At 43.4% G+C, this 51,142-nt stretch overlaps 2 protein-coding genes across 3 annotated transcripts; one reads left to right on the plus strand and one right to left on the minus strand.

The window, feature by feature from the left end:
• Positions 1-1,708: 1,708 nt before the first annotated feature.
• CNIH4 (cornichon family AMPA receptor auxiliary protein 4) lies at positions 1,709-12,824 on the minus strand. Of its 2 annotated transcripts, XM_033144686.1 has the most exons (5): positions 12,695-12,824; positions 10,428-10,496; positions 7,451-7,563; positions 3,906-4,046; positions 1,709-1,890 (listed from the first exon to the last, which is right to left on the minus strand). In XM_033144686.1, exons 1-5 carry the CDS (start codon positions 12,761-12,763, stop codon positions 1,863-1,865), a joined length of 420 nt encoding a protein of 139 aa, XP_033000577.1. In that variant the 5' UTR covers positions 12,764-12,824; the 3' UTR covers positions 1,709-1,862. The 2 variants fall into 2 exon arrangements, with proteins under 2 accessions (XP_033000577.1, XP_033000579.1); XM_033144688.1 differs by lacking the exons at positions 10,428-10,496; positions 12,695-12,824 and adding an exon at positions 8,315-8,345.
• Positions 12,825-13,407: 583 nt separating this feature from the next.
• On the plus strand, positions 13,408-48,571 carry NVL (nuclear VCP like). Its single transcript, XM_033144689.1, has 23 exons — positions 13,408-13,521; positions 14,350-14,423; positions 16,004-16,056; positions 17,310-17,406; positions 17,774-17,822; positions 20,788-21,057; positions 25,942-26,053; positions 26,247-26,323; positions 27,173-27,307; positions 28,109-28,210; positions 30,424-30,541; positions 32,719-32,863; positions 33,669-33,939; positions 35,189-35,407; positions 36,897-37,001; positions 38,446-38,508; positions 39,056-39,175; positions 40,345-40,444; positions 42,123-42,229; positions 46,278-46,354; positions 46,872-46,960; positions 47,205-47,275; positions 47,667-48,571. Exons 1-23 carry the CDS (start codon positions 13,459-13,461, stop codon positions 47,709-47,711), a joined length of 2,562 nt encoding a protein of 853 aa, XP_033000580.1. The 5' UTR covers positions 13,408-13,458; the 3' UTR covers positions 47,712-48,571.
• The last annotated feature ends 2,571 nt before the right edge of the window (positions 48,572-51,142 follow it).

Genomic DNA, 51,142 nt, shown 5'->3' on the forward strand with positions numbered 1-51,142 from the left:
AAGAACAAACTTAGTTGGTCTCTAAGGTGCTACTGGAAAGAAATTTTTATTATGTTTTGCTCTGTCGTCTAATAGGAGAAATTATACTTGATTCTAAACCAAGGAAAATCAGGTGCAGGATAGGGAATAAACTCCATCTATATAGCAAGGCAGGTAACAATGCAGTTACAGTTTAGGTGGAGAATAGCTCCTAAAGGTGCATAATCCATTTTTAAAACTAGTCTAAAAAATTCAGTGGTTTAGGCTAGAGTGGTATTGAAATGAGCCAAACAGACTGATGTAAGCCCTTAAGGCATATTTAAAATAGGTAAGGATTGTGAGATGTTTTCTTAGAAGCTGCCTTTAATTACCAAGAACCAGCTTCAACTGCAAAAGCCTGATGAAAGAGGACACGTCCTGCTCCTATTAGTGATCAGATTAAAATACCATCCGTGAATGAGCCAAGACTGCCTGATCCTGTAGCATTTCATGAAACTACTTTGGCATGAGCCACAGTAAGCCACCATGACCAAACCAACATCATCATCAGCTTTGGGGAGGAGGAGGAAGGTGGATTGGGCTACTTAATCCTCTCCTTTACACCCTCCCAACAAGGTTATTAGTATCTCTAAAAGGGAACATTCATTTATCAACTCCTATGCCAAGGGCAACTACAGTAGAAATTGGTTACAGGTAGGTAGCCGTGTTGGTCTGCCATAGTCAAAACAAAATAAAAAATAAAAAATTCCTTCCAGTAGCACCTTAGAGACCCACTAAGTTTGTTCTTGGTATGAGCTTTCATGTGCATGCACACTTCTTCAGATACACTGAAACACAACAGTAGAAATGTTGACAAAAAGCTGTTAAGTATTCTAGTATTTGATTGATAGCCAACTTTATTAGGCTTCAGGTCTTCTCTTTTAGCCTGCTACCCTGTGTCTTTTGGCCAGATGCATTTAGAAATAGCTCCAGTATTTCAGATGCAGTTTCACAGCCTCAATATAGAAATACATCTATGACCCACAGCAGTTCATGTACTGGTGGAAATCTGATTTTACAGGGAACTACTCCTGGGCCCCCCAGATTGGGGTAATGGCAAAAACAGTGCAGATGTTTAGATGCCACTCCATATCCCATATGGGTAGCATCAAATGCAGTTCTTTGGTTGAAATGGTTTATGTCACAGTAGTATCTTATGATTAGCCAAGCTCTAATGGCCTTTATCAACAGCACTTCAACACTAGCACAGCTTGTACAAAAACTACCATTTATTATGGTATTAGTTTTCACTCCATCAGATTCATTAAGTCAGTGATGGACAAACTTTTCCCTCTAGCTGTTTTGGAAATACAACTCCCATCATCCCTAGCTAACAGGACCAGTGGTTAGGGATGATGGGAATTGTAGTCCCAAAACAGCTGGAGCGCCAAGTTTGGCCATCACTGCATTAAGTGCTATCCTAAGTTATAGAGGGGTGGAAGTGAAAGATTTTAAAAAGTTGGGTCCAAGGGAGATAAAATTCAGTAAAATACAGGAAGTGATGGTTATGTACTTTAACAGTGGTAATTCACAAAACAATTCTTGATGGTGACATCCTGGCATTGGTGCCATCATCTGACTCTGTTCATTAGCTAGCTGGCATTCTTGCGAAAAATATGAATTTGAAATACCGATAATAGGAAAATCGATTGGAGAAGGGACAAATCAACAGTTCGAGAAACTCAGCACGTTGGTTTTTTAAATATTTTTTATGTTAAAAAATACAGCAAAAATATTTTTTGTTCAAAGAGGAAAAAATATACTGCAATGACGACACTGGTCTAGGTTTGCTTGAAAGCTGTGACAGCTCAGAATTTGGCAACTGTAACACTTCTACTGCGACTTCAGTCATTTATCAGCGCCAAGATCATACTGCAAAAAGAAGGAAAACATATTAAAGGTACAATTTTAAATAGATAACCTTACACGCACACCCTGCAAATTGCATCTTTATTACGCTAGCAACATTGGCAAAGTTGTTTCCATTTGGTTCATTTGCATAGTCCGGTCTTACTGAAGAACTAGGCATTGTGACGCAAAGTGGTAGCATATGTGATTGTACAAGGCTAGCCATTACCACAACAAATCACTTTTAGTCCAGTATATCCTCAAGTTTAAAGCTGCTTGATATCGAGGCTTTATAAGGTACTGTATGTTTAATGCTAGACAAATTCCAGAGTTTACAAGGCTCTAGGTATGTATTATGCATAACTGGTGTGACATGTAGGACTGCGTCTTAAACAGGCCTGTCTTGTCAATAGTTCACCACCCAGAGTTTCAAAAGCATTTAACTCTTAAGCCTTCAAATAAAGGCAAGAACCACTTTCATCATAGGTTGCAACATCCTCAGCACAGATGGGTCAATGATTTGCATCTCTGGGAATCTCAAAGAAAATCAAATCAATCCTTATAACTTAAACCTGTTCAGAAACCCAACCTCAAAGCCTGAAATGATCTCTAAGTGAATGGTTTAAACACCACATACAGGTTGTGTTACTTCTCTTCTATGAGCACATGACATTTATTCCAAAAACCATCCCACGCATGCAGAATAACCACCCTGGAGCTGGGCCTATATTCTAGGGCAAGAATGGAACACTTTTGTCACATATATGACAAAATCTAAATATATGACAAAATATATGGAATCTTCTAAAGGTGTGCCCTGAATGCAGACATTTAAACAGAAGGAACTGCTCAAAAACAAAAACTGAAGTGTCAAAACTGAGCCTGCTGTACTGTATACAAGACAAGATGACATTGTATACTACAAAACAAAATAATAAAAAAATTCCTTCCAGTAGCACCTTAGAGACCAACTAAGTTTGTTCTTGGTATGAGCTTTCGTGTGCATGCACACTTCCAAGAACAAACTTAGTTGGTCTCTAAGGTGCTACTGGAAGGAATTTTTTTTATTTTTTATTTTGTTTTGACTATGGCAGACCAACACGGCTACCTACCTGTAACTGGAACTGTATACTACAGACTTTCAACTTATTAAACACAAATTCCCTCTTTCCAGAGAACTTTGGGAACTGTACTTCTGATGCGGCAGGAAAGAGGGTAGGGATCTCTTAGCAGATAACACCCAGCTAAACTACAATTCCTAGGATGTTTTTGTATAAAGCCACAAGAGTGAAAAGAAATATCCAGCTGGATGAACAAAACATACTACATTCAAACAGAAAGTGTAAGTTATGAGTGGACTCACACCTCATTGCGCAGTGAGTGTGTCACCACAAATAAACTTCTCCCACAGAGAGGCTCTCAAGGAAAAGCCAGCAGTGATGGAAGTCTTTGTGTGATAACCAGTCACCATACAACAAACATGATCAGGTGAACCCATTAATTAATTAATTAACCGCCCTATACCAGCAGGTCTCATAGTGGTTCACAGGATAAAAATAAAGAGCTATTAATAGCTAAGGAAGCACAAATGAAACATGCCCTTGTTTACTTGCCTTTTTGCACGAGAACCACAAGATCAATTTAAACTGTGACAACCTCTGCTGTTACTTTGTTAGGATTATGTGTCAGCAGTAAAATTTGGGGATGTGTTTTCAAAAGCAATGCAAGGTGCCTTTCTGGTTTATTTTACATTAGACATATCCAGGTCTTGAATCTCTTTACTGGATGAGCTGTAGTGTGATATCCCAGAGGGTCACATGCTGTGCTAGGCTCCCAGTCTAAACCTAAAGAAATGGGGGGCGGGGTTTGAGGAGAGAGGAAGAACTAGCATTTGGCCACTATTACAAATTGTGAATGTAGCAGAAAGCTTAAACAGCACAGCAGATAGATGAACCCTATTAAGTTCAGAGCTGGTGTGGCGGCAGGTATTTTAAATATGCTGCTGGCCTTCTTTCCAAGTTGTAAGACTTGAGACTTACCTGTAAAGATACATGAAAAAACAAAGGAGATGAAAGCCAAGCTTAATCATGGCTTCCTTCATGTGCGATTTCAGCTGCCCTCGATTATGGATCTCTGTGGGGTCAAATACTCCCATGTTTCCACTGGGAACCATAATGTACCTGAAAAGGATTAAGGAAAACACGTTTTAATGCCAACAGCACTCCAGCACAGAGGAGACACAATTCAAGCTCAGTGTGCTAATAGGTAAAGGTAAAGGGACCCCTGACCATCAGGTCCAGTCGTGTCCGACTCTGGGGTTGCGGCGCTCATCTCGCTCTATAGGCCAAGGGAGCCGGCGTTTGTCCGCAGACAGCTTCCGGGTCATGTGGCCAGCATGACAAAGCCGCTTCTGGCGAACCAGAGCAGCGCACGGAAACGCCGTTTACCTTCCCGCTGGAGCGGTCCCTATTTGCACTTTAATGTGCTTTCGAACTGCTAGGTGGGCAGGAGCTGGGACCGAGCAACGGGAGCTCACCCCGTGGCAGGGATTCGAACCGCCAACCTTCTGATCAGCAAGTCCTAGACTCTGTGGTTTAACCCACAGCGCCACCTGGGTCCCTATGTGTGCTAATAGAAAGGACCAAAAATTATCAAAGCATGACGAAGGGTCTAGGTAAGCAGAGCGGCGGCAAGACAAGTTTTGAAGCAGATTTTGTAGAGAAAACTAGATTGATGGCTGGTGGAAAAGAAGGGTTTGTCCCAGAGAGAATATGGAATGTGATGGAAGGCAGATATCAGAAGGCTCAAACATGAGAGCAAAACGAAAAAGGGACAGAGAAAATGGAAACCTGAATACTTGCAGGAGATGGAAGCAGTGCAACTGGAAAGAATGAGGGCATATGGAGACTGTGCCTGTGCAAAGGAGGACAGTTGTGGAAAAAGCGTTTGCACAATATTAGTTTCACTAGACAAAGAAATGTTTATATTGTCAACCATTTCAAAATATGGTGCAAATTCATTTTCTGGAATGCCCTGGGAACTCCCATCTGGAAAACTGGAATACTGCAAAGGCAGGGTTATATATTAACTTGGAACATGGAGGAATTTAGTTAGGAGCTTAAGAACATGGCCAGTTGAAAGCTGTCTCTCCAGTGTGTGTGTTGGAACCAAGCTATTTAATTTGGATGCTACTTCAGCTACTTTGGAGGTCTTTAAGCGGAGGCTTGACAGCCATTTGTCAGGAATGCTTTGATGGTGTTTCCTGCTTGGCAGGGGGTTGGACTGGATGGCCCTTGTGGTCTCTTCCAACTCTATGATTCTACTTAACCCTTGCAAAGAATTGCTCATGCACAGAACCTACTCATGTGAACAGCATTACCTGAGAGACTTCTGAGAGATCACAGCATCCCACAGGCAATTAGGGGGGAAAAACATATGGCAAGTCCTGTTTACAGAGTAAAGTCTTTCGTAAATCACCTCGTTTTGACTTTATACTATTCACATGATTTGATCCACACAAGCAATTTATGTGTGAGGGGGAGCTGGCTGAAATGTTCTCTGACCCAAATTTTAGTCCATACAATGGATCTGCAATCCACTTGTCAATATAAACTAGAATGCAAGCAGCTTTCTACTGGGAAGGGGGATGGGCAAGGGAACCAAATGAATGCTTACTTTCTAGTGATCAGCACATACAAACATGCATCAGTGTATGAAATAGGTTCGCAGAGACAGTAAAAAAACCCAGCTTTCATAAGGTAAATGTACTTCAGAAACCACTTTCACATTTAGCTTCTCTCTGCTGGAAGCACAGGCAAGTTACTCATTTCAACATCAAAAAGGACAGTGGTTTTCTTTTAAAGAGAAATGAATTAACAACCGATCACCTACAGCAATGCCTACAATACTTATTTGGATTTATTTTATTTTGAAGAGACATGCTTATTTAAACAATTATTCATAAGTCCACAAAAGCTAATGAAACTATTTAAAATTCAACAATAAAAGTATGGATACAGCAAAGGAGTAGTTGCAGAAAATAAAAATATTGCAGGCAAAGACAGATCAAAAGGCTTGGAAAAACAAAAAAGGTCTTGCTCTGGCAGCAAAATGACAACCATATAGGTGTCAGATGAGTCTCTTTGGGGAAGGCAATTCACAGCCAGGGAGCAACCAGTGAAAATGCCCTCTGCCCTGGGGCCACCAACACCATACCTCCATCATCCAGGGCACTTTTGAGAAGGGCATCTAAGATGATGAAGTGGAAGAAGATGGTCCTTAAAGATCAAAAGCAACACCTGGAATTCTGCTCCAAAACAGCTATGTCAAGGATGGGAAACCTCTGTCTTCTAGATGCTATGACTACGACTCCTATTGACCCTGCCCATTGTCTGGGATGACTGGGGCTGTTGGGAGTTTGAGTCCAATAACAACTCGAGGGCCACAGATTCCCCATCTTTCATCTATTATGTTAATCTCCCTCTAATGTGTCATACACACATAGAAGTCATCAAGAGGAGCATGAATGTTTGACTGAATGTGCTAAGTTTTTTGTTGTTTTTTAATTTAAGATTTTCTTGGTTTACGAAAGTACACGCGTTGTCTCTATTCAGGTTGCAAAATCTTTTTCACATTTGAAGTGAGACATTAGGGTTCTGTACAGAATAAAGTTGAGGAAGAAGAGGAGGGGGTAGGGTGGAAATACTTGGTGTATGTGTGGAGTTTTATGTCCGTGTCACTTGGGTAGGTTCTCTTTCTATTTGTTCATTATATTTCCTTGGTAGTGAGAGGTTAGAAGGGGCACGGCATGGTTGGTTGTCTTTAGTTGGCTGCAAACAAATCTCACTGCAGCCAACTAAAGAAAACCAACCATGTGCTAAGTTCACCACAATATTAGAGGAAAAAACAGGCCTTATAAATAGTTTACCAACTGTGGTGTCAACTGTTATCAGCAGCACTTGGCAGAGCACCACCGCTATTGGAATTAGTGGCTCAGTATGTGCATCACTTAGGACATTATTACATAATGCCAATAATAATGGAAGAGCACAAGGGGAAAGCAATTATACAAACCAATAGATTATTTCGCAGTAGATAGTGCCCACAGTTGCAATGATGTGTGGGGGTATAGAAATTTATGTAATGGAAAAAAGTTCCTACCATATATTTTCCTGTAAAATAAACTTTCCATCCATCATGAGGGAGGCAGGCACAAACAACATCAGGGCCTGCTTCAACCCATGGATCTTTTTATTTGGATTGGAATAAAGAAGCTCTAAGATACAGTTAGTGAGCTTCTCTCCCCCCCTCCCTTCAAATGCCCTCAAGGAGAGCAGTCACATCAGTCCTCAGCAAAAGCAAAACACCTCGACAGATTTAAAAGTTAAGAGAGTAGAGAAAGCAATACTGAGGTTCGAGCTGTTCCCACTGAAGATGGTGAATTTCATAAATTGTGGAACAAGACAGACTAAAGGAAGAACAGCATGATCGGCATCAAGTCAACAACAGCATTCCATATCTGAAACACATTTTAAATAAGTGGTAACAGTTATAAAGACCCACAAACAACCCCACTGGCCCTTACCTATATATATTCCAGGTTGCTACAGGTAAATTGAGGAGGAAGATGAACCAGTGCAGTGAAATAAGCATTAATACAGTGACAATGGTATGGCCAATCAATTCAGGGATCACCCACTGGAAAAGAGAAATTTTTAGAAAAGTAAAAGCCTTTATACAACACTCTGTGGGAGTGTACAAGCAAAGGGGATAAAAGTACACTGTCAACACTATTATCAGTCTGCCAACTGATCACAGAACTGGCACAATTCACATGACTCCAAGTACTTTAAAAAAAAACCCACGATGCTGTCAAAGTGTCCAAACTTCTTTTCAGGATCTAGCCATGCACTTCAGAGGCATCATTGTGAAAATCACTGCAGACAGAAGCAGTTGGGTCTATTTGGGAACATATCCAAGTCCAGAGTTGTGTGAAGGATTTTTTTTGGGGGGAGGTGCATAATTTAGCATTCCAAGGATCTTAATCTTGATTTTTTTTTTAACTTTCTAAGCCTTCTGGCTGAGCTCAGGCTTCAACATGTAGCCTGTCGCATACCTTCCAACATTTCTCCAGTGAAAATAGGGCTATTATAAGGAAAAGCGGGAAAATCCAGGATCAGTTCAGAAACTGGGACGGCTTCTGTAAATCTGGGACTATCCCTGGAAAATAGGGACACTTGGAGGGTCTACTGTTGAGATTTCAGAAGCAGAATGGAGAAGTGTGCCCAGGCTCTGAGGCATCTATATCATCTCTCTCTCTCTCTCACTCACTCACACACAAGCAAAGCAAACGTTGGCATGATTTTTTTCTGCTGAAACCCCTAATTTTGAGCTCAAACAGTAACATTCCACTTGCACCAGCATTACTACTATGTTCCTTTGTACTTACTTTTGCACCTGAATGGTCTGCTAGGTTTTTTCTACAGGAACAAATTATAAATGCTTGCCTTTAACTTCAAGACTAAAGTTCCAGTGAGGGCTCCACAGGGGGGAGAGGACTTTGCAAAAGGGCGGGGCTGTTCTTAAATTCTCAAGACACAATAATCCAAACTGTGCCATAAAAAGGATGACATTGACAACACACGTATCTTTGCTATTTGTTAGCGATGGATACTAGTCCTCGGCAAATCGTTAACGAGAAGGATCCTTTAAAGCCATCAATGGTAACCTGACTGCAGAACTAATGCAACTGAACAGGAAACAAACAAAATAGAAAATTCTTTCCAGTAGCACCTTAGAGACCAACTGAGTTTGTTCTTGATATGAGCTTTCGTGTGCATGCACACTTCTTCAGATACACTTCTTCAGAAGTGTGCATGCACACGAAAGCTCATACCAAGAACAAACTCAGTTGGTCTCTAAGGTGCTACTGGAAAGAATTTTCTATTTTGTTTTGACTATGGCAGACCAACACGGCTACCCACCTGTAAAAGGAAACAAACAGTAAAGGAAGTGGATTTGGAGAGCAGAGGAGAAACCAGGCATAACTGTCAACTTTTCCTTTTTTTGCAAAAAAAAGGGAAGGTTGACAGCTATGGCCATTTCCCAATGCAAGAAAAAGGAAGGTTGAAGGGGACTGAGCCATGGGATGCAGGCAGTGACAAGGGGAGAGCAAGGAGGAAAAGCACAGGAATGGGCTAGAGAGGCATACTTTGCAGGAAGCTGCAAATGGCCAGGTCTGGGCAAGGAAAGGGAAATGGCCTGCAGAGGACAAGAAGGTAGCAGAATGCGGGTATACAAGATGAGCTATGGAACACAGGCGGCCTTATACTGAGTCAGAGCACTGATCCAACTAGCTCAGTATTGTCCGCATAATACCCTCCAGGTCTTCAGACAGGAGTTCTTCCCAGCCTTTCCTGGAGATGTCAGGGACTGAATCTGGGAACTTTAGCAAACAAGGCATGTGATTCTCTCCCCCCCCCCCCCAGTCGTGGCTCTTGCTTTCCCAAAGCCAGGAAACACAAGGAGAAAAATACTGAAGTCATGAGTGTGGTGGAGTAATTCGAGCAATGCAGGTTCTGAGTATCAGGAGAGATCCAAAAGGCCCATTAACTGAACAACCCACATGTTGACACCAGGTCCCAGAGAGTTAGTGGGACGGGAAGAGGATTCCATTTCCCTCACAAAGACAAAATACTATGAGCATAGTGCTGGGGAAATCTCTGCATCAAAATTACGGTACTACCAGAGGAATGCATCTAGGTGAATTTTCAAATAAGCAAAAGGCAGCAAAGTATCCACACGTGAAGGACTCATCCATTTCTTAGTTATTTCATCATAAGACAGAATTGGGATTCAAGATGACCTAAATAGGAAAACTGGGGCCAAACTTAATAATAAAAATAATAATTTTATTATTTATACCCTGTCCATCTGGTTAAGTTTCCCCAGCCACTTTGGGCAGCTTACAGCATATCTAAAAACATAATAAAAACTTCAGATGTCTTTTAAAAGTTTCAATAGGGATAAATGTCAGGTTATACACGTAGGCAGGAGAAATTACATGTACAGATATAAGATGAGGGACACCTGTCTTGTAGGTATACATGTAAAATGGATCTAGAGGTCTTTGTCGACCACTAACTGAACATGAGTCAACAGTGTGATGCAGCAGTAAAAAATCTAATGCTATTCTAGGCTGCATCAACAGAAGTATAGTGTCCAGATCAAGGGAAGTAACAGTACCACTCTATTCTGCCTTGGTCAGACCACACCTGGAGTACTGTATCCAGTTCTGGGCACTACAGTTTAAGAAGGATATTGACAAGCTGGAAGGTGTGCAAAGGATGGCAACCAAGATGATCAAAGGTCTGGAAACCAAGCCCTATGAGGAATGGTTGACAGTAAGAGATGTTTGACAGTAGAACAGACTATTGGTTGGTAACATGTTACATAATCCTGTATTTCATACTAATAAGATGACACACGCACACACATCACTTCTAAATCTAATGTTAAACAGAATTTCATCACTTTAAAAACACAAAAGGAAAAAAACTTACTTTATTTAGTTTTGAGCAGCAAGATCTAGCATTAATGTAGTCACATTCCAAATCTGATAGTGTAATTATCTGAAGGTCAAGATAAGGAATTACTATGCTTTTGGAAGCGCTCTACCCTGTGACACAAGAGCCATAAATGCCTTGCACCACTCCTGAGTATTACAACAGAGTTAAACAGTTCATATAAACATCTGCATGCAAGGGATTCTACTAATGTAACAAAGGTTACAGAACAGGCAGAACATTCACAAGCAAGAGGCTATTTCAGAAGATTCATTGATTAGTAACAGCAGAATTCACAACCCAGCTGTTACGCTGATAGACTTAACAACATCAGTGCACACAGCCAAGACCCAAGCTACAACATACTTGGCATCTTAGGTAGTGCAAGCCCCAGCATCCACACAACCACCGTGACTGGCCACAGCAATCATAATAGTTATAAGGCAGAAGCAGAGAACCTAAGGTGCCAACCTAAGCGCACACACCCAAGACTAAGCGGAGGCTTGACAGCCATCTGTCAGGAATGCTTTGATGGTGTTTTCTGCTTGGCAGGGGGTTGGACTGGATGGCCCTTGTGGTCTCTTCCAACTCTATGATTCTAAGTGCAGGCTTCCCTGGCCATTGTTGCAATTACTGTGTTGGGTCACAGCAGCTTCAGCAATAGCTGAACAGTGGCTTGGCCACAAAGGGTTCCAGTTATACCTGGAGTTTGCAGGAGCCTGACAGGTTTTCTAAACTGTTTTTATATAAGGAACTGTTTTTAATTGTTTTTACACTTTCCTTGTTTTGTGGTTTTAACTGTTTTCTTTGTTTTATAATTGTAAATTGTAACCTGCCCTGGAACCATACAATAGATACACCCTCTTTGTGCTGTTACAATAAATTTTTGAGCTAGAAATTTAGACCCAACTACAGGCCGTGACCAACAGAGCTAAGTATGCCACTTAATACACTGAATTTAACTGAAGCAGGGCATAATTATACTGACATGTTCAGTGCTCCATAATGCCTTACTTATAATGGATGCATGAAAAGGAAGCAATTTTAGTTAGGAAATACTAGTCATGTAATAAACCATGTAGCATAGCAACACCTTCAGCAGCATCAAGATATTTAAGAAAAAACTCAGCATATCACACAATTCTTAACTAAAATGCTTGAACGTTTTCTTAGAAAATAGAGATATCTAAATATTAATCTTAGGAGCAGGTACTTTGGCCTTCGGAAAAAATGTGAAGGCCATGTTTATGACCCAAGAATCATAAAACAACCACGGAAGTATTCTTGCGACAGTCTGAATGATAAAACAAAGGGCACATATACTTGGAAGTAAACTTCCATTCATGAGACTAAATAAGTTCCTATTCATGAAATTTACTTCCAAGTATACACATCTAGGACTAGGGGGCAACCCAAGTATAAGCAGGCACCCCAGCAGAACTCTCAAATATCTCATATGAGGCGTACAGCTAAAATGTCATGATAACAGTAAGTTTTCAATATTTTATATATTTGTAAGTTGCATGTTCTAGGCAAAATTTAACCTATCCACATAAAACAAGATACTCAATCCGTGGAAAGCACTGCCTGAGCGCCATACTACAATGTATAGAACTACAATAAAACAGGGTTTTTACAAAGTTAGGAAGACTGCGTGTGCATTTAAATTTCTACTGGAAATGCTGCCATATTACCTCCATGTCTCCTTGGCCACCACCATGTCTAGTACCAAAGCTTAGCAATACTGGGTGGCTGACAGGGTCCAGCAGTGGTGCCCTCTAGGCTCTCCATGGGCAATGGGCCCAAAGGGTTAAGAGGCCAGCACTAATGTCCAATTTGCCTGGGCCAAGATACCAACCCTTACTGAAGGTGCAAGGGTCCGCTGATTCATTCCTTTTTACCCCTCGTTAGCCACACCTCCATTTCCTCTCGCCCCAAACACCTGAAGGTAGCGTTTAAAACATTCGCACCCCACTTTTCGAGGCCGCTCCCCAAAAGCTGGAGCCAGCCCCTCACTGCCTCCCCAAGGTCTCCTTCCCAGGAGCCCCTTCTTTCTTCGTTCTCCCGCGGCAGCTCCTCCTGCACCTCCACGGTCCCCACGGCCGACGGTCACCTACGCCCCCGGCCTCACAGAGCCCCTTCGCCGCCCCAACGGTCCTTCCCAGCACGCCCACCCACAGACCACGGAGGGCTGCCTCGCCCGCTCGCCTCCCTCTTCCCAGGCCGCCCGCCAAAAAAAAAAAAAAAGAGAGACCGGAGGATACGAAATAAACGGAGAGGAAAATCAGGGCGCAGCAATCAATGAGCGAAAAAATGAACACCACCGACTCCATCCCGCCACTGACAGTGCCGCCTCCGGCGCGAGCCCCACCAGCCACCGTATATCGCCACACCCCTCGCGTCCCTTCGCAGCCACCGTACAGCTCCCGCTCCCACTTCCTGCGGCTTTGCCGCATTGCACGTTGGGAATTGTAGTCTCTTTTTTCTTTATCCATTCGCTCAATAGGGGTGTGGCAAACGTGAGGCTCTCCAGATTTCTTTTCTTTCTTTCTTTGGACTGCAACTCCCATCATCGCTGACTGTTGACGACGGTGGCTAGGAATGATGGGAATTGGAGTCCAACGACATCAGGCGGGCCGCGTTTTCCCCCTACACAGGACCAAGGAATACGAAATGCTTCCGTAGAGAGAGAGCTGAAGCTAGAAAGTATCATAGGCGCCTGGAGTCGAAGGGCTGGAACAGGGGTTGGGGGCTTGAATCAGGAATGAGACCGGAGGGTGACGCCAATTTGGGCCTCCATGAGTCGGGTGGGAGTTAGGCGTCTAAAGCAGTGCCTGCACGGGGATCCCAACCCGCCTCTTTGCTCTGCATTTCCTTTTCCCGAGGGGGTCGTGCCTCAAGGCGAGGGCGATTTCCGGGGTCTTCAAGGAGTCTGAGGCGGGTTTGGCGTGGCCTGTTCAGCGGAGGGAGGCGGAGCTCCCGCTTCGCTTGAAGGGCGGAATTCGGCGGCGGCGGCGGCGGCGCAGCCATGCGGATTCGCGGAGGAAGCAGCCCCGCAGGGGATCCTAGGCTGAAGCATCGGATTAAGCAGGTATCGCCTCGTTTCTCTCCCTTGGTCCTTCACTTATGGGGTGCACTCCCCATAAACTGAGCCCCCTGGGCTTTCTTTTTGCACCCTGGCCAAGGAAAAGCGTGCCTCTCTGAGCCTACTTAGATTGCTTTTCCCGCACTACGCCAACCCAGCAGCCGTTGCCAGGTCTCGCACATCCAGCATTAGGACAGAACTGGGCGGTCAATTCCTTAGCATTTTTGTTCTGCAGACCAAGTTGATTTTATTTATTTTTACCTTGAACTGAATTAATACATAGTTGCGGGATAAATTTTAAGCCCCACCTTTACCATCTTCGGTTTGGAAATAAATCCCAATGTGTCTGGCGGGATTGATTTGCGAGTGTATTTTGGAGTCATGCAACCTAGGCGTGTTTACCATGTCTGCCGAGTTAAGTGGATTTTTTAATCACATTGAACGTCCTTCTCCTATGAAATCAATGGGCATATTGCTATACCTGCTGTGAAACAGGTAGACATGTCCTTGTCAGATAGCATAGAATTGGGCTGTTGGTCTTTAGTGTGAGATGGACGAGTTAAATGTTGATGGTAGAAGGTATTGTGCCATGCTTTTAGCCCATGGGCTTCCAAATGGTTGAGCTGAGAAGGAGTGAATAAATCCCTTGCTTCTCTTCAAATATCACAATTCACCTTTCTAAAAAGCAGCGCTAGAACCTGCATACAATGAGCAATTGTTTATTTGATGTTTGTCTAAAAAATAAAAAACCACAGTTGAATTTAATAAACCTATCACGTATGCAAATACTAAAAGGAATCTTTTTTTGTATTTTAAAAATTGTATCAATTACAGTACCTGAAGAGTAACAAATGTGGCAAGTATGTTGACATTGGAGTTTTAGCTGCTGAGCTACAGAAAACCTACAGGTAAGATATTGAATTCTTACACTTGCTTGATGTTAAACTCAAGGACCGGGCTTATACATAACTATAAAGTGTGGTTTAGCATTGTGTACATGAGCCTCAGGGACTCACATGCTTCCCTTTTGCCTGATCCTATTTGCAATTATGCCAGTGGAGGAGCAGAGAATGGGGATTGGAAGCTTTTGTTTCCATTTTCAAATAACCACAGCAGTTAATTCTGTCTAATCACCATTTGTCCAGCCTCAATGTTAATTCAAGTCACGGTTTATTATCCTGGTTATTTTCTCTAAACTATAGTTAACACTAACAATGACGGATTGGATCCTAAAATTCCTAGGCACTCCATGTCCTGATGAATAGCAGAGTCCCAGAAGTGTATATTTGGAGTGGATGAAGTAATAAAACATGCGGAGTTAAAGGTCCATCAGTAAAAGAAAAACTTTTACTAAAGGCAAAAAGGCTTCGTTACAAAAAAAAAAAACTTCAGAGAAAAAACTGCAAATGTGTGAGGTACAAATGAAAGTAAGATAGAGAATGAGCAGCTCGCTGAGCGCACAAATTTATCTCTCCTGGCTCAGCATGACCTTGAGATAGTCAAAACAATATTTGCAACAGAAATGAATCGAATCTAGAATGAACTGGAATCTTCCAACATTTTCCAGTTTTTCCATTAGTTGGAAAAAGAATAGTGTTCCAGTCACCTTTTCAGGGCTGTGCTGGAAGAGGAGAGCTGAGGGCTCACCCAGGGTTTGGGCCCATTTACATATCCTCCCCCTGCCAGCAAGTTACTTGTGCTCTGCAGCATGGATAACGTATACTGGACAGAAAGGCTGGATTGGGGATAAGGAAAATGTGAACCAACCTCTCTTTCTCTCATAAGGAGAACCTTACGTCTGTGCACGGTTCTGTTGAGTCTAAAGGGCCTCCCATTGTAGAACCCATGGCAGACTGAAGAATGACATGTTATTTGATAAAGAATGTACAATCGAGTCACAGCTTATGTGGGGGTTATGTTCTGGGGTTAGTGTGTACAGCAAAAAATTGCATATAGTCAAAACTCTCTCCCTGCACCTCCAAACTCTCCTGAGGTGAGTGCAATGGTGGGTGAGATTGCCTACATTCCCCCCTTCCTTTCCCCTGGCCAAACTGTAAAAGTGAATTCATGCAAGTTAAGTACACATGAATTGCAAGTCAGTTGTAATTTGGAAAACAGGCAACTTTTGTTAAATATTGGTCCCAATTTTTCCCTGTGTTTGACCTGAATAACTCAGTACAGTCGTACCTCGGGTTACGTCTGCTTTGGGTTACGTTTTTTCGGGTTACGTACTCCCATAACCTGGAAGTGTTTTTCGCCCCGCGCATGGTCTGTGCATGTGCAGAAGTTTTTTGCGCATGCGCAATATCGCCGTTCGGGTTACGTACTTTTCGGGTTACAAACGGCACCAATTAAGTACGTAACCCGAAGTACCACTGCATAAGGCTAATTTTCTTCTTACAACAGTTAGGTTATGTGTCTTTGCTGGAAATGCAGTATGTGCAGAAGAAGGCCTTCACTGAGACTAATGTATAAAATTGATTTCCAGTGCTGATTATGGACGAAGAAAAAGAAATGCCTTTAGAATACAGGTAGAGAAAGGTGAGTCCTTTTTTAATATTGAATTTGAAGTGAAAATACAGTCCTCAGTAATGGGCTGGATGAGAGCCAACAAACTGAAGCTCAGTCTAAATAAGACTGAGACACTGCTGTTGGGTAGATCCCTAGACTAGATAGATGGGAGATTGCCTGCTTTTGAAGGGGTTACACTTCCTCTGAAGAAGAAGGTACATAGCTTGGGGGTACTTCTAGATCCTTTGCTGTTGCTTGAGGCTCAGGTGACCTCAGTGGTGTGGAATGTCTTCCATCAGCTTTGACTGGTAGCCCAGCTGCACCCACGTCTGGACAGGGATAGCCTAACTTCTTTCGATGGCCCGGTAACCTCTAGGTTAGGTTACTGCAGTGCGTTATATGTAGGGCTGCCTCTGAAGATGGGGTGGAAACTTCAGCTGGTGCAGAATTTAGTGGCCAGGTTGCTCACTGGAACAAGACAGTTTGAGCATATTACACTGATCATGGCCTGACTGCACTGGCTGCTGCCCAATTCAGAGGGCTGGTTTTGAGATACAAAATGGCTCAGGACCTCAATACCTCATGGACCGCCTTTCCCCATATGAACTGACCCAGACCCTGAGATCATCATATGAGGACCTTCTTCATGTGCCTCCTCCATGAGACATCTTGGGGGTGGCAACACAAGAATGGGCATTTTCTGTGGTGACTCTCTATTTGTGGAATACTCTCCCCAGTGAGGCTCTCCTAGTGCCTTCAATGACATATCTTTAGGTGACAAGAGAAAAGGTTTCTCTATAACCAAGCCTTTGGCTGATTCTATGGGCTTTTAAATGTGTTTGTGGGAGGGGGAGTTATTGGCTTGTTTTTGTTTTATTATGTATTTTGTATTCTCATTTTGTATTTTTATATTGCAAACTATCCTGTGATCTTCAGATGAAGGGTGGTATACAAATTTAATTAATGGTGATGATGATAAATTTTATCAAAGATAGTTGTGGGTAATCCAAAAGTATTTTAAGATTCTGCCTGCTCCTCATCTAAATGGATCAAGGCCAGGTTCACTGTGATTTGTGGATGCTAGGTAGATCTAACACTTACTTAGGCTATGGTCTTAATCAATAGCTTTGAATTCATTGAGACTTAATTAAAAGCAAATAGGATTGTGCTGTTCAAAGTGTTTCTTTTTGGTATCACTGTTGCCAAACAAGATTGTGGGGTTCTTCATCTTTGAGTTGATAACTCTGTGCTTTCATCTATGGTTTTTTTATTTTCTTCAACAGTTTTTGGGATAATCAATGATGAGCTGAAGTCTGAAGATTTAGCTGCTCTAGAGGATGAACATTTGTCAAAGAAAGCAAGACACAAAGGGCAGGAAGAGTAAGTTGAAATTACTTAATTCTTAAGTAATTCTTAAGAACTTTTTATAAAGCTATGGAAATTAATTGGTCCAGGTCAAATGTAACACCGCATGATCTTGGAACCATAGTTGGGCAATTCTCTTCTCTCCTGCACAGCAGATACTAACCCCTCTTTCTGTTTCTGAGCAAACTATGGGTAGTATTACAAATCATGTAGGAAACAGAATGCTGGGCTAGATAGACCTCTGGTTTGATCTAGCAGGCCTCCTATGTCAGGGATGACGGCAGTTGTCGTCCAACAACAGCATGTGAAAGGCCACAGGGTCTCTGTCTTAAAGAATAATGTCAAACTTACTGTTGTTAAAACATCCTTTCTTTCTCCTAAGTGATTCAGAAAGCTGCATGGATACTTCGGACACTGACACAGGACTCCCAGTAAGTGTGTCCATGTTGGACTGCTCTCTGATGAAATGTATCTGTTACTATGTGTTCTAAGAACAGTTGATAGTTCTGAAACCAAGTGTATGCATTGGATATACCGTATATCGCGGCGTATAAGACGACTTTTTAAGCCCGAAAAATCTTCTCTGAAGTCGGGGGTCGTCTTGTACGCCGGCAACATCATGACCCGGAGTTCCACCCCGCCACTGGCTGCATGGAGCCTCTCCCCGGCGCTTCAGCCGCCATGGAGCCCGGGCTGGGCGTGGGAGGCAAGCGCGGAGGCTTCCTGTGCCGCGACGGGGAGCTTCTCCCCGCTGCCCCAGGCGTCGCTACCGACGCCTCAGCAGCCGCGGAGGCCGTCCTGCGCTTCAGCAGGAAGCGCGGAGGCCTCCTTTGGGGCGACGGGGAGCTTCTCCCCGCTGCCCCAGGCGTCGCTACCGACGCCTCAGCAGCCGCGGAGGCCGTCCTGCGCTTCAGCAGGAAGCGCGGAGGCCTCCTTTGGGGCGACGGGGAGCTTCTCCCCGCTGCCCCAGGCGTCGCTACCGACGCCTCAGCAGCCGCGGAGGCCGTCCTGCGCTTCAGCAGGAAGCGCGGAGGCCTCCTTTGGGGCGACGGGGAGCTTCTCCCCGCTGCCCCAGGCGTCGCTACCGACGCCTCAGCAGCCGTGGAGGCCGTCCTGCGCTTCAGCAGGAAGCGCGGAGGCCTCCTTTGGGGCGACGGGGAGCTTCTCCCCGCTGCCCCAGGCGTCGCTACCGACGCCTCAGCAGCCGGGGAGGCCGTCCTGCGCTTCAGCAGGAAGCACGGAGGCCTCCTTTGGGGCGACGGGGAGCTTCTCCCCGCTGCCCCAGGCGTCGCTACCGACGCCTCAGCAGCCGTGGAGGCCGTCCTGCGCTTCAGCAGGAAGCGCGGAGGCCTCCTTTGGGGCGACGGGGAGCTTCTCCCCGCTGCCCCAGGCGTCGCTACCGACGCCTCAGCAGCCGGGGAGGCCGTCCTGCGCTTCAGCAGGAAGCGCGGAGGCCTCCTTTGGGGTGACGGGGAGCTTCTCCCCGCTGCCCCAGGCGTCGCTACCGACGCCTCAGCAGCCGGGGAGGCCGTCCTGCGCTTCAGCAGGAAGCGCGGAGGCCTCCTTTGGGGCGACGGGGAGCTTCTCCCCGCTGCCCCAGGCGTCGCTACCGACGCCTCAGCAGCCGTGGAGGCCGTCCTGCGCTTCAGCAGGAAGCGCGGAGGCCTCCTTTGGGGCGACGGGGAGCTTCTCCCCGCTGCCCCAGGCGTCGCTACCGACGCCTCAGCAGCCGGGGAGGCCGTCCTGCGCTTCAGCAGGAAGCGCGGAGGCCTCCTTTGGGGTGACGGGGAGCTTCTCCCCGCTGCCCCAGGCGTCGCTACCGACGCCTCAGCAGCCGGGGAGGCCGTCCTGCGCTTCAGCAGGAAGCGCGGAGGCCTCCTTTGGGGCGACGGGGAGCTTCTCCCCGCTGCCCCAGGCGTCGCTGCCGACGCCTCAGCAGCCGTGGAGGCCGTCCTGCGCTTCGGCGGCAAGCACGGAGGCCTCCTTTGGGGCGATGGGGAGCTTCTCCCCGCTGCCCCAGGCGTCGCTACCGACGCCTCAGCAGCCGCGGAGGCCGTCCTGCGCTTCAGCAGGAAGCGCGGAGGCCTCCTTTGCGGCGACGGGGAGCTTCTCCCCGCTGCCCCAGGCGTCGCTGCCGCCGCCTCAGCAGCCATGGGGGCCGCTGTGCGCTTGGGCGGCAAGCGCGGAAATCTCCTGTGTGGCGCGGGGGACGCTCTCCCCGCCGCTGCCGCCGCCTCAGCAGCCATGGATCCCGGGCTGGGTGAGTATACCCCAAACTCTGTTTTTTCACATTAAAAGTTGGGGGGTCGTCTTATACGCCGAGTCGCCTTATACGCCGCGATATACGGTAGATGAAAAGCCTTAAATCAGTAGTGGCCAACCTTTTCTTCAAACCTACGTGGGATGGATAGCACCACTCCTGGTACAGTGCATGATCATCATACATACGTAGCTCCTGCCATCTAGTGGCTTGGGCCGGTTTGCCTCTTATCTATTGAAGCAGGAGACTGGTTTTGCCATAATCCGAACAATAATGCTCCTGTCAAGGTGCACCATGTACTGCTGCTTGTGTGAATTGTGACACTCACATTGTAAATTGATGTTGGAAAAGGTGGGCGCAAGCAACTCTTAAAGAGAAAGGCGTCTCAAAGAGCCAGAAAAATACTAATCCAGAACATTATAAATATATGAATTAAAGAAGCATTATAATGGACTTCCTGAGTGATAAAACTAGGGTGGGAGGCCTGGGAGGGTGATTGGGGAAAATATCACCCTACAGAAGGAGGAAAAGCTGGATACTATTTACAGCTAGAAATTTTCTGAAGTGCAGATGTCAAATATTTTGAATGATTACTTTATATATAATTGGCAGGTAGAGAAGTGGACCTTCTTTTTCTATTCCTTATTATTTTTATTATATTCTTCTTTCCTTTTTCTTTCTAGCCTTTCTTTTTCTCCTTATTCTTTTTCTTCTATTTTTTCTTTGTTAATATATTTACCGGTAATGTTTTAGTTTGGGGGGAGATATTTGATAATGTTCTGTGTTTTTCTTTATGTTCTAATAAAATTTGTTTTTTAAAAAAGGTGGGTGAAAGTCAATTAAATATGTGCTTGTCCCAAGTCTACCTTCACCTGGGCAGAAATAAGAAGTGCATATGTGACTGGAATGCACAAGTGTCATTTGTTAAGTCAGCTACTTTCTGGGGAACACTTGCCTACCTGTGTAGGCAAGAAGGCAAGGGGTTGGTTACAGATCTGGTATATTTATAATGTACCGTTCAGTATTTTATGCATATTGTATTCTGTAGCTAAGCACACTAGGAAAAAAAGCTATAGTTTTTAAAAATCAGAACCTTCCATTGATTCTTTCATAAATATATATATTATATTTTTCAGCCCTCAAATCACATGAACTCATCTTTGTTGTCCTTATATCGGAAAGGAAATCCAGATTCTCTTCCAGCATCTCCCAAGAGTGCGCAGACAATGTCCAATACTCCTTCACAGAAGCCTGGATCGAATAGGCTTCCCACTCAAACACCATCTGATACCAGGATCTCAGAAGGTGGCTGGTTTATTGATAAAACCCCAGACAGGAAAGAGGAAAACTTTTTTATCGACCTTTGTGCAGAAGAGGAAAGCGATGGTTCTAAACAGATGGCTGAGGTAATGTCTTGACATTACTGAGAATTTCTTCCATCTTTCCTGTCCCATCATGAAAACTTAGGGTCAATAACAATAAAGCATACATCTAAAACCTACTATAAAAATAGTTTTAAGAAGCTACGTTATTGTATAAACTAAAACTCCTAAACTGGTATCACCTTCGCCAGCTAAATGAAGTTCTAATGTTGTTGTTGTTTTTAGCCCATTTCAGATGTTTTGAAAAACTCATGGGAGTGAAAAATTTTACAGTGGCTCTTAGAGATCGGTGAACATGCTCAGTCATTGGTTTATTTTTAAAAGAATGTTCTGTATTTCTGCATACCGCAAGATTCATCTGAGCACAGGGATTTTCCCCACTTGTTTCTCAGTGGCCTTGTTTTGGTTCCATTTGTATTCTCCTGAGTTTGCAGTGAGGGGAATATCCTCACCAAAACTGAGACCATTTCCACATCTTGTTGTGTTGTATGATGATGATGCATAGCTTTCCCCTGAGGCTAGTACCCACTTCAGGAGGGCAGTAGCCCACAGAGTCCATCCTACGCTAGGAGCTGGCTTTGTGATTTGACAGTGGATGTGTACTGGTTACCCGAGACCCCAAATCAGCAGTTCCACAGATGAACCTTTCAATCTTTGCCTTCCCATGTAGAAGTTGCGTGAAACAGGCTGATGGAGCCTTAAGCATGCCAAGGAATGATAGGCTGATTGGGGTTTATTTGTGTTATGTGTCTCCTCTTTTTCAGTATTGCCGCCCACTCTTGAGTAACAAGTGCCATGTTATGTTTTGTCATAGTGTTGGCACAAGCCGTCTTCTTTGTTTTGAGCCTTCCTTAGCATATGGCTGGTTGCACATCTAGAAAACACCATTGTTTAACTTTTGACACAACTTCAGACTTTCTTGGCCTCAATCCTGTGTTGACACAAGTAAAATGCACCCCAAGGCTGCTGGGGCGGAAACCATATACCGTATATACTTGAGTATAAGCTGAGTTGTGCTCAGCAGCTGATTGCAAGAGATCGGCAAGCCAGATAAGAGAGGCTAGCAATAAAGGAGGCTGCCTGGGAGAGGGGAAGTAAAAGCACATGGATCCTCAGGATTTTTGCATTGGGTCACCCCAAATTCACCATCAGATCACATAGCATGTCCCTGGCTACAGCCTGCACCAAAAAAAATCACGCATCCACTGTTTTGTGGGGCCACAATGGCGCAAAAACATTGTATATTAATTAGTCTAATCTCATTTCGGGCTGCTCCTTCTTCCGCCTTTGCCACTGTTGGTATTTCCCACCCTCGGCTTATACTCAAGTCAATAAGTTTTCCCAGTTTTTGTGGTTAAAATTAGGTGCTTCGGCTTATATTCGGGTTGGCTTATACTCGAGTGTATATACGGTAACTTTTTTGTGTCTGCCTCCCACCACTCGCATGTTCTAGGTAGTCCTCAGCCTAGATGATATGTGAATGGTCATATGGTGTTTCAGGGTCCCTCTTTATCCAATGGAAAATCAGTGTTTTTATTCTTACAGCTCTTCTGCTCAGTTCACATCCGATTTAAATGACTGAGAGAATTAATCAAAAGACAACAAACAAAAAACCAACCATGCACATCAGGTTCTGGGGAGACAACAGGATTTTTGCAAAATGTTGTTTAAGGTTATTAGTTGCTCATTATATCTACAGCTGCTTAGCCCAGAACCTGTTCTTCTCATGTTGCGTGAGAAAGCAGCAAATAATGTGTAAAACAATATATTGTCTATTTTATGACAAATCATAATGTTATCGGGGTCAATAGGACCACACAGGTTTCCAGGCACACTTATCTAGCTTGTATTGTTTAAACATTTTCCCCCAGTTAGAGCCTTCCTTGTGACTCAGTAAGACGTGTTTGTCTAATCACAGCCATCATTTTCTGTAAAACTTTCAAATCTAGTCAATGACACCCCAACTGTTTACAAACAATCAGTATCCTCACTTTGGCAGGTGGCCAGACTTAAGGGCAGCTCTCAGGGCCTTTCACCTCATGAGTTATTAGGACTCACAAGTTCCTTGAGCTTGTGACCTTGAGCCATAGGTGCAAGACAAGTACGCTTAAATTACCGTGTCTTGGCTTTCCCCCCTGCAAGGATAAGCTTATACACTCTTAATGTGCCAGCCAAACCTACAAGGTATGGCACAACAGTTTGGCTGTGCTGTGATTCCCAAAGAAGAGAGAGAAACAGGGAGAGGAAGGGGTAGAAAGAGAGAGAAAGGGAAGGAAGCAGCCCAACATCTAAGCCAAACAGAGAGTTGGTAAGTTAGTCATCACTTTGCCACCCACTGGGAAATAGCTAGTAAAAGATTGACTGCAGTTGGCATGTTATAAAACAAACCAGAAATGCCTTGCTCACAAATCCAGAACGATCGACGGCAGTTTTTATAGTTTTTAAAAAGGTTTGGCACTTGAAAGGAAGTTGATCAAGCAGATCAAGAGAAAGGGAAGGTTTGTGAAACCTGCAAGCTGGATTTGAGCCCAAGAGCACCCCCGTCCTGCAGTTGAGCAACTGGTCTTCAGAAGCATTACTGCTTCCAATTATGGAGGCAGAACATCGCCATCATGGTCAATAGCCTTTCATAGCCCTCTTCTCCCTGAATTTGTTCGACCCTCTTTTGAAGCCATCTAGGTTGGTGGCTGTCGCTGCCTTCCGTGGGAGCAAGCATGCTTTTATCTGTCCTGAATTTTCCAACTTTCATTTTCCCTGGATGTCCAGGAATTTCTTGTGTTATGAGGGAGGGTGAGAAAAAATTTTGTCTCCTTGCACTTTCTCCATACCATGCAGAATTGTATCAACTTCTATCATGTCTCCACTTACTCACCTTGTCTCTAAACTTGTTGTTGTTGTTGTTGTTCAGTCGTTCAGTTGTGTCCGACTCTTCGTGACCCCATGGACCAGAGCACGCCAGGCACGCCTATCCTTCACTGCCTCTCGCAGTTTGGCCAAACTCATGTTAGTAGCTTCAAGAACACTGTCCAACCATCTCATCCTCTGTCGTCCCCTTCTCCTTGTGCCCTCCATCTTTCCCAACATCAGGGTCTTTTCTAGGGAGTCTTCTCTTCTCATGAGGTGGCCAAAGTACTGGAGCCTCAACTTCAGGATCTGTCCTTCCAGTGAGCACTCAGGGCTGATTTCTTTAAGAATGGATAGGTTTGATCTTCTTGCAGTCCATGGGACTCTCAAGAGTCTCCTCCAGCACCATAATTCAAAAGCATCAATTCTTCGACGATCAGTCTTCTTTATGGTCCAGCTCTCACTTCTGTACATTACTACTGGGAAAACCATAGCTTTAACTATACGGACCTTTGTCAGCAAGGTGATGTCTTTGCTTTTTAAGATGCTGTCTAGGTTTGTCATTGCTTTTCTCCCAAGAAGCAGGCGTCTTCTAATTTCGTGACTGCTGTCACCATCTGCAGTGATCATGGAACCCAAGAAAGTGAAATCTCTCACTGCCTCCATTTCTTCCCCTTCTATTTGCCAGGAGGTGATGGGACCAGTGGCCATGATCTTAGTTTTTTTGATGTTGAGCTTCAGACCATATTTTGCGCTCTCCTCTTTCACCCTCATTAAAAGGTTCTTTCATTCCTCCTCACTTTCTGCCATCAAGGTTGTATCATCAGCATATCTGAGGTTGTTGATATTTTTTTCCGGCAATCTTAATTCCGGTTTGGGATTCATCCAGTCCAGCCTTTTGCATGATGAATTCTGCATATAAGTTAAATAAGCAGGGAGACAATATACAGCCTTGTCGTACTCCTTTCCTAATTTTGAACCAATCAGTTGTTCCATATCCAGTTCTAACTGTAGCTTCTTGTCCCACATAGAGATTTCTCAGGAGACAAATGAGATGATCCAGCACTCCCATTCCTTTAAGAACTTGCCATAGTTTGCTGTCGTTGACACAGTCAAATGCCTTTGCGTAGTCAATGAAGCAGAAGTAGATGTTTTTCTGGAACACTCTAGCTTTCTCCATAATCCAGCGCATGTTTGCAATTTGGTCTCTGGTTCCTCTGCCCCTTCGAAATCCAGCTTGCACTTCTGGGAGTTCTCGGTCCACATACTGCTTAAGCCTGCCCTGTAGAATTTTAAGCATAACCTTGCTAGCGTGTGAAATGAGTGCAATTGTGCGGTAGTTGGAGCATTCTTTGGCAAACTCTAAACTTAAAAGTCCCAAATGCGGCATCCTTTCTTCATAGGGGAGTTGCTGCATCCCTTTCATCATTTGGGTTGCCCTTTTTTGAACCTTTTCCAACTCTGCAATAACCTTTTGGGGCAAGGCAGTCACAGGAACATTATGCTTAAGTAAAAGTATGATCTGCCCTCATCATGCAGTAGAGATGTGATGTTACCAGCAATCCACAACTCTTCCTATTGCACTCCATATTGTGAACTATTGATGCAACCCAAACTGTGTCTTACCGGAATTAAGTCGTATTGAATTCAATTGGGCTTTCTTCCCAGGGGTTAAGATTGCAGCCGATTATCGGTAAATGTATGTTGATGGTACTATATTAATAAAAACGGGGTGGTTAGTCAGACCCAAACTACTGCTTGTGTCGTTTTTTGTCCCTGTCAGGGTAACCCTAATGACTTGTGTACAGCTATATTTTTTGCTAGTAAAGGGAAAGTCTAAATGAATACGTTTTTTAAAGCTTGCAAACGATATCATACTTAATAACTTCCACTGGGCATTTTATTGGCATTTCCTTCTTGGGGTGCATTTGGCTCCAGTACCAGTTCATTTTTCTATTGATTGAGTTTAAAGTTTTTTTTTTTTTTTAAATTACTGCTTTTTGTGTGGCTTACTGGGTAAAGAGTGTCAGCAGACTAAATAGAAAAATCTTATTTGTACTCTAGGATTCAAAAGACATTTCCTTTCTGGAGAAACCCAAGAGGAAGAGAAGTAAAAGGAGGAACGAGTCTCAGGAAGTAGATGAAGAAATAGAATCTTCTTTGAGAAAACAGAAGAGTAAGAGACATTGCACTAAAGAATATTTAAACAAAGAAACAAGAAAGCCACTGCTTATTCCTCTGGCTCTTTTGTAAATGTAATACCTTGTTATGTCCAATATTTTCTTATCCCCCCCCCCCCCGGTGCTTTCCATGTACTTGATGAGAATGTGTTCTCGCTGTCCTAGTAATATCTCCATCTTTCCTTACAGTTAAACAGAAAGGGTTCGAGCTGAGAACTTCTTCTGTGAAGTTTGAGGATATAGGAGGCAATGATGACACTCTGAAGGTTAGAGTTAACTAAACTCACTGGGTGGGATTCAACAATTGAGTTCCATCATTGGAAGCCCTGCACAAGGACAGTGCTCTCTCTCCCTCAACCCTGCACTTCGCGAAAATGGCTTTGAGTGGCTCAGGAGAAATGTACAGGGTAGGAGGAGGGGTTGTTGTGTCTGGCAAGTTGAAAAGCTTGCCATAACAGAACAGTCACCTTAGCTCAACATTGAATTCCTCCCTCTGACTGGATAAAAGTTGTCAAGAAACTCACTTATACAGTGAAAGAGATGCTGTGGGTTGTTTCATGCAGCATTATTTAGGTGTAAGACTATTTTCAAAGGCTGTAATCCACAAATCCTGAATCAGTGCTTTGCCTCACAGTAAAAGAAATGAAAACTCTATTCTGAGCTAACCCCAGTTTAGCTGTAAAAAAAAACACTAAATTCTACAGACTTGCTTTATTGCATGATTCTGCTTTTGCTAGCAGTAGGAGGGTAAACTGAAGCACTAGCCTTAGATACCTTAGGAATGCTATGATTGTGCCAGGCATTGTTCCCAGGCTTTCAAACATATCTTCAGCCTTCAGGGTTAGAAACTTCCGTGTCTTAAAATGAAAGGTGGGCTGTGCCCCAAGTGCTATCTCTGCACTTGTGATAAAGACACATAGTGCTGTTAATAACATTTGCAAAGATGAGATAATGCAGAATTTACTTATTTGCATCGGTTGGAATCCATTCACTGGTTGGGTATGATCTCATTTGGTGATGGGGCAGGAAAACACAGAATTCTGGGAGGAATTTTAGAATTCATGTGGAAACTGTTAACTTAGATAGGACATTTTTTTTTACCATTTTCACTGTAGGAAGTGTGCAAGATGCTGATACATATCTGTCATCCTGAAGTATACAACTATTTAGGAGCTGTTCCACCTCGAGGATTTCTCTTGCATGGACCACCAGGATGTGGGAAGACGTTATTAGCTCAGGCAATCGCTGGGGTGAGACTACTGGTGTATACTTTTTCTTTCTCTGTCTTCAAACCTCAGGTGTATTTGTGTTTTTAATGCAGGCATTTTGGGGGGAAGTGACCCCCAAAATGTCAGAAAAATGTCACCAAAGGGGTAGGGGCAGAATGGGGTGCTTGCAGGTATTTTCAGTGGTGTTTCAAATATGCATGGTGCTTTGGAGCATAGCCTCCACATAAATGGAAAGTTGCCTGTATACCAGTACTTCTGCTGGTTCTTGCATTCAAGATGTTACAGAATACATTGCAAAGTAATAGCTGGTGAAGCTCAAAATGTGCATTAAAAAAAAACAAGCCTCCGTACAGCATTTCTGTAACATCTTGAATAACAGTGCTAGTGGAAGCACTGTGAAAAACACTTTAAAATGTTGAAGCTGCGTGGGCCTCTTCCTGCTTTGTATGTCATGATGCTCAGTACCTTTTTGAATAGAGGGGAAATAATTTTGATACACAAGTTCTCTCTTCTCTTCCTGCAGGCCAGGCCTCCCAGGAGGTCATTGGGCTGCAATCTAGGGTCTCCTCAATGGTTGCCTTTCCTTGTCTTTTAAATGGTACTGTACAAGGGGGTAGTACACCCTGGATAACTGCAAAATTTCATGACACTGTTATCTGTTAAAGTCTTTTTGTTCATAGCCCATTGAATCAAGGTGTGATATTACTCTCCCTTCCACTGCTCAGCCCTCCACGGTAGACGCCTCTATAAAATGCCTGAGCCTTGGTAAGTGTCTTTCCTACAATAATGTTCATTTGTGTTCATTTGTGCTTCTTTTTCTAGGAGCTTGAACTGCCAATACTCAAAGTAGCTGCTACTGAGATTGTGTCGGGAGTGTCAGGTGAATCGGAACAAAAGCTGAGGGAACTGTTTGAGCAAGCTGTGGTAAGACCAGCAGGAAACAGTCTTAAAGCCTTTTATTAATTCACTTGACTCTGAATAATTTCTACACACAAATTTAAAAGTGGAGAAAGGTGCATCCTCATCTAACATCCTGGCAGGAAGGCAAATTTCCATGTATCAGAATACTAGCTGCGGGTTGGCTGTAAAATTGTTCCACTTATTTTTGTAAAAAAATAAATAAATAGCTGAAACCCAACCTCTTTACAGCTTCTATTAAAAATCTCCACTCAATAGAATCAAAAACTTATTCTGCATTAAAATTAAAACCCAAATATTGTCTTTGCTGCCAAGTGTAGTTTTTCTAACATTCCATGATGGTTGTCTTCCAGCTATAAATTTTGTTCAGTATGGTCTCTAAGAAACTTATTTGCTAAATAATATTGCTGCTAAAATAAAATGTTCTGCATTCAGCAGGGATGTAGATCTTTATGATTCTAGTTCCTCCAGGTTCTTTTCTACTTTGAATTGGGATGCATCTGTTTCTTTATATTGCAAAACGTTTTAGAGGAAGTTGTTTTAATGTGTGTCATACTCTAGCTCTTTCACAGTACAATAACTTCTTTCGAAACTGTTCAGACAATACACAGTGCTTATGAGTTTCAAGGTCAGTTTCTCTTTAAAGTTTAAAGCTAGACATTTTGTATTGCCCAAACATAGTGGTGTGTTTTGGTAATTGGAATCAACTTCCTTTTATTGACTCAATCCGCAGTCAGGCAGCTCTAAAAGTGGTGCATATGACAGTTTAGCATTGCACCGTCGTGTTCCTTATTAAAACCTGTATTTTCCTGCAAAGGAGAAAATCTGTTGTGTTTTTGAATACCTGTAGTTTTTCTCCATACAGTAGTAATAGAAATAAAATGATGGCTTATGAATAGACACAGAAAAGGGTGCAGTCCAATTCCATTAAGTCGAGTGTCTTTTGCGGGGAGGGAATATTGAATTTGACCAATACTGTACCTAGCATATTTTTGTATTAGTGCTGCTGTTAGTCCATACATAAGGACTAACTGTTTATTGAATGGATGTGGTAAAAATTAAAATAAGGAAGCACCTGCAATTATTAATTGTGGCTCAGTGTGTTGGGGGAGGCAGAAGGTGCAAAGGGACATATTCTGATACTCTCATTCATTCTGTCACACCCCTACACACTCTCTTTTCATGTGTGTATGTCCCATTCACTTTTAATGTGCCTTTGGTAGATACCCTATGCAGACCTCCTTCCAGCACAGAGCACTTGCTAATATGTATCCGAGTGGGTGAAAAGTTTTGTTTTAACTTTTTAACCGTTGGTACCTTGCTGCTCTTTCAACAAGTATTTATTTGAAATTATAAAACAAAGAAGGGACACGGGTGGCGCTGTGGGTTTAACCACAGAACTTAGGGCTTGCTGATCAGAAGGTCGGCGGTTCGAATCCCCGCGACAGGGTGAGCTCCCGTTGCTCGGTCCCTGCTCCTGCCCACCTAGCAGTTCAAAAGCACGTCAAAAAGTGCAAGTAGATAAATAGGTACCGCTCCGGCAGGAAGGTAAATGGCGTTTCCGTGCGCTGCTCTGGTTTGCCAGGAGTGGCTTAGTCATGCTGGTCTGTAGGGAAACTGGCCGTTTGGGCGTGGTGACACAAAAACCACAAACTGCCCTTATCAGGAAGGCCATGCACCAACGTGCACTCTGCCTGCTGGGGTACCGCCCTTATCAGGATGAACATGTACCACACCTACTGGGCACAGGGAATATCACATGCACACAGGCCCATTAACCCACATAAACATGGCATGTTGTACTACGTAAGCAAGTATGAAGTCCACCCTACCCATATATGGCATTTCCATACCCCTGGCTGATGCAAGAATGTAGTCCAAATATGGTGAAAGGTTCCTGTATGCTTTTGTATAAATAAAGGCTCCTGAAGCCCTTAGAGTCATCAGATTCTTTCCACCCACACTGTTGTGAGACTGGTCATTTCGCACATGACGAGCTGGCTCTCGTCACTGGTCACATGACCCAGAAGCTGTACGCCAGCTCCCTCGGCCACTAATGCGAGATGAGCGCCGCAACCCCAGAGTCGGACACGACTGGACCTAATGGTCAGGGGTCCCTTTACCTTTACCTATAAAACAAAAAATCATAATATGCTAAGAGTTACTTAATCATTTTCTGTGTTTGTACTGATTTCTTTTTTTATCATTATTATTTCTAGGCCAGTGCTCCATGCATCCTCTTCATAGATGAAATTGATGCTATCACACCCAAGAGAGAAGTTGCCTCAAAGGACATGGAGCGGAGAATTGTAGCGCAGCTTCTGACTTGCATGGATGGTCAGGGCTTTTTTATTGTAGTAAAAGTGCTCTATCAGACCTGCTTTTAAAATTGGATCTTGCTCTTTATGTGAAATTTCAGCTGAATATCATGTCAGCTGCTGATTTCCAAGTACCAAATCAGCAAATTACAGAGGGGTAGCTGTGATCATCTTTACCGAAAGCACAAAAAGTGGGGTGTGTATCTTGTGGCACCTTAAAGACTAATTGATCTGTTGTGGCAGGAGCTTTCAAGGGCCAGAACTCACTTTGCCAGATGCATTAGATATTTCAGATGACAACCGTGTTTATACATGCTAACATTCCACATGTTGAAGGACTCTAAATCAATCAGCCACACCCAGCATAATCAGACATGCTGGGAGCTGAAGTTTACCAACATCTGTATACCTGGTATAGATAGAAAAATGTTCCAGGAGACCACAATGTCAAGCAGTGCAAAAGGCAACAGTTGGGTATGTCACAGTATTATGCAGAGAGCACAGATGAGTACAGAATCCAGTGAATTGAATGCACAAGGTCTAGTCAGCCTGGTAATGACTTTCAAAAGAGCAATTCAGTAAGAGGTGTTACCACCAATCAGCATTTCTGAGTAAATTAACACTATCGTTGCTGCTCTTTGCATACACAAAAACACTGGTTAAATTTGTCACAAAACTTCCTCCTCTATATTCTCTTCCCGCTCCAGTTGTAACTGTGTGCTTGACAACTGAGACCACAAAAGTGTATGCAATATTAAGATTTGTTCATTTCTAAGCCGTTGCAAGACTCTTTCTGATAAGTAGGTGTTCTCAGATCAATAGTGCAGATAAATCCTTAAAAGAGGGACATCAAGTTATAGGTGTGTCTGTCCTTGTGACAGGATGTAACTGCCCCTCTTTTTAAGTGTTTACTGCTCTTATGACTTCTTATACATTACCAGCGACTGTTCTACTCACAAAGAGCAAGGGTTTACCACACAACAGGAAATTGATTTTAAATGGCCACTGCTTACAGAGCTTGACATCATATAGGGCAAGGACCCAGTTTTCCGACAGCTGGGCTACTGACAGAGACAGTTGCTCTGCCCAAGGGATAGAAGGCAAACTGAAACACATCACAACATGGACAGATACTATTTCTGTCAACTTGGATGTGTGACTAGCAGGTCAGCCCATGTTAAGCTTGGTTGGGCCTTGAGTTTGTCACCCCAAGACTCTTGAGAAAAGGGAGTTGGGACCCACCCCACCCCTTTACCTCTGTTGTAAATCCAGCCCAATGCCTCCAGCACCTGTCCAAATGGTTGTGATGCATTATAGAAAGCTATAACAACCCAACAAATGCTGTTGCTATGGGAAGGGCAAAAGGTCTACTTCATGAAGCCAACTGGGAGAGCATAAAATTCCTTCCCAGCCTTGGCAAGTAACGTTTGTCCATAGCAAGATAATGAACAAGACCGCAACATGACAAATGGTAGAAAGTGAGTCGGTGTCAGTGCTAGTGGGACCCTAAATTTATAGCTTGGGCACAAGGCAGAAGGAAGTGGTTCTCGCGCCGTCTTGCATTGAGGCCCTGTTCCCCAGAAGCCGACTGGTGTAGCCTGCAGGAAACAGGATTGAATTATCTGTGCAACAGTTGATGGGCAGCGAGTGCAGTCCTGATCAGAAAGGGTTTTGCACTGAAACCCTGGCTAAAGGTCCCCCAGCCCCATTTCATTTTAACGAAAACTGCTTCTGCTCCTGGAGCAAGGTGAGCCCCCACACTCTTCAGAAAGCAAGCTTGGATCTCTTGCCCATCACCTGCTTTTGGGAGATGCATGCCTTACTGTGTGCGAGATGCTTCAAAGTCCTGGTGTTTGGACTTTTAAATGCCAAATCGGGTGATTGACAGGCAGGTGGCCCTGCCCCCCATCAGACTTGGCTTATAAGGCCAATCCTGGTGGAGATCTAGCCTGCTGAGTTTCCTTATCTGTCTTATGTGTTCTTCTCTTCTAGCCCAGTATTATCAATGCTAAAGAGCTACAGCAGACATGCTGCTCAGTCCCAGCATTCCCTGTAGCACATGGCTAGTAAAAGTTGGTGGTACACATCTGAGTTGTGTACTGAGGGCATATAGCAAAAACAATGCTTTCCTAACAGCAAAGCGTACTTTCCTTTGCCAGTTCCTTGTGAGTTTATTGTGTTTCCTTCATCTTTCAGACTTGAATAATCTGGCTACTGCTGCTCAGGTCCTAGTAATTGGGGCAACAAACAGACCAGACTCACTGGATCCAGCCCTGCGACGTGCAGGAAGATTTGATCGAGAGATTTGTTTGGGGATTCCGGGTGAAGCAGCCAGAGAGAAGTGTGTGAGCTTTGCTTTTAAAGTTGTTTTTTTTTAAAAAAAATGTTCAAATTATGGCTTGCCAGCTCTTGAATCCAAAAGTTTCTCTTATACTTTTAACTGAAAGAAGAAGAAGCAAACATAGCCGCTGCTGCTTCTGCTGTAGTACAGGAAAAAGTCTGTGTTGGATTTTTCTCTGTAGCATAGACGTCCCAATCAAGGCCTTCCCTGGTAACCCCAATTTAGACATTTGGCCAATAAAGCAATAATACGGAAAGAGTAGCATGGGTTGTTTAGGATTTTTTGAGATGTTGATGCCTTCATGCTATGTTTTCTCATAGATTTGTTTATTTTTCTATTCAGATGCTTTGGTTTTGGTTCACCTATTACAGGAGTGAGCAGATTAAGGGCTTGTGGGATCTACTTCACTTTTTGCTAGGACCTCGAGACTCACCCTGGTGCAAAAGACAGTAGAATTAAAGAACTCTGAGCCCAGGAACTTGCTTTGAGTAACAGAACTGAATGGAGATCATAGTCCTCCCAGGCTAAAAATCTATTTAGCAGTCTAATTTGGGGCACTGGAGTGGGTGGGAGAACAGTAATTTTGTTACTGGTATTGTTTAAAGTTTAAGCAATGAAAAAATGGAGCATTCTTGTGGATCTTCTGCAAATTATGCAGAAATCCACCAAAGTTTAATAAATTATAAATATCTTCGCCCTTTTCATAAGCTCTGGGGCAAATAATTAAATAACTTATGATCTTTCTTTCTTTCTTTTGTAAAGACTAAAATTGTGGTAACTTCTTCCTTTTCCTTCCCTTTGCCAGAATTCTGAAGACATTGTGTAGAAAACTCAGATTGCAGGATTCTTTTGACTTTGGTCATTTGGCTCATTTGACCCCAGGCTATGTCGGTGCTGATCTCATGGCACTGTGCCGTGAAGCCGCAATGTGCACTGTGAATAGAGTTCTCGTTAAGCTGGAGATGGAGCAGCACAAAGTCCTAAGAAGTAACGAAAGGTCATCTGGACAAGACATGGAAAAGGATACTGAAGAGCTTGTAAGAAAGGATATCAAAGACCCAGATCTTCCCACTATGGTATGTATTTTCTTTGTATCCTTTTCCTGTATCCTACAATAATTCTTCCGTAACTTTTGATATTTTCCACTTAGTATATACAAGTATTTCCTTCATTGGGGCAAACTTTGCAAAAGCCTGACAGTGGTCTATTAGGAGATGCATGTGGTCCTCCAGAAGTTGCTGAACTACAATTCCCATCAGCCCTAGCCAGCATGGCCAAAGATTAAGGTTGCTGGGACTTGTAGTCCAACAATGTTTGGTGGGCCAAAGGTTTCACAGCCCTGAACTATAACATCACAAAGTAGCAAGCAAACTTTTGAGTTCTCCAGAACTCATTTTTGGACTGGATGTTCAGTAAATTGATGAGGGAGAACCAGATATACTTCCCTGAGTTCGTTGGAGCAAGCGTGGGATTAAAATGTAGTTCGCTAGAAGCAGCTTAGTCATGCTGGCCACATGACCCGGAAGATGTACACCAGCTGCCTTGGCCAGTAAAGCGAGATGAGCGCCGCAACCCCAGAGTTGGACACGACTGGACCTAATGGTCAGGGGTCCCTTTACCTTTACCTTTTTAAGCAGTAATAGTAATCAATAATAGAAAAGTAAAATTATGTACATTTGTTTTTAGAAGAATAAAGATGTGTTAAATTGAAGGGCAAGAATAAATGGCAAAACCTAAAAGTACAAGGAGCAGTGCAAATATGTTCAATTAAAGAGATTTTTTTCTTTTTTTAGAAAAGAGCCTTGACTTCTAAGGGTCCTGCATAAGCAAAAAAAACAAAAACAGAACCATAACTTTTATTGCGCTTGCCAAAGGCCATGGCATCATCCAAAGAAAGGGGGGGGGGACAGCAGTTGCTACACATGCAGTAAAACTATGATCAAATCCACCAGAATTCCTTATTACGCAGAATAAAAAGTAATTCTCAAAGAAATGTGCAGATTAGAACTCGGAGTCCCCTTCATAAGCCAATAAAACATGAATCTATGACATTCCCTTGGAATACATAAACACATTAATGGAATGCAAGACAGTGAATTGCCTACTAAAGTTAATTAGTTTGTGCTTCTCTTGAACTCAATGTTCCTCCAACTTTTCACCACAAAAGCATGCTGTTAAGTAACAGTAGTCTTCGGCCAGTTTCAAACAATATTGTAATCAAACTCCTGCCTTTATTGTTATGGATCCATACATGATTAAACTTTAGGAGGTTCTCCCTCTAACCTGTTCTTGTATTTCCTGCTACTCCTGATCTCTCTTCTTTAGGGTGAATTGCAGAGGCTCCTCCAGTTGCTAAAGGAACCAAACCCCCTTGGGGAGGATCAGTTGCAAAAGCTATGCATTGAGTTGAATGATTTCATTGTTGCGCTCTCTTCGGTACAACCCTCTGCCAAGAGAGAAGGCTTTGTTACAGTCCCCGATGTGACGTGGGCCGATGTGGGCGCCCTGGAGGATATTCGGGAGGAGCTCACCATGGCAATACTGGTAGGGGCTGGACACTTCTACAAAGTCCTGTTAATGCACACGAGGCTGAAATAGCTTCTGGAGGTTAAGCTGCGCGATTCTGCCAGCCATTCTGTTCCCAGGGCATTTGTGTGGGTTTTTTGCTTGAAGGAATATGAGAGGAAACGGGCTGCATTCCTTATCTTGGCCTATTGAGTTTTCAGGAAGCAAGAAATTGTGTAGTGGTTTCACTTGGAAATGGAGGCTTATTGACTAAAATGCGACATTATAATTAGTCAGCAGCTTCCTTTTCCAGTCAAGTCAGAATATAGTTTGAGGAAACAGTAAGAGGAGGCAGTACATAGAAAGGAGACATTGCAGTTCCAAGTAACCCTTTCTGTCCGACTCCAGCACCAGTGAGTCTTGGCCAGGCCTAACTAATGGTCAGAGAGATAGGAGCCATAGTCCTGCAGCAGTTGGAAGGCCACAGGTTCCCCATCACTTGTCTATAGTATAGTCCTGCTGCTCCCGGGGTGACGGAGGGAGCGGCGGTGCGTGGGAGTGGTGGGAAGGGCCGCCGCTTGTCACCCCCACCCGCCGCTTGTCACCCTGTCAGTGGGGGCGTTCCGCCCCTCCCCAGTGACGCCCCTGAGTAGTAGTAGTAATTATTATTATTATTATTATTATTATTATTATTATTATTATTATTATTATTATTATTTTGTACCCCAGCCACTCTGGGCGGCTTCCAACAAAGATTAAAATACATTAAAATGTCACCCATTAAAAACTTCCCTAAACAGGGCTGCCTTCAGATGTCAGTTGTCGCTGTGCTGTGAACACAAGTTATCTTTAAGATCTTTTGGACAGCTTTAGCAGCTCTTTTCTTTTTTCATGTAGGGCAGGAGTGGAAAATCTTTTCGGCTCAGCAGGCCAGATCTTTGTCTCCCACACCCATGGGCTAGCTTTGACATCTGGGCAGAACCATCCACCTGCCAATCATCTGAGGTCATAATGTGGGGGGAAATAGTGACCAAGCAGGATTGAACCCCTGGACAATCGGCTAAATGAGCTGCCGAGCGGGGGGGGTCGGGTCAATCTTACTTTCTGCCATATCAAACCTGCCCATCAGCTGACATCACCTGCCCATTGAGGTGATGCCACCTGATTGTCAAGTGGGCGTGGCCTCAGAAAATTGAAACTCTGGTGGACCAGGATTGACCCGAGGTTCCTGATGTCCTGTTGAGATTTTTCAGAATCTTTCATCTGTACAAAAGTGTGCTGTCAGTTGCCAACAGAAAGCTGTATTGACTTTAGGAGCTGTTCAACAGTGGAACGGTCTCCATTGGGAGGTTGTGGACTCTCCTTCCTTGGAGGTTTTTAAGCAGAGGTTGGATGTGTCATGATTGTTTTGGCTGAGATTCCTGCATTGCAGGGGGTTGGACCAAATGACCCTTGGGTCCCTTCCAAGTCTATGATTCTATAAATATCTGGTGCTTCCATTTTCACCCACCAACGACTCGTGTTACAGGCACCCGTGCGGAATCCTGAGCAATTCAGAGCCCTTGGCCTCTCGGCTCCAGCTGGTGTGCTGCTTGCTGGCCCTCCTGGTTGCGGCAAAACGCTACTTGCTAAGGTAATGTTGATATAATCATAGTAACACCTTGTATTAAGGGATATGGAATCACATTAAGTGGGTGTCTCACATCTGGGGCTCCACTGTGTGTCTTGCATCAGAACCAGCTTGGGCCTCTTGAGTATGCTTTGGACTTGTCTCTCCTGAAGCTCATTTTGCACTTGTTTCTGTGCTGCAAGCGTAAAGCAATCAGGCACGTGCGGCATTGCTACAAAGTAGTTGTGTGAAGTACTCCTACAAGATGCACTGGTGGTCACTAATTTTATGTGACTTGGAAAGGGTATTGTCAGGCTTCCGGGAGTTGGCTTCCTCCCTCCCCTTTGGCAGTAGATAAGCAGAACAAAGCAAAAGGATTGTCTTACCAGTTAGACATTTTAATGATCATAGCGAGAGAATAAAGAATCCATCTCTAGGAATGAAGGTGTGCACCCAGTTAAGGATTCCATCCACTTCCCCCCTTGTCACCCACGTCACTTCTGTGTCTTGCAACCTGATCTCGCAGCCACTGTGCTTTCTGTGCTGCCACCTTATCTGCTCTCCTTGACCTTGGACTGAGCGGATGGATGCTTTCCAGCAAAAGGGAGTCTGTTAACTCTCCCTCTCTCCCCCCCCCCAGTTCTTCTTTTCCTAGCTGTTCACCATCCAGTTCTTCCCAACTTTGGTCTTCTGAACTTTGTTCCTCTGCAAACCACTGTTCCAAATCTATGCCATCCCACTGCTCCTGGGAAGATTCAGGATCCTGAGCAGGAGCAGGGGGGGGGGGGAGGCTCCCACCATTCCTTCTCAGTGCAGACCTCCTCACCACAGTCCCGGACAGGAATTGAGTAAATTCATGGAGGATAGAGGTCTCAGAGGATATTGGTCCTGATGGTTAGAAGGGGAAACCCCCATTCTTCCCATTTCCCCCTCATTCACATACAGTGATGTGGCCTGGTTTTCTCCAACCTGGTGCCCTCTAGATGTTTTGGACTGCAGCATAGCCAAGTAGCCAGGGATGGCGCTTCGCCGTACCAGGTCACACAATTTTAAACCAGCTTGGTCTACAGAGCTTTCGGTCATATAAGTGGTTTGCTGCGCCTCTTTCTGAATTGTGTTACTCATTTTCTTTGTAGGGAGATGATAGTTCAGGGAAAGGACTCCAGCTCCATGATGAGTACATGCTTGTATGGAGAAGATCCCAGGTTCAGTCCCTGACATTCCCCTCCTATTGGCCTGGGGTAGATCCCTGGAAGCCACTGCCATCATTGTTAATAACACTGAGCTAGATGGACAAATGTTCTGATTCTGTATAAGGGAGCACCCTGTATTCCTGGGTTATATTTTTGTGTGTTTTTAATGTTCAGTGTATTACATGCCTGAAGGGTTTTCATGGATGCAAAGTGAGGGCAAAATATGTTGATAAAATTAGTATATGCATCTCTTTATTTCCTTGCCTCTTCCCCAGGCTGTGGCAAATGAGTCTGGACTGAATTTCATATCTGTGAAAGGCCCTGAACTGTTGAATATGGTAAGTTCTGTTTGTTGTGCTCAGTTGTCACTGATTTGGGGTTTGCAGGGAACATGAAATGTTTTGATGTTTAGCCCAAATTGAGTTTACCAAATCCATACTATTAGAATGTGTTTTTACAGTGGTCTGTTAGAGCTGCTGGCCTGCAAGTGAAATGACAAATTGAATTTTGTAGTTTAATTCTAGCCTAATTCTCTGCACCTCTAATGGTTTAGGGTAGGAGGATGCTTTCTGCATGCACTGTGGTTAGAGAGGGCTTGCTTGAACCTCACAAAAGTTAAAATCTTAAGCGTCCTTCCCCAGCCTTGTGTTTCAGATGTTTTGGACTGCAACTTCCATGAGCTGCAGCTGGCATGACTAAGATGACTGAAGCTGAGGGAAATTGCAGCTCAATATATCTAGAGGGCACCAGCTTGGAGAATACTGATCTTGAGGGTAAAGCAATATCTGAACAGGCCCTTTTGGCAAGCCTGTTCAAATGATTGGGCATATGATACTTATCTTAAAGATGTTACAGTGATCCCCCCCTTCCTCTGTCCTTTTCCAGTACGTGGGGGAAAGCGAACGTGCTGTACGTCAGGTTTTCCAGCGTGCAAGGAATTCGGCGCCTTGTGTCATATTCTTTGATGAAGTTGATGCTTTGTGTCCTCGGAGATCAGACCGTGAGGTGAGCCTAAAAACACTTCCACCAATAGCTTAGATCCACTGGAGGATTGGGGGAATATGTAAATAGGTGTCTTTTGTCAGATTTATTTGCTTTCGCAATAATCCTATGAACTGGCTACTATTCCTAGAAAAGAAATCAAGTAACCTGCTCAGACCACCATAATTACTTTCTGGCACAGTCGAGGCCTCAGGCCACATCACCTAAACCTAAACCCACCTGCACACTGATTCATTTATCCACTGCTTTAAAGTTGTTAAATTTTTAAATAACAGCAGCTTTTATTTTCTCTTTGCCAAAGTAACATCCCAATACAAATCCTATGGGAACCAAAGTTCCGGCCCAATGGTCTCGCACAAATGCAAAATATTCACCATAGTTAGTGAACTGAAGGCCTAAATATGCAATCCCGACCTGAGGGCCTCAACCAAAGATGCTCTTGTTTATAAGACTTGCCAGGTTCTCTGTCACATTGTGACTCTTTGCACCTGGAAGACAGCAGGCCTCCAGGACGTCCCTTTACCTCTGCAAACTGCTGCCTCTGTGCCCCTCAGTAGGGAGTCATCTACCACCACCCCATCTCTTTTTCTCTGGGAAGTGGCAGGAATAATTCTATACATTGTACCTGTCACAGCCATCTCGGTGTATTCCGAGGTCTGCCACTGCTTAACACATTCAATCTCAAATCAGGCTAACTTTAACCCACTGGTTTTGAAGCTCCGTTGTGTAAACTAACCATAGTTACTGTAAACCAGAATCCCCAGTTTGGATAAAAACAGCAATCTGCATTTAAGAGAAACAAAAAGGCTCATTTATGAGGGGATGGGCTAGCAATTCATTAGTTTGCATGGGACAAACGAGAGCTTAAACTAGTGCTTAGTATTTTTACTCCATCTTTCACTTGAAACAGCTCCCAGAACATCTTACAGGTACCAGTAATAATATTAGCAAGGCTATGAAAATGCTGAATGACCTATAACATGGATGGTGGACTGTATCCTTGCGACCTCCCCCCTTCCAAGTTTGAGAGAAGGGTGGGGCCACCCCTTTATGACATCGTGACTAGCTCAGTTCCCCTCAGCTGATCAGCAGTGTGAGTCAGCTAAGATGCGCTGTCAGCATCAATCACTTGCTTTTTAACATCTTTGTCATCTTTTCAATTCACTGCATAGTCGGGGGCCAGTGTCCGTGTAGTGAACCAGTTGCTAACAGAGATGGATGGCCTGGAATCTCGTCGTCAGGTTTTCATTATGGCAGCCACCAACAGGCCAGGTAAGAATGGCTAAGCAGTTGTAGCTCCTTCTTAGGAGCCTTGTGTGGGTGTCTGTCCTGCCACGTGTACACGTGTCTGGAATCAGCAGCTGAAGTACGGCATATGTTATTGGGTTGTTGTTGTTTTTATTTTGATTATATAGTGATTTTTATGTTGATCTTTTTCTGTAAGCTGCCCTGAGACCTCCGGGTATAGGGCGGTATATAAATTCAATAAATGATAATGAGTAAATAATAATAATGTACGTGGTTTATACAAACAAACACAGGAAATTTGTGTGTGTAAAGCACTAGTTATTTTAGGGGTTTGAGAAGCAACACACTGTGTGCATTTGAATTTTGGTGTCTCTGCTTAAGAAGCTGGGATCTGAACTATGGTCAACAGCTTTGGAACAAAGCCGACCGCTTAATATTGTGACTTGTTCCGAAACCATTAACCATAGTTTCCCAGCGTGGATGAAATGTGAAACCATAGTTTATGGAATGTTTCCTGGGTTGTTTGCTGGCTCGCATAAAAAGACTGCATGTGCAGCCAGGAGGGAGGCCTGGAGATCGCTGGACGTACCCATGGCCTCTTAGGTTGGTGGTCCACCTGATGAGCTCCCTGGGGTGGGGTGTGCCTCCCTTCCCCATGCTGAGTTGGGGATCGGTCTCTAGGGAAGCTGTCCTAGGTTGTCTTCTCGAATGCAGATAATAGTCTGAGGGCAAGCTGATTCTATCTTTTCCCTCCTCTTTGATAGTCTGTGCCATTTCTTGCTGGTTCATTTGTTGAACAGAGGCAGGTTTTCTCATGAGCCTGATGGTCTTTTCCAGTTGTCCCTGCTTTGCCAGAGAGGCGTGGGTCGTCGTCTTATTCCATGAAGAAGCATAAAAATGATGTCAGCTCAAAGCAGAAATTCAATGATCTGACTAGATATAAAGAGAGTAATTTTGTAGCTTATGCAGGTTTAACCTGGCAGCAGTGGCAAGGGAACAACTCAGTGGATATACCTACAGGCTGTCTGCTGTGATTAACTCATGTGACCCAGTCAAGAGACCAGGCTGATCAAGGTCACATTATTCCCTAGTATAAAATTTACCCTTTCCTCTTTTTGTTTGTACAGAACAACCATTCCTAAATGGAATTAAATCCATTAAAATTCTCATGGGCATGGAAGGGGAAGGTAGGGGAGCAAACAAGTCCAAGGTTCACCATGAGTCGTATACCGGGGGGGGGGTTGTTTCCTGTTACAACAGAACTGGACCGCTGTGTTTATGCCATATTAATCTTTACCAAGCTGTGAGGGGACTCCTTTTAACATCTAGAAAGGCAAAAATGAGTGGTGAGCCACCTGTGTCCTGCTTTTGGCTTCAGGGTTCTGAGTCATCAGATGTCTACTACTAATCTAGAGTCTTTTTTAGAGTTAATTGTCCCAGCTACCTAAAATAAACACACCAGTTACCTCTGCGTAATCGACATAATATGTGCATAAACCCATAATTTCGCAGTAAAGAAGAGCTATGTAGTTGTGGTAAATGATAGCATTCCTTCTTTCTAGAGAGAGAAGGAACTTTGTTTGAGAAATGTAGTTTTCTGTCCTCAAAAACTTCCTGTGGTATGCCTTCTGGGTGTGTCTTCCTTGTGTGCTTCCAATTTTGAATCCAGAGTCTAAATAGGATTTTATCGTTTCTCCATCAGATATTCTAGATCCAGCTATTTTGCGCCCAGGAAGACTGGATAAAACACTCTATGTCGGTTTGCCACCACCTTTGGATCGCCTTGCCATCCTAAAGACTATTACTAAAGTAAGTGTGTGTGTGTGTGTGTGTGTGTGTGTGTGTGTGTGTGTTTTAAAACAATGTCCTTGAAAGATGCATGAAACAAAGTAATTTTCTCTAGAGCTTTACCTTACTCAGAATAGTTAAACCTAAACTGAATGTATAAGAATAGCATTGTTCAACTCCTAAAAAAAGAAATAAATCTTTTACACTCCTTTGTTTAATTTCCAATATCTACTGCTCCTTAATCAATGATGCATAATCTGGTACAAGATCATGACATTCTTCATCTCATAACGTAGAGATGGGGAACCTATGACTCTCCAGATATTGATGAACTTATCCCTGACTACCTATCCCTGACCACTTATCCCTGACTATTGCCCATGTTGGCTTAGGCTGATAGGAGTTTGAATCCAACAATGTCTGGAGGATCACAGGTTCCCAAGAGATGCATTGCAAAAGCAGCACCATATCCCCCCCCCCAAAAAAACCATTTCATACCAGTTTGGAACACATTTGGTTTCTAAACCTCCATTGATGCTTCTCAGCTGGTTGGATTCCCTCCTGCTGCCTCCTGTTCCTCAGCCCTTCATGGCTAACCAGCTCACATCTGATCAGGACACACTTATGACAAACCATATTTGGTATGCCACTTGGCGAAGCTACCAGTGCCCTCTTTGCTTTCCTTTTTTTTTTTTTTTAAAAAGGCATGTTTATGCCAGGAGGTAGTGCTGTGAGCCCAGATGGGCAACCATCAAGGTAACTTTGGAAATGTTATAAATAATAAAATTATTATTATTATAATTATTGAGTACAGAAAATGCATCATCATCAGGTTTGACGCATGCAGTCAGAAGGTACTTCCCATAGTGTTGGTGAGCTCTTGCTCACTGGAGATCTTCGAACAGATGCTATAATCTTCCAAGGTTGCTCCAGCCCTGGATTTCTTGCATCGAGCCAGGAGCTGGAGCAAAAGGCTAGAGCTTTCCAAACAGTGTCACGACACATTAGTGTGTCGGCTACAATGTGTAGGTGTGTTGTGTGAACGCTCCCCATGCTACTTCTGGGGCTGGAAAGGGCTTAGTTTAACCTCCATTTTGCTAGTAAAGCTGAATTACTGTGTTGTGAAATGATGCAAGTCTAAAAAGTGTGTCACCAGCATTAAAAGTTTGGAAATCACCGTTCTAAGTTGTTTCTTGCTCAATTAATTTCCATTACACTCCAGTCATCATAATAATACCTTATACAACAACTGAAGGATTTAGCCCTGTTTAGCTCTGAAACTCTTTCAGCCTAACCTGCTTTACAAGGTTGCTGCATAGATAAAACTGGTGGTGGAAAGATGGGGTTAAAAGATGATGAAATAACACCTGGCAAAAATGGCAGTATTGCGCTGTCAGGTGAAAATGGAATGTTGTTGTTGTTGTTGTTCAGTCGTTCAGTTGTGTCCGACTCTTCGTAACCCCATGAGCCAGAGCACACCAGGCACGCCTATCTTTCATTGCCTCCTGCAGTTTGGCCAAACTCATGCTAGTCGCTTCCAGAACACTGTCCAACCATCTCATCCTCTGTCGTCCCCTTCTCCTTGTGCCCTCCATCTTTCCCAACACCAGGGTCTTTTCTAGGGAGTCTTCTCTTCTCATGAGGTGGCCAAAGTATTGGAGCCTCAACTTCAGGATCTGTCCTTCCAGTGAGCACTCAGGGCTGATTTCCTTCAGAATGGATAGGTTTGATCTTCTTGCAGTCCATGGGACTCTCAAGAGTTTCCTCCAGCACCATAATTCAAAAGCATCAATTCTTCGGCGATCAGCCTTCTTTATGGTCCAGCTCTCACTTCCATACATCACTACTGGGAAAACCATTGCTTTAACTTATACGGACCTTTGTCGGCAAGGTGATATCGCTGCTTTTTAAGATGTTGTCTAGGTTTGTCATTGCTTTCCTCCCAAGAAGCAGGCGTCTTTTAATTTCGTGACTGCTGTCACCATCTGCAGTGATCATGGAACCCCAGCAATCTTAATTCCGGCTTGGGTTTCATCCAGTCTAGCCTTTCGCGTGATGAATTCTGCATATAAGTTAAATAAGCAGGGAGACAATATACAGCCTTGTCGTACTCCTTTCCTAATTTTGAACCAATCAGTTTTTCCATATCCAGTTCTAACTGTAGAAAATGGAATACATGCACACGAAAGCTCATACCAAGAACAAATTTAGTTGGTCTCTAAGGTGCTACTGGAAATAATTTTTTATTTTATTTTGTTTTGACTATGGCAGACCAACACGGCTACCCACCTGTATTGTGTACAGGAACATTATGTGTTGTGCTAGCAACCCTATTAATTGCTTTTCTGTTCAAAATGCTCTCAAGTCGTACGTGAAAAATGATTAAACACCACTTTGCAAGTAACTGAATTTGTTTAAACACAATGTGCACATATTTGTCCCTTTCAGAGTTGACACAATGAGTGTGTTTTGTGTGTTCTGTATCTGAGTACAGAATGGTGTTTTTAAAGCAGGTTTTGGTTCTAGGACTGAGCCAAGTTTCACCTAGAGCCAAATTTAGACTGGTAGAGATTAATGAAATGCTTTGCTTGAAAAAAAGTGAAGGGATTGGTTTAATGAATGTGGGTGCTGCTCTTTAGTTCAGGTTGTGATAAGGAAACTAGCAAAACTGCATGCAAAGCTGGTTCTGTGGAAAGTGGGAGAAGACAATGCTTGTCTTGCTGTAAATGGAATAAAGCGTGTTTTGGCTTGTTCCTACATGTCTAAATGCAGGCTTGAAATTTATTCATTGAAAAATGTTTCTCAGGCAGGCAGTTTGCCAAACAATTTCTCAAGCTGCCTTTCTGATGCATAAGTATATAAGTAGTTGGTGCCTGGGTGGTAGAATTTGTTTGTGGACTGCCAAATTTTCCCTTCCTTATTGAAAGTCTGGTGATTGTATTCTTCCCAATGCTGTTAGGATTTTTAGTTGTTGCCTAAGCCGGTGCCTGTATGTCTGCAAATTTAGATATGTCATGCATGTTGACAGAGGGCTCTTTGATCCTGCAGACGCTTCCATCAGTGGAACAGAAAGGGAGACAATCTTTTCCCCCAATTCATACTACCCACTGCAGAACCACTTGCCACATTGTTCTGAAGTGCCCCACCCCCACCCCCACCCACCCCCCGGAGCAGATTCAGGGTCTGAAGAGGGTGAAGGATTTGCAAAACTTGCCTTCCTCCCTGTTACACAGCTTGATGGTGGCCTCCACTGGGTCAAAGTGCCTTCCATCCGCAGAGAAACACTGCTGAATAAAATCCCATGCTTTCTCTGTTTTATGCAGAAACAACCAAACAATGTTTCACATAGTTCTCTCTTTAGTCATGCCATTTGGTACTAGCGTTTGTATTTTTTAAAACAACGTTATAGACTTACTTGTTAACTTCTTTATGAGGCTTTTGATTCATTGTTTTTCCTGTTGTATATTTCTTCTTTAAAAGTATTTTAAATCCTTGAGGACAGTAATTTAAGAACCTCATAAAGCCCTGGTGGCAAATAATAACATCTTGCTGGCATCAAATCACAAAACCTGGGTTAAGAACCTGTGAGTGCCCCAAGCCAGCCATTGGTGTTCCTGAGAAACTTACTGAATAGTTTGTGTGATTGATTAGTAGCTTGGTGGGAGGACTTGGGAAAGCGACTCCTTCCTTGACAGTTTGGTTTCTCCATTTGGCTCTTGGGAATCTTGCCAGGCCACACCCTTTGCCAGTCCTGCTTTGCATCCTCCTGGAGTGTTTTCCCCCAGGTGTGATCATGCCTCTTTCTTGCCTGGGTGGAGGAGCATGGGAGTGTGTGTCGAGACTAGCCTACCATACAAACACAAAATTCACATTCATTTCTCTTTGCACTGTTCATCCTGCCCCCACCAACCACCTGCTGTATCCACCGCTGTCCCCAGAATGGAATAATGCAGTCCTTGGGCTGAAAAATGTACCCCATCCCTGCTGTAGGATGAAACAATTGCTAGGTGGGTAGTTGAAGTTGATCCCCTATGTCTCTAAACATTTCCCCGGTTGTCACCTTTTATAGGATGGAACCCGACCCCCGCTTGACACTGATGTGGACCTTGAAGAAATTGCTCATAATCCTTGCTGTGATAGTTATACGTAAGTAAATTTCAATTTTTTATCTTCCATTGCCACTTGCAGGTGGTGTTGGTCCTTCTATGATACTGCCTTATCAGTAGTAGAAATTAAACACATCACTCCAAATCCTCATCTTCCTGCCTTTTTATCTCCATTAACACATCTGCCTAGACTAATGTTCCAGATTTATTTGAATCCTCCGGTTTCTGACACTGCATAGCAACAACCTCTGTGCCTAGTTTACGTTTATTTTTAAAGCAAGTGTACTCTGTAAAATATGTCAAGGAGGGTTTCAGCATATGCTTACAGAATCTAAATTAACACACATTAATCCCAGTTTGCCCCCAAAATATATAAAGAGAGCACATCTTCAGACTAACCAGCACACCTTGCTGAATGGAAATAATTTTATTTTAAATGTCTGTTCAGAGACATTTTAATGCCGATATTCGTTCCGCTGCTGCTGTTACAACTCTCCTTTAGGATAAAGAATGCACCCTAAAATGACTCATTGGCCTTTTGTTGTTTGTCTTTATAGGGGAGCAGATCTTTCAGCTCTAGTGCGGGAAGCTTCTGTCTGTGCCCTGAAAGAGGAGATGGCAGTGCTGAATGCCGCAAACAGGAAAGGTAAAGTAGGAAACTTAGGTGCCTTTTTATCCATTTGAGCAGAGCACTTGGAAGTGCCTAGAAGGTAATTAGTGGGAAGCTCAATCTCTGGGCAATCTTCATTGTTAAGGCCGTTTGATGCTTTCATATATCCTCTTCCTACAACTTATTTTGTTAATAGTAATGAAGTGTCATTTCATTACAGTTCATTATATATACTGTAGAAGCATGTTAACCTTCTCCTGTTGCACTGTATTGTTCGCAGGAGAAATCAAGATTGCCAGAAAACACTTCAAAGCAGCTTTCAAGAAAGTTAAATCTTCTGTATCGAGAAAGGTGAGAAGTGCTCTAGGCCAGGTGGTGACTTAAGCTGAGAGTGGCACAGAGAATGCTAAGGATTCTGCAAAGGAATATGAGGCATCCAATTTCCCTTTCACTCTTGTCCAAACGAGTCTGATCTGGGTGAAAACCACGCATCTGCCTTGGTGTTAGTGGGAGGGAATCTTACTGGCACATGGAGAAGAAAGTGGACACTGCCTCCTCAGCTGCTGACATCTTTAAAAAGCCAGTAAATTAGCCACTTTGCCTTTCCCTAGGTTTCTTTTGTAAATGGTGAAACACAATCTTTGCCACTGGGTAAAAAAGTTTTCCTTATAGTACAGTTCACCTCAAAAGCCTTACTGAATGAGTTTGTTACTGTTTTTCCTCCCTTCACCGGCATCCTTAGGACCAAATGATGTATGAAGAGCTGCGCAAGTCACTGAGCAGGTGATAGCAGGATGATTCCTAACAACCAACATGTTGCTTAACCTGAGAAGCTCTCCCGGTGAACTATTTTTCCAGAAGCATCTTCATGGATTGGACTTAACCTTGGTTTTGCTTGCCTGCCAATCTCAACATTGCTGGACTCGGTTTCCGAGAGAAGTTCTATCACGTCGTATAGTAATTAACATTTGGCCACAACCTTTCAAACTGGTCTCCAGGATATGGCCAGAAGATACATGATGTGGCCATCCGACTGAAGCTAAGCAGCCCTGGATCTGGTCAGAAACCCCATATATTCAATGAATTCTGTGATGGAAGAAAGCGCAAGATGTAAATGTTGTTTTAAAAATATGCCGTCAGCTGTCGCGGGCTTCTCCCCATCACTCTTCAGACGTTAAATTTTTCTTTGCGCTTTGAGACATTTGGTTAATATTGTTCGTGTCCTGCTTCTAAGCTGAACCGGTTAATACACAAAGAAGCAATAGCAAGTTAACCTACCCCATCAAGCCTAGCCCAGATAGCAGGGGTGGGGGACCTGTGATGCTCCAGATGTTGGGAGTGTAGTTTCCATCAGCCCCAGAGAGCATGGCCAATTTTCAGGGATGATGGGAGTTGTAATCTGACATTGGACTGCAAGGTGGGTGCAAGTTCCCTATCCCCATCTTACCCCACAGAAAGGAAAACAGCCAGGAAGGTAATAGGAGTAATGTTACCATGAGGGTAGTTACTCTGCCACCTACTATGCCTTTCCAAAAAAAAGTGGGCAGCAGGGCCCAGCTGAGGAGAGGGGAAATTGTGCTGTTGGGCAAGCAGAAATGCTTTCACTGGCAGAAAAATATCCTTTTAAACTACATTGAAAACTTAAGGGGAAACAGCTTTTTCTCTGTGGGGAAGCTTCACATTATTTAAAGAAGTCTGCTTTTTTGCTTTAAAAATACCACATTCTTTCCCATACTAGTTTTATGTGTAGGACTTAAAACAAGGGAATATTAGGAAAATTAGGTGCAGTGGCTGAAGAAGCAAGACTAAAGCCAAGCATCTGTAGGATCTGTCATTTGATCCACCCATGACCAATTCTGACAACGCAAAGGAGATCCTCACAGCAGTGTACAAGGACTTTTAAATAGCAACCATTAATCAGTTGCATAAGTGTCCCAAGAACATGTCTTTATTATTGCAAAATCCTCTGCTTCCCACACAGAAAGCACAGACTTTGCTTTCCCATGTAGTCTGGTCTGAAAGTCAGGTATGATCGGATTTTTTAAAAATGCATTTGTTTTCAACATCAGCAAAACAGTAAAACAAAAAAGTAACTTGAGAATAAATAATACAGAGCTTGTATTACAGAGAAACAGCCATCTGTAATGTCTTCCTCAAAGAGGCTCAGTGTTCAGCTTAGGATGTATTTTCATAGATTACTGCGTGTTAAGGAATGCATCCGTATTCCAATGTATCTGTGTACATAATAAAGCACATTTCATTTTTTAAAAAACTGCTCCCTTCTGCATTGCTTTAACTTTATGCCAACATTATTTGTCCTCACATCCTTCCAGTTTCTAGTATAATGCTAGCTGTTAGCAGGAATGTTATGAATTCCTTATGTATTGGCGTTTTTAGTGCACCATCAGTTATCATTAGGGCCAGTTGTTGAGTTCATTGAATAATTTTAGAGATCATATTTATTTCCTGGAAGATACCTTTGGTACTGCATTTTCTACCTCTGTCTCCTTCCTCAGTTGCTTTCCCCCCTCAATGCAACCTTCCAAATCAGTTTCCTTTACTACCTTCTCAGTTGCTTCTACTCATGTGGACCCTGGAAACCACATAGAACTGGAAGAGGGAGTGGAAAGGGTGTGGCCAGTAGAGAGCCAATGGTTCCCCACACGTCTTTAGGGATTTGATTCCCCCTGACTAGATATCCAAGTGGTTGTGTTCTGATGTCTGTATCTTGGTTTGGGATGCCAGGATGGGAATAGGATTCTATTGGCTTACCATCCACCCCAGTAAGCAATTCTCCCTGCCTGAATTTATAGAGGCAATCACAGTTGTGGACTGAGGAGTCCAAAGTGGGTTGTTCTCAGTGACAAAACATGCGTGCCATGGTGGTCTTGTCTGCTGTGGCTCAGCAGTTTATGGCCTCCAAGCCAACCAAGGACATCTCTCTGATTTTATCTTGGCCAGCACATGTATTAGGGTACACATTGGGCTTTAGGCCACATCTTCTGTTTTGAAATAGTGATTTGAGTGTGGAACACTTGACATTAAATATAACCTGCAAGAGTAAAGGACCTGATTCAGTACTCTCCTCAAAAGCGGACAAAATCTGAATTCCAGATGGTGTTTGGGGAATTTCCTGCAGGACTGGCTGGCAATCCTGCTGGAGCTCTAGTTATTGTCTGGCCCCACAACAGCTCCTAAGCATTTGGCACATCCTCAGAGTCATTATCAGTCCCTTAGTACTTGGAGGAGTGGGTATCAATGAATTGACAAGGTCAATTTGACTGAACATATAAAAGCCCATTGGTAGTCTTCATGTAGCGATGAAATCTTACTTCACACCACCACCAGTGGTGTGAAGTGGAGCTCCTGGATTTTTTTTAAAAAAATATTTTTATTAATTTTTCATTAATAATAATCCAATATAAGCCACATTGATACAATACCAAATCATAATACAATTTTAAAAGGCAATTATTCCATTCCAGTTCCATAGAAACAGTATACCATATGGTCCTGTTTTGATGGATAATTTTCAGCATGTGCAACACAAGGATGTGGTTAAGCTACTTCCTTGATTGAGATAGCTAACAAAGGATCATATTTAATATCTGAATGGATCTTCTCTTGCCATTTTAAATTGCCTTATTTTAAAATAATCTCATGAGCCTCTCAGTACTCTGCTAACCAAAAGCGAGCAAGAACAGTAGCCTAAATTACTGGTTTATCTTTTAATTTTTGACAGCACATCTTGCTAATCTAGTTTCTGTCTGAAGGTGTGGTCTTAAAGTGGAAGGGAGTGGGCTTAAGGCCCCCACATTCATTGAGAAACCTTATTGACACTAGGCCTTTATTAGCAATTATTCAAGAGCAGATTTACAAAACAATACCAAAATGACTACTGCGTTAAAGTCTTGGGGCCAAAATGAATTGTGATGCCTACTTTATTTCAACCTTGATCTCAAGAACATTCCACACATTTGTTAAATAAACTTCATTAATAACATCTTTATTCAAGTTTCCAAGAATGGTTTTTGAACAATAACTTTATTGTATTCCTTTCCTTTGTAGGAGGTATTTTACATTCACATTATAAACTTGCTACCTGCTTGTCAACAAGTGACACTCCAGCTCTTGCCCCAACTAAGAGAGCACAAGATGGTTACCAGGACACATGTAGGCTCTACTATTCTCTTTCTAAACTTCAGGCGATCTAGTCTG

This window comes from Lacerta agilis, chromosome 3 (genome assembly GCF_009819535.1).
Source record: "Lacerta agilis isolate rLacAgi1 chromosome 3, rLacAgi1.pri, whole genome shotgun sequence".
NCBI lineage: Eukaryota > Metazoa > Chordata > Lepidosauria > Squamata > Lacertidae > Lacerta > Lacerta agilis.

Excerpts from the sequence above, each read along its gene's own strand:
- CNIH4 (XM_033144686.1), bottom strand. The coding sequence starts at position 12,763 with ATGGAGTCGGTGGTGTTCATTTTTTCGCTCATTGATTGCTGCGCCCTG. Across the intron at positions 10,497-12,694 it reads TTTTCCTCTCCGTTTATTTC|ATAATTACACTATCAGATTT; the intron begins GTATCCTCCGGT and ends CTTGACCTTCAG. Across the intron at positions 4,047-7,450 it reads GCAACCTGGAATATATATAG|GTACATTATGGTTCCCAGTG; the intron begins GTAAGGGCCAGT and ends AATCCTTTTCAG.
- NVL (XM_033144689.1), top strand. The coding sequence starts at position 13,459 with ATGCGGATTCGCGGAGGAAGCAGCCCCGCAGGGGATCCTAGGCTGAAG. Across the intron at positions 13,522-14,349 it reads TGAAGCATCGGATTAAGCAG|TACCTGAAGAGTAACAAATG; the intron begins GTATCGCCTCGT and ends TATCAATTACAG. Across the intron at positions 26,324-27,172 it reads GCAATGATGACACTCTGAAG|GAAGTGTGCAAGATGCTGAT; the intron begins GTTAGAGTTAAC and ends TTTTCACTGTAG.